The sequence below is a fragment of the Sabethes cyaneus genome, chromosome 1, assembly GCF_943734655.1.
Source record: "Sabethes cyaneus chromosome 1, idSabCyanKW18_F2, whole genome shotgun sequence".
Taxonomy (NCBI): Eukaryota; Metazoa; Arthropoda; class Insecta; order Diptera; family Culicidae; genus Sabethes; species Sabethes cyaneus.
The window spans coordinates 133481731-133553819 of NC_071353.1; the positions used below are offsets into that span (position 1 = coordinate 133481731).

Here is a 72089-nt window from a genome sequence, read left to right on the forward strand (position 1 = left end):
TCTTTGTTTTGCTAATAAATTTGACAGCTGCGCTGCTAGAAATCAGCAGTTTAATTCAAAGGTGTTCTACCAGTATAGATATACATTTCCCATCATTGATTTGCTTCAAAAAGTTATTGTTTATGAAATATGACAAGAGTCCGTCTTTACCGCCCTTCCTCTGTAAGGAAAAATTTAGTTCTGATAAGATGAGAATACTACTAGCATTAGAGCCGAGCCAATTTAAGGATTTCTATAGTGTTTCTAAAATACTGAGGCTGTTCGGTTCATTTTTTTTTCATTTTCTATCTAGAATAAACCGGTAAGACCGTATAGAAAAAAGAATTATTTCAATACTCATAAAAAGTAGAGAGATTTATTGCAACCTCAATCATGCATACACGAACAAATCGTCTCAACTGTAGACTATTTTTGAAACCAACTAAACACTAGTAAAAGTATATGACTGTTCAATTGTTGAGCTTCAGACCACAACACAGGATCCCAGGAGCTGGGATCGTTAGCACCTGGCTAAACAATCAACAATATCAAATATATTTATTGGCATTTAAGGCAGCAGTAGATTTGACTTAGGAGCACACACACACGGACGCACACACGGTATCACAGCCGATGGCTCAACCGGTGTAGCTAAGTGAATACGATCCGGTGTTGATGTCCACTTGGGCGTTCGGATGCCAGTATTCGGCACGTTGCTGAGCCGGCCGATAGTACTGTTGCTGTGGCTGTGGTTGTGCCTGGAAGCGGTGCTGTGGCTGCTGATACGCCGGAGCAGGTGTTACGTTGTTCTGGTAGTACTGCTGTGGAGCAGGATTATACTGAACGGGAGCTGGACGCGGCTGATAGGCGGGTGCCGATGGCTTCGTGTTATACCGCGAGTCCTTATAGTAGATGCTAGGGTCCTCCCGATACTGGCCGTCGTCTTCCTCGTCCGGACCCAGTGGCGGGTAGGCGTGATTGTTGTTTGTTAACGTCGGCGGTGGTACGTTGATGTCGGTACCTAAAAATAGGAAATAATGTAGTAACCTAAAGCGGAACTTGCTTTTCTTCGAATTGTCGTAACCCTACCGGCCGGTTCGAATCCTCGTTTACTCGCTCCGTACTCGATTTCGCGAAGCTTTCCGGCATCGTCGATGTAGCCGTACTTGCCCTGCACTTCTCCGGTGGGATATTTGGTTTCTATTTTGAACGAGCCATCGGCAGCTTCGTAACCGTAGCTGTAGCTACCATCCTCGTTGTGTCGGTTGATCTGCTTCAGGATGGGAACCGGTGTGGTGTAGTCCCTCTGGGCGGCGATCACCGTCACAACTGCGGACAGTATGAGCTGGAAAAATGAAAATTAAAAAAATCAGCGTTGAATCAACAATACAATCTCATGAAACATTCCAGCCCAACCAACAAGGATTATTTCAGTACCTACATTCAGAATGTCATAAAGTCATTTAAACGTATTCTTGAACACAAAGCCGTAAAGTCATGCTTCAAATAAAACGCACAACTCTCTGTTTCTCATTTTGTACGCAGCAGAACATGACTGCCAGCAAAGTATGATAAATACCCACCCACAGGAAGTAAAAAAATAACCATAAAAAGGAACCGTATCATCAAGGAACATCCCCAGTGCGTGCTGCTGCTACTTTTGTCATTTTATGATTTAGTTGAGTAAACAGTACGCGTAAGGATGCCCGCAGTTTGCAAATAAATACAATGCAATTCACTGTTCACGGTACGTTTGCTTATTGTGGAAAAGGAAATAAACATAAACATAGACCTTGTTGCACACTCATCCTCGGCGGCAATGGAGACGGAACGTGCTTTTCCTCGGTAGACGCATGACTTTCGGCTTTAGAAACTGTTTATTGTTATTTCCTTCGCCAGATCTGAATGGAGAATACGACCTGGTTGACACCATTTCGGTGTGTACAAGCATAATGCTAAAGTACAGTAATATTGAATTACGGTAAACTTCCTTTCAGAAAGCCTCTTAACGTAATCTAATATTTCGGAAAAAATCATCAAACTACACCTTTTTTGCGTCCAGTTGTGGTTCAGCGTTGGATGGAAGCAAAGCTCCATTCAAAGTTTACACCGCTTTCTTCACCTAATTTAATCAGCACCTTTGCTAATGGAACCTAAGACTGTTGAAGTTTGCGTTTGCTTCCCCGCCAGAATAAAATGACACTCCCAAAATGGCAAAAAAAGTTTGCCTTTTCTCGCTAACTCCCCATTCACTTGTCTCCTTTCAACAAGCACAAGTCGTAATAGATTGCTAATGAAAGAAATTAACCCCAACTGGAAACAAATATTTACTGCCACACCCTTGACCGTAATTAGTGGAACAAACAGTGCTCACAACATTGTCCTCTGCGAGACTGAGAGAGTCTTTTCGATATTATTCAATTGAAATTATACAAAAATAGAATTTCGCGAAACCTTTCTAACGAATTCAAAAATTAAGTCCATTTAAATACAGCGTACCGTTTTGAAAATCTCTACCTAATCTGCGGCATAATTCTGGGTCTTAATTACTAACAGCCAAATAGCGCAGACAAACGAAACCAGCTGCGACCGGTGAATGGGAAATGGCGAATGAAATCATGGATTAGGTATAAATTTTCCAAACCCTAAAATAATCTAATTTCCTCCTTCCATTGAGGCGAAAATATCATCCTGGAAACGGTAGGGAGATAGGTACCTTCACAGGTACAGCGTACCAGGAACGGCGAAAGAAATACAATTCTTTAGCATCAGCATTCGAAGATGTTTTCGTTTTTTAAGCCCGGAGCCGGAGAGTTTTCCCCCTCCGGGCGGTGGGCGGGGGTGGTACCAACCGACCGACCAACAATGCTCCATTACTCCAGTGCCAGTCAGTCAGTCAGCCAGGAGCACCCCTAGCCCTAGCGCACTGTTTTCTGTTTTCTGTTTGGATTGGAAAGCTGCGATATTGCATGAAAAATAAATGCTCAAATTGATGCTGATGTAGATGTTGCCCTAATGGAAAAACAACAAGAAGGAAATGATTTATTTCTCGCACAGCCTGGCTGGCTACAGCGCCGGTGCTGTGGCTTTCGGCTTTCGGTGGCCGTCAATTATTTCGCTTCACTGACCTGACGTGAATGGGTATTAAGATTGTGCTTGAACGTGAGTTCTCATTTTTTCGGCTTTTTTTTTCATAAACAAGATTTGATTATCAATTTTTCAAACTGACACCGATGAGAATGCACAGGAATGTAAGGCAAAACATAATCCGAAAGAAGAAGAAAAAAAGAGATCAAATTGACCACCTTTCTAGTGTGCTTATTGCCTTCGAAAGTTAGAAATTGCTTCACAATCAAATTATCCTTATGCCCCAGGAGAAAAGTGGAAAACTTTTGTCGCCATCCGAGAGCCTTGTCGGTGTGCAATGCGAGCGCTGCAGAATATTTACCCTCTCTCTGCTACTGTCTGCGGGCTACCTTTTCCGAGAATGTAGATAAATGCAGGATGGCTAGAAAATTGACTAACGAAAAATTATTATCGAAGAGTAACGATTGAGACAAATTTTCGGAAAAAAATTTAACATTTCGATGGTACATAATCTTACCGAATAAAAGTACCATTCTAGGAAAGCCATTAGAATTACATGATAAATGTAAAATAAAATTTAAATGACAGAATTATTTTGAAATCAAACAGCGGATAATGTCACAAACAAAATTTACACTTCCCATATCAATAATCGCTGGCGTGCCCAGACATAAACAGAAGGTGAGATACCCACCTGTCAAAAGCAAATTTTCGCCTGACAATCGTCAAGTAACAGTAGGATGGCGTATCCTTTTTATGCAATTAATCTACTTATCGCAAAAATACTTCCAGAATTGCGAATTCCAGCTTGAAGATTTTTATTAGCTTTTGGAAATTCAAAATTAGACTGAAAATTATGATTCAAAGAAATACCTGAAATGAGACTTTAAATAGTACCGTAAAACGGGGTATCATTAATCATTGGGGGTAACATTGATCAGTTCAGGAAAGTTGGAAGAAGTTGTTTATTTCACATATTTATACGAATGGTCCATTTGATCAATGTTACCCCGTTTTACGGTACGGGACTCTAACTCGTTCGTTTCGTTTGTTTACGTTCAGTTTGTTTGACTCCATAATAAACCGTATTTTTGCAGTGATATTGAGCATTAACTGTGGTTTAAAGTTGATTATACTCTTCGCTGTGATTAGTTTTGTGCCGGGTCAGTGGAATATCGCTTAATCGTGCTTTTTGTTCATATTTTTTTATGGGCTTATCACTTTTGTTCACATTAGTTGCTCTATGAAATATGGCTTATTCGAGCTTATTGTTTACATTTGCCGATTCCGTGACATCGATCAAAGTATATTGTGTTAAGGTTGTTTGATATCGCTTCACTATGTTCAAAGTAACTAGATTTGAGGTGGATCACTGCCGTATTCAAGGAAAATTGATTCAAGGTGGTTCATCTCGGCAAGAAGTTGTGCAGTATGGAAAGTGCATGTGATCATTGCGCCAAACCCGTGAAAGCGACTGAAGAGACAATCACCTGCATGGGATTTTTTGAACAGATCATTCATACTAAATGCGCAAGATTGAACTCGCCGGTCATGAAAGTGTTAAACGAGCGCAGGAATCTCTTTTGGATGTGCGACCAATGCATTGAATTGATGAAAGTGACACGTTTGAAACATGTTTTATCCTCCGTCGACCAGGCTGTCTCCTCAATGTCTGCTAACCATAGTGAGGCCATCAGTGATTTGAAGCAGGCAATCTTGGTTAACGGCAAGCAGATGGAACAGCCTTCTAAGAAAGTGCAAGAGACTATCTCTACACACTAGCCCCTAGAATTACTGTCGGCGAACCTCCAATGAAACGTCGTCGTGATTAACGCATTATGATTGCTAAGCCGCTTCTTGGAGGTACGAAACCATCGACCTCCGAAGCCGTAAAAACTGTTCCCCCTCGACCCCTTCGAAGGAATTATTCTGGCACTACCCATCCAGAATTCACCCTAGTGTTAAAGCGGATACAGTACCTGATTTGGTTAGAGAATGCTTGCAGTGCGATGGACCGTTCAAGGTCATTCCATTGACCAAAAAGGACACAGATTTGTCTGCAATGAACTTCATCTCGTTTAAAGTCGGGATGGATAGAAAATTACGAAACTTCGCATTGAACACGGGGACCGGGCTACAAGGTCTTCTCTTAAGATAGTTTCAGGGTGCCGCCTCGAAATACTACTGGGCACCATCAAACCTCCTCTCATCGCCTATTACTCCAATAATCACAGTAACTCCTGCGACGACCTAGAAACCAGCTATAACACCAAGATCTTTGGTCATGTAACTGCTTCTGACTCGCCGACCACTTCTAGCATCATAGAGGCTTCTGTTCCCCTTGCCACAGTCGAGCTTTTCCTACCAGCGCACATCAGCAATTCACAAACCCTGCACACCATTTTAGGCAACTCGCCGCGACTCTACCGGCATCTAATGCTGTACCGGGATACAATGAATACGGTATTATGGTAGCCCCCGACCTCCCCACCGCAGTCGAGTTATTCCTGCCAGTGTACACGGACCTGAAAGCTGAGTTTTATCGGGTGGATCACGGTATCCTCCTTGCTAGGCTGGAGAAGCTGGGAGTTTCCGCAACGTTCTGTAAGTGGTTACACTCGTACCTAACACACCGTAGGCTGAGTGTGAAGGTCGGATCAGAGTTTTCTGACTCGTTCAACAACATCTCTGGCGTACCACAGGGGAGCAACCTTGGGCTCTTGCTCTTTTCTCTTTTTATAAACGAACTATCAGCTCTTCTGCCACCAGGCTGTCGATCTTTTTATACCGACGATGTAAAAATCTTTTATGTAATTAAAATGGACTCCGACTGCATTGAACTGCAATACCTTGTGGACAAATTTGAAGATTGGTGCTCGAATAACATGCTTACCGTCAGCATCTCAAAGTGTTTTGCCATCTCCTTTTATCGTAAAAATAAGCCTATAACTCTTAGCTACAACATGGCAGGATATTTGTTACAACACACCTATCACATTCCTGATCTTGGTGTCGTCCTAGATAAAGCACTAACCTTCCATATACACTACAACGACATTGTCTCCAGAACCAATAAGCAACTTGGATTTATTTTTAAAATCGCCAAGAAGTTCCGATATGAGGAACGCTGCCGTTTGCTTAACTTAGAGACTCTTGAAAGAAGACGTGCCAACGCTCAAGCCACGTTCCTGGCTTGATTGCTATTAGGAGATATTGACAGCCCCACTCTTCTGAGTCAACTGAATCTGTATGCTCCTGAACGACCCCTCAGAACTAGCTATTTCCGGCACATGCAGGAACGGAATATAAAATACGGACTATACGACCCTATCCGATTTATGGCAATGCGGTTCAACGAACACTACGGTTGGTTCGATTTCAACATGACGCCTAATAATTTTCAACGACGACTCTCGCGTAGACGATAAATTTGTAATTGTACTATTGTATGTATTTACTGTCATATGTGTTTATATCATGAAGACCACCTAGTGTCCGACGATTTTTTTTACAAATCAACAAATAAACAAACAAATCTCATACTAATGCAGCCAATTATTGAAAACATGCTGTAAAACGACAATTAATTGAATCATTTTTCTTGTCAACGAGAAGGATCAGTACCGCAGAGAGAATTCAAAGGACCCTTCACCGAAACCTGGTTGAATCAAAATACGACGACAAGCCAGCTGTTTAACGATTCCTACTCCGTTTACCGACAGGATCGGTCGCGTTCAAATAGTTGTAAAAGTACTGGAGGTGGCGTTTTGTTAGCTGTTCGCTCAGGATTCAAGTCCTGCGCAGTTAATCCTCCCAACAGTTCGGCAGTTGAACAATTATGGGTCGCGATTACCACTGTTGACGGAATACTCTATCTCTGCGTAGTTTACATCCCTCCCGATCGCGTCAACGACGAAAACTTGATGGGCAACCATCTTGAAGCTATCAATTGGGTTGTGTCGCAATTAAAGCCTAGAGATAAAATTGTTATTTTGGGTGATTTTAACTTAAGCGCGATCTCTTGGCAGCGTAATTCCCACGGTTCTCTATTCCCGATCGCCTCTCGATCGTCCATAGGCACAGCCCCGCGAAAACTGCTTGATACATATAGCACCGCTGGACTTAAACAGATGAATGGGATTGAAAACGAGAATCATCGGACCCTTGATCTGTGCTTCGTTAGTGACGAGCTGTGCGTAGACTGTACGGTTACAGAAGCTCCGGTACCACTCGTAAAGATCTGCAGGCATCATCCTCCTTTACTAACGCAATTAAAGATCAGGCCACAGCAACGCTTCCGGGATACTTCCGAAAGCCTTTCATATGAGTTTAGTAAAACCAATTTCAACGGTATGAACGACTTTCTGGGCCACGTTGATTGGGAGGAGGTTCTCCGCGATCATGACGCTAGTCTCGCTGCATCAACCATTTCTAGCATACTGGCATATGCTATCGACCAGTTCGTGCCCGTCAAGTCAAAGCGCGTACCGCCTAAACCAGCCTGGGCGAACGCTGATCTCAAGCGCCTTAAAACGATTAAACGTGCAGCCCTTAGACGACACAGCAAGTATCGCACTGATGCCACGAGAATAAGATACGTAGAAATAAATACTACCTATAAACAACTCAATGATCACCTGTATAACGCCCATCAGAACAATCTGCAACGCCGTCTCAAGGCAAATCCAAAAAGTTTTTGGCGCTACGTGAATGAGCAACGTAAAGAATCGGGATTACCCTCTACGATGTCCAATGGTCTGCTCGAAGCTGACTCCGCCGCTGACATTGCCGACTTGTTCCGTTCTCATTTCAATAACGTTTTTACCAATGAACATCTCGAACCGCAGGATGTAGCCGTCGCCATCGAAAATGTTCCTCGACTTTCTGTACCTTTGTCGCAGTTTGTTATCTCCTTGGACATGGTTACGTCAGCTGGAAAAAGACTAAAATCATCCACGGGATATGGCCCTGACGGTATCCCGTCAATCATTTTGAAACGCTGTATGGAGACGCTAGCGGCACCGCTTGCAGCGGTATTCAACCTATCCTTGGCTACAGGCATTTTTCCAAACTGCTGGAAACAGTCATATGTTTTTCCTGTCTTTAAAAAAGGTTGTAAGCGAGTAGTCTCGAACTACCGGGGTATAGCTGCATTAAGTGCCACTTCTAAACTGTTTGAGTTGATTATTCTCCAGGAGCTTGCCCAGAGATATAATCACTACATCTCGTCGGATCAGCACGGATTTATGCCTAAACGATCTACAACAACCAACTTGACTTCCTTCACTTCGTTTGTAACACGCCAAATTGAGGATGGTCATCAAGTGGACGCGATATACACAGACTTATCTGCAGCATTTGATAAAATGAATCATCAAATTGCAATTGCCAAATTTGATCGACTTGGGATGGACGAACATTTGCTACTCTGGCTTCAATCTTACCTATGTGGTCGTAGCATGTCTGTGAAAATTGGTGATCACATTTCTTTGCCATTTCCTGTTTGTTCTGGTGTTCCACAAGGAAGCCACCTAGGACCGTTTTTATTCCTGCTGTATATGAACGACGTTAATTCCATTTTGAAATGCGCGAAACTCTCATACGCTGACGATCTAAAGCTATACCATACGATAAAGCAACCACTGGATATGAGTTTTCTGCAGGAGCAGTTGGAAAACTTCGCTAAATGGTGTCAAATTAACCGTTTGTCGCTGAATGTGTCTAAGTGCTCGGTAATCTCATTTGGACGAAAACATTCACTATTCCAGTATGACTATGCCTTGGCAGGCGTACGTTTACTGCGTGAATCCTCAGTTAAGGATTTGGGAGTTTTAATCGATGCAAAATTAACTTTCAAGGATCACATTTCATACGTGGTGGCAAAAGCTTCTTCACAGCTGGGCTTTTTATTTCGTTTCGCGAAAAAATTTAAGGACATCTACTGCCTGAAAACACTCTATTGTTCAATTGTGCGACCTGTACTGGAATACGCGTCTCCCGTCTGGTCTCCTTATTACCAGAACGAAATTCAACGCATCGAAGCTATTCAGCGAAAGTTCATCCGCTTCGCTTTACGTCATCTCAGATGGACGGATCCACGGAACTTACCCAGCTATAAAAACCGTTGAATGCTGATCGGCCTGGAATTACTAGAGGAAAGACGCAATGTGGCAAAAGTATGCTTTATTGGCGATCTCCTGCAAGGTAACGTTGATTGTTCAATACTCCTCAGCATGCTGGATATCAATATACGACGCCGCAATCTACGATATCACTCGTTCCTCAGTATTACTCCAGCTAGGACGAATTATGGTCTACATGAACCAGTGCGCAGTATGTCTCGTCTTTTCAATCAATGTTACCATGTATTTGACTTTAATGTGTCTCGAGAAACAAACAAGTATAATTTTAGACGTGTTTTATGTTAATAATCTAAACAGACGAGTATTGTAAATACGTTACTTAGTTATTTGTGTCATTGGGGTGATATTTTACCTGTTGACGTTAATAAAAATAAAACAACAAATAAAACAATAAAACAACAAATAAAGGAATAAAGTGGAACCAAAAATAATACCTAATTCCGTACAACTCCTTGAAATTAAGGGGATCGAAGAAAGCGAGGACATCCCGTACCAAACTACTTCATATATGATATTTCACTCGGTTATGGGCTACCGCTCTCCAATTCCTCGGACACCGAGTGCGCTCCGCCAGATCTCGCTCTTGGTCTAACCATCTTACTCGCTGCCTTCCTGGTCGTCTTGTTCCTACCGGATTTGAGGCGAATACCATTTTTGCAGGGTAGCTGTCCGGCAATCTTGCAACATGCCCTGCCTTAACCACGTTTTGCGATACTGGGTTCGCCATAGGGTGCCTAAAACCATTGACAATCATATGCACCTTCTAGCTTGATCAAAACGATCAAAACACATTTTATTTTAAGGTGCATTTAGCGTAGTTTACTTTCGACCTCACACGTCGCAAATTCCTTCGAAACCCGTCTTTCATTCTAAGTTTACGGAGCTTTTTCGAAGCTCTATCACTAGTGGTTACTTTAACCGCCATGATGCCTTAGTTATAAAACAAACTTCACTGAATATTTTTATTAGGCAAAGACTGAGTTATTCGGTCACTAAATGAAGCTTAGGTTGTGTTTGGTGACAAGCTTTTCACGATCATTATCATTATAGTTCAGTTTAATTTGTTTAGCTTTCAAATCATATGCCAAGTTTCACTTTGAGATATTTTCACTGTTTGATGCTTTTACGGCTGACAGAAATATTTAGGTACGAAATGTGAGGTGGTCATCAACGTCAAACATAGCTCTGACTCTCTAGTGCCACCCCGGAGATCCAAGTCAATTGCTTCAGACACATGCTGGAGTAGTCACGTCTGTCTCGAAGCGAGGCATAGGATACGACGAAGATTACGGAAAGGATTGGAAATTCCATACTTGGAATGTCCCAGCTCTACATAAACCGGCACGAGTAGACTTGCAAACTCGCGAAATACCCTGACTAGGAGTGGGGATTGTTGCTATTCAGATCTGTTCGCAAGCCAAACTCCGGACAAAGGGAGTTCCGTCCAGTAGTTCCTATTGTACCACAGCAAGTACTAATTTTGTAAAATATACTTCACTCTCAAACGCACCAATTTATTAAAACCCGTCTCGGGTTTTTTCATTCTTTGCTTTCTTTTTTTCTTAGATTAGATGAGTCCATTACCAGGGGGCTTGTCCTTAGAGCTTTTCGGAGTAGGGGTATTGGTGGGTCATTAAAAAAATATATAAAAAGTACTACTACAGTTGCGGTAATCAGGCGGTACGTGGACTCGCTTTCGTAGCGTTGGGGAAGCAAAAGTCACGAGTTATCCAGTAGAAACCCGTAGATGTTCTTATAGTAGTGCAAGAAAAAACGTAATCAATGTCTGCGCACCGACAATCGTTAAGGACGAGTCCTACAACGGGTAGAGCGCAACTACAGAGAATACCCAAACCACAACGTGAAAATCGTCATCGGTGGAGATGCAAATGTGCAGAAGGAAAAATTCTTTCGTCTTGGCATAGGCAGATGACATGGCTTTCACCTGTCGACCAACGGTAATGGTCTAAGCTTTGTAAGCTAACTCTCATTTTGAACATGTCGCAATTGGCGGTCGATACTTGCGGGTGTCATTGATGTACGGTCCTTCTAGGAACCCAATACTGTCTCTGTCCGCAGGTTGTCGAACGTTTGGTTGCTTGGTTCCGGCTTCTAAAATTGGCGAGAGGGCGGCTGCACCATGGAATCCACCGGATCATTATCAGGCTCTGGACGGAAGAACAAATGCCGGAAGAGCGATTGGATTACCTCATTTGCCCTGACTGACCCAAGACTGGAACTCACCATTACCACTGCCATAATGAAGTACATTATACATAATGAAGTTCCGTGCCTCACGGTAGTCATCTGGGGCTTCTGGTATTTGTTCTAAATGATGTATGCAGTCGTCTGAACTCTTCTAGGCTTGTGTTCGCCGATAATTTAAAAATATTCCGGGAAATTAGAACTGGACTGGACTGGACTGTTGCGTTCTCCAAGACGATATTGACTCTGTTTAATGATGATGTACTCTAAACGTCCACCCTACTTTCTGTGCCCGTGTTAATAGTTTTGGTTACAAATGAACTGAAACCGACGTGGTATTTTCAGCATTTTTATTTTTGATACTATTTGGCAAAAGGAATGAATGTTAAACCAACACTAGCTGCTTCCGCAAACCGAAAATCATCTGCAGCTTCTTCAATCACAAGCCCACAAGAAAACAAAACAGAGTTTATATTTTGATTAAATTGCCCGGGGAGCGGTCTCACTTCAGGAGGAAATTGCATTTTGATAAGCAGAACTAACCTGACACGAAACATTTTCCGCTTTATAACTGCACCGAGCAAGAAATCATTGCCAAACGTCATACCATTCTTGGCAACAACGGCTGTTTTCCAATCTTCTCGTCGGTATTATTGTAGCCGTTTCGTTGATAGCATATTTTTTCATTCCATTTTCACCGAGCCATAGCTATCCCGCAGCGGAAGACAGCCAACGAAGGCTGCTTTCAAGTCCTCGTACAACCAACTGGCTGGCTGACTATCCGGGCAAACCCGATAGGGACCTCTTCCGGGAGAGCAAAGCCTGCCTGACGGTAAGCCTTTCCCAACAAAGTCACTCGGTTTGCCATCATCACCATCAGCATCAGCAGCGTACAGAACGGCAGTAGAAAAGAATTCAATGCCAGGAATAAAGCTTTCACGATTATGATCGTCGCTTTTGTCTTTGACCTGACCCCACCATACAGAGACCGTCTCGTCGTCCCTGTCCTGGTCGTCGTCGTCGCCGTCGTAGGTTTTTCAGCGAAGCAAAATCCATTCTTCGCCTCATTCGACTGCGTAGGATAGGAATTATGATGTTCGACGCGCGTAATAAAAACTGCTTGATTGCAACACGAATTCGGTGCGGTTCGGTAATAAAATAAAAAATGCTTTGCTGTCGAAATTTCCAGCTTAGGCTGTGGGATTATTTTTCATTACTTCATCTAATTTTCCAAGTAAGAGACCATAAGAATGCCACAACCCGCAATTTTGATTGATTTATTGCTTTACTTTCAATGGCCTAAAACCAATTTCAGAATTCATTGCACCAGAAACCTTTTTCTATAATTCAATTAGCTGAAGTTGAATTTATTGTCTTGCTATGTTTCGAAATAAGTACAGCCTGTGAAGGCAAATAACCTTCTTAAATTGAAAACACACAACTTTTTGTGGTTCATAAAATGTTCCAATCATAATGGTACCTTAAAGGATAAACTTGTTTGGAAAATGTGTTGTTAGGCAATAAACCTCAACGCAGCTTCAGTCAATCCTGCTCGCTGTGCCGTGCGAAGTTTGCAAAAAAGTTTTCCTCTGGCACGAGAGAGAAAGAGAGAGTACCCTGCGGTACCTACGGGACAGGATTGGAATACTTTTGTGTGAACACAAATTGGATTCCACGTGTCGCTCGCCCCCGCCATAGTGGGGTCGCACAGCAAGTTATAGGCCTTCCATCCGGGATTGTTGGGAAGAGTGAAATACATCACTTTAATTACGTAACAATGCAATTTTTCGGCGAGTGCTCGTTCGCCTCGTCGATTTTTTCTGTCCGTACGCTGTTAATCATGTTCATTGATCGGCGAAACGTATCCTTGTTGAAAAATGTTTTTTTTGCACGTTGGAAATAATTTTACATGTCATTGGAAGAAAATTGTCAGCAATGAAACCATGCAGTTCATTTGTATGATCGATGTATTTGCAATCGTCGTGGACCATCAATCAAACAATAATTTGAATTTATTGCTCAAAAAAAATTAGGGCATAACGAGTACATAATCTAAAAGTTTGTTATCTAAAAACTGCTGAAAGAAACTGTCACATAGCCGTTGAACAGTTAACTTCCTAACTAAAACAAAATAAAGGCGAATAAATAAGTTGTTAAACGCTGGCAAAATGCCACGAGTCTGAGTGAGCAGCATCGTTTGCTACTTCGTAATAAGTTAAAAGATAAATATCGCTCTGTATTAATTGCTCGTTTAATTCTGTTTTCACTTTGTTTTGACGCTACGGCAAACTATTTCAACAAAGGTTGACAAAGGTTGACGAGTTAGTATTTCCATACACCAGAGCAAATAAATCTTCAACAAATTCATAGGGTGCGCAGCTTGCGCGTAAATGGAAGTGAAAAGAGTTACCAAATTCAAAATTCAAAACTCGCTTAATGTTAACGGGGTGTCATTCATGGTATTCATGGGGATTCACGGTACTAAATGAGGTAACGTAACCAAAATAATTCTACACGTAATTTTACTGTACCTACTTCCTAACTTTATAATCTATTATTCATTCAGATTTGTTTCTTCTACATCTTTCAGGAGCTTATAGAGCCGGTCTGGCTCGTGCTCAGCTTTGCCAATCTTCCAGATTTGTTTCGATTTTCCAGACTTTTTGATGCCTTTTTAATGATTTTTATTCCTACACCTCGCAAAAAGTCATCAACTCTCATTTCAAGTAAAATTTCACATCTGCGGTAAGCAAAACCTCCAACATGTTTTCCAAAAACTGTCTATCAATTCAAATGACTGCCATATTTCTGCAAGATATTTTTACTCTCGTTTACCAGATTTTCGTAAAAACCGATTGACAAACTTGTTTGCGCACCATCAAGTACTTCTCTCCACTGTACTCGGTCTTGGGCTCCTTGTCGCCAATTCTTTGAACGTCTCGACACAAGTCGCCAGTCGACGCAAGTCGGCTTCAATCTGGTTGAGCCATCTAGCACATTGGGCACCTTTGTTTTTGGTGCCGGTGGCGGTGGAGTTCTTAAAGACGACATATTCCCTTCAATAGTCACTGACCACAGAAAGCCCCCGCCCCCGCCGTTTCTATTAGTGATGTCAAAGTCATCTGAAAATAGTAGGAGTTAGTTACTTTTGCTGAAGATCCCGGTCGCCGAATCGAGCTTTCAAAAGAAATGCTGAATAACATACAGGACAGCGCATACCCTTCCTGTAACCCTCTTCGTGATTCGAAGGGATACGAGAGTTCCTCCGAAACACGCTCGTAGCACATCAGTCGCTGGAGGGAAGCTTTGATCAACCGCGTCGGTTTGTCGGGAAATCCGTTCTCGTGCATTATCTACCGTAGGTGTTCGCGTACGACTGCATCGAATGCTGCTCTGAAATCCGCGAAAGCATGATGCGAGGGCACGCTGTACTCCCAATATTTCTGGAGTACTTGTGCGATGTGTGTGTGTGTGTGTGTGTGTGTGTGTGTGTGTGTGTGTGTGTGTGTGTGTGTGTGTGTGTGTGTGTGTGTGGTGTGTGTGTGTGTGTGTGTGTGTGTGTGTGTGTGTGTGTGTGTGTGTGTGTGTGTGTGTGTGTGTGTGTGTGTGTGTGTGTGTGTGTGTGTGTGAGTGTTTGTTTTTGTAGAGTTCTACCGGGATTTGGTCCTTTCCGGCGATTCTATTAGTCTGCAGCTATAGATTTCTCGTCGGATCTCCTCAATCTTTTCGGAAGCCGGGATGCTGTTATCGTTGGTGAGCACTCCCAGGTTACCTTCTGTTAAATCTCCTTTTGTTATATTGCCAGGTTTCCCTCCTCGCTCCTACACTGGTTTCAAACTTCGGTATGTATTCCATAGCAGACTAATTCGCCTTCGCATACAACTAGCGCGAGTCATTGGCCCTGAATAGTTGTTTACGATCTCTGCCCTCCTTCTAGAGCTTTTCTCCTTCTTAAAATCTTGACGTACTTTTCACGGCCGTCAATAATTGGATTGATTCTTCCTCCTGGCAATGCTTAGGTAATTTTTCCAAGATCTTTTCTACTCCTCATCGCATGCTGGCCAGTATGAGTATACCTGTCATTTGGTGCACTCGGGTTTTCTTCAACTGGCCCCGCCTAGTGATGTCCGATTACTTCTCGATTAATCGAACTAATCGATTATCTGTTAAAATAATCGATTAATTTTTAATCGATTGCTTTATGTTCCGATTATTAGATAATCGATTACCTGGTCGATCGATTATGCCGGATTTTTTAAAATTTTATTATTTAACAATTTCTAACAAATTTAATTTATTACAGTGGCTGGCGCTTAGCTACTAAATTAACCACACGCGATTAGCCAGTTAGTTGGTTTCGCTTAGTTGGTTTCGAGGTACGATGCTGATCTAACAAACTGGTCGTCGTATTCGTATGTTCAAATCTCGGTTAGACGATGCTCCTAGATAGAATCAGTAGAGTTGTTGCACTAGCTTCGTAATTGTCGTAATAGCCCTTTAATAATACTGATGTGAAGTCTGTCGATAAATAGGGGTCAAGTCTTAAGCCTGGTATCCAGCTGAAAAGAAAACAGCTCAAGAAAAAAACCTGCTACCGTTTTGATTCAAACTTCGAACACTTAAGCCATGCTAAAACTTTCTAAAAAGTAAAATGTTCGAAAAGAGCTTTTTACTACCTCCATGAATGGTTCAATAGCATGACAATTTATTTATTTTCATGGGAAAATTTTAAAAATGAGGATAAAATGTTATTTTATAATGAAAAACACTAAAAAACTGCTGTTCGGTTTTGATTCAAACTTCGAACACTTTCATGGTCGATTTTCAAAGCTCGAATATTTCAGTCTCAGACATCGAATACTTATATTACTTTTCAAAGTATTAATGCTTTTAGTGTCATTCAACTGAAATAAGTGAAATTACATCCTTTTTCTAAACACTGTCCTTTTAAATCCACCGAACAGTGTAATTTAAATTTTTCACACAATAATTAGTTTGAATCCGTACTTCTGTAGTCAATTGGCAATATTTTCAAACTCTATGTACCACATCTAAAGCAAGTTAACTTTGTACAGCTTTACAATGCAGATAGTTCATTTTCCCAAAGGAAAATCCGGAAAAACCGGATATTATTCGTGGGTGTTCGAAGTTTGAATCACACTTGAAAACGTGATTCAAACTTCGAACACTTTTTATTTATCTAATATCTTTGAAATAATGCATGAAATATTGTATTTTAACTATGCTTTAGTACGTATATATCTTGCACTTACCTAATAATCGCGAAGTAGGAAGGTAAATGTTCTAAAATTGGTAAAATAATGCAATCGAAAAAACAGCTACTTTTGCACGAAACGCTAAGAGTATGCGAACGAAGTCAAAATCTGAGTTCTCACTGTTTTCCAGCGCCTGCTGATTTCTTACAACGAGTCCTACAGTTCAATGTCATACCTCACCGGATAAAGGACATTCTAACGAACACGGTAGTGTACAATAAGCAGAATATTTTATCTTATTAGCGATACTAACGAGCATTTTATTCTGAAGTGTTCGAAGTTTGAGACTGTTCTAAGTTTGAATCAGAACGGTATTTACCAACGGTGTGGCACGCTAGAATTTCAGCATAACGAACATCTATTTTCATTCCACTTTCACCAAAACTGGATAAACTGTTGTCGTATTTTCACTCATTCAACAGAAAAATATTATATGATGTATAATATATTACAAAACCGCAATCCGCAAGAATATTCATAAACTGTATAAATAATCTTAAACTGCCATCATTTGGTACAGCCAGCAACAAGTTTTGTTACCCGATTTAACATTGCCTTAGGACGAACAGGCCATTTTTCGTATGTCATTGCCAGTGATGTCGGTTACGGTCCGAAATATATGGGAGATGACAACCTTGCCATCCCGTTGCTATTTACCGACCAATCTGATGGAGTTCTTTTAACGTTAGTTGCATATGAATCAATTGAACAACAATGGAGATAGAGCCGAAAGTGTATCTGCAAGTATCCTTATTTTTGGTATCGGGACGTAAAGGTTATAACCAATCGATTATTTCGACTAATCGATTATATAGCGCCGATTAATCGATGTCGATTATTGGCCGCCCAAAAAGTAATCGATTATTAACTAATCGATTAACTGGAAAAATCGGACATCACTAGCCCCGCCGTAGCAACATCATTGACAACCGAGCGTATCCTACCTCGTACGTCTTCGACGATCGAAGCTCCTAATTCCATAGAGGAAGGAATATTGCTTAATCGCCGAAGGCGTGATCGGCGAGAATGGGTTTGACGCAAAGTATCGATAGTTTTAAATTATCGAAGTGGAGCTTTCGACTGTTGATGATTCTCAAACTTTATGTTTTCGGCAGGACAGTCAATCGGCAAAGCAAAACGACACTTTATTAAGTCTATTCCCGACGTTTCGATGTATTTAAAATCTTTAAAAAAAAAAGAGTTCTACAACATAAAATAACAGATTATTCTAATGTTACTTTTTAAGAAATGTTAACTGTGTTATTTTATGCCTAGATCACTTACATGGTCTCTTGAGTTTCATTCCGTCGACGTGATAATCGAACAAAACTGGTGAAACGTCATAACGTTGGCAATATTAATCTCGAGCCACTTTCACTACAACCAAAAAACGAACTCATTCAGCAAACTTTGTAGACGACAGCAATATTTTGTGGTTCCAACTATCAAATACAATTTCAGGTCGACGGCGTATACTAGCTTGCAGCCAGATACGAACAAACAGAGTGACTTCGTTGAAGAACAGCATGAACAACAAGGGTCCCATATGACTACCTTGCAGAACACCTAAATTATTATTAAATTGCGAAGATATTCTTGTACCCAGCTTAAGGTTGAGCTTAAGCTCGTCAACGAATTGACTCGAAGCACCAAGTCGAAAAATTTTACATAGAAATATCGCGTGATCAATGCGATCGAAAACTGAATTTAGATCAGTACAAATGACATCAATTTGTGTTTTTCTGTTCCATGTGCGATACACACGATGAAGTAAACTGTAGCTAGTTAATACAAACAAAGCGACCCGGCACGAATTCATGTTGAGAGGCAGAGATGTAATTCTTCGTAAGAGAGAGGAAGACGCCACTCACTATAAACTCAAATAGCTTAGAGCCTAAAGGTTAATGATGCCACGGTAATTCCTAACGTTCGCTTGGTCTCCAGATTCTAACACTGGAAACATGAAAGACTGTTTCCATATTTCAGGAAATGTCCCCTGCACAAAAGACTTGTGTTGTTTATTGAAAACAACAGCAAAAAATCCGTTTTCGTTTCTTTGCCCGCCCAGTTAGCTTCGAGGTACGATGTTGGTCTAACAAACCAGTCGTCGTATGTTCGAATCTCGGCTAGGCGATGCTGCTACATAGAGTCAGTAGAATTGTTGCACTAGCCCCGTAACTGTCCTGTACTTTAACAGCCGGCCGCGAAGTCTGTCGATCAAGAAGGGTAATTACTAGGGTGATGCTGCTGAATCTAGTTGTGCAGTTGCCTCGCCTTCGTCCGGAATGGGGATGTTCGAGAAAAGCAGGCCATCGAGAAGAGTATAGCCGATTTGGTTCAATGTTCGTTGGTCCGGTGATCAGGGTTTCGTGAATATCTCTGCAGGAAAAGATAGTGCTTCTGATCTCCAAACCTTGGAAAGTCGCAAAGTTAGTGCATCACTTCCCTACCGACCCGGGCGTTCATATCTCCGATTTACGACTTTGATGTCCCCTGGCCAACAGCTGTAATACGTCGCCACCAGCTGCGTGAAGAACGCTTCCTTCTCGTTTTCGGGTTTATCTTCGTGTGGGCAGTGCACATTCATAGACATGACCATAGCTGAAGAAACGGCCTTTTATCCTTCCAATTCAGCACGCGATCCTTCTTTCTACAAAGGCCCTTCCCAGCCAGTTGAAGTCTCCACCGCTAGGGGAGAATAGAGCCTTCTCGATAAGAATCTCCACGCCATTACGCCTTTGCCACAGATGCAGTGCGACGATGCCGAACTCCCTGGATTGTAGCTGTTTGAATAGCACCCTCTCCATGCCGAATTTTTCTGACTCTAGTCGAATTGTCTTGTTTGTTTGTGGTGACGTAGGTCGCTTAGTTTCGCCCGCTCTGAATCAGACACTGTCGTAAGCTGCTCCTAACATGAAGTACAATCTTGCTTGCATGAGTGCCTCCTACCCTACCAGTATTTGTTTGATGTTAGTTTCCACCAGAATTGGTCACTCGACCTCAACCATGGTTGCTCTTATTCCGGATGGTATAACGAGAAAGTAGGGATAGGAGTTGCTAGATAAGTGGCTAGAAATCACTGCTGTTTACAGGTCCCCAAATCACCGGAATTTTCTATAAATGTTTTTCGATGAATGAAGTATTATTGTTGTTTTTTATTTTATTAAAGACACTTTACACTATTTCGGTGCATTCGTGTCTATAGTAAAGTATTGCATGTATTAGGTTATTTTTTGTCTGGAAATTAACTCAATGGAGTTTCTTTCGGCTTTGCAGTCGTTATTTTTTGTGACAAAAAGAAATTTTCGGTGGAGAGCTCTAATAGATTCAATAGATACAGGCAAAATTAAGGAAAACTGACTAATATTTTTCCATCGGAAGCTTTGTTTGGGAAGCATTTGGTGAAACTGGAGGGACTGAGATTACTATCGCATCATAAGCTTCAAAACGAATAGCAGAAACTTTATCCAAATTCTGAAAAGTTCTTTTCTACCATATTTGTGTAAATATCACTGCAATGGGCGTACAGTGGTATTCATACCCCTAAGTAAATTAAGCAGTGCATCAAGGGTTACAAAATTCCTGGACTAGGCGGTTCGCTTTTCAGACTTAAATCTTATCGTTAAATATTCGTCTGTTACAGAGCCGTACCGTGGCACTGTGGCGCCCTTGGCAAAGACCCGATCTAGCACTCCATCGTTTCTTATATCCGTGCTCCTTTCAAGTTTATAATAAAAGATAAGAAAACCACTAACCAGACTCTGAACCTGCAGGAACACATTTTCTATATCACATTTTGTTCCAAATTTTGTGTCAAATTTTGGAACAGATGTGGACTAGCTTCTGAACCAGATTTTGGACCACATTTTTGATCAAATTTTGGATGTGAAGCAGATTTTGGGACACACCTTTTTGAGCAGCTTTGAAACCACCAACCAGATTTTGGATCTGGTTTTGAACCATATTTTTGACCTGGACTAGATTTCGAACCATATCTATACCTATAAAGAAGGATTTCTGTCTGTCTGTCTGTCTGTCCCATGTTCCTTATAGAATCGAAAACTACTGAACCAATCGGCGTGAAAATTTGCATGTAGAGGTTTTTGGGGCCAGGAAAGGTTTTAGTGATGATTGGAGACCCCTCCCCCCACTAAGAGGGGGGGCTCCCATACAAATGAAACACAAATTTCTGCAAAACTCGAGAACTAATCAAGCAAATAGAACCAAATTTGGCATATGGGTGTTTTCGGTAACAATAATTTATTCTAGGGTAATTTGAGACCCCTCCCCTCTTTATAAGGGGAATTATAACTCCTTTCCCCTTTAAGAGGGGGGGCTTCCATACAAATTTCCTCATAACTCGAGAACTAATGAAGCAAATGGAACCAAATTTGGCATGTGAAGGTTTTCGAGGGCAAGAAAATTTTCTATGTTGAATTAGGAGCCCTCCTCACTTTGAGAGGGGGGGCTCCTGTACAAATGAAATACCAATTTCCTCATAACTCGAGAACTAATCAAGCAAATGGAACTAAATTTGGCATGTGTGTGTTTTTGGAGACAAATTTTTTTTCTATGATGAATTGGGACCCCTCCCCACTTTAGGAGGGGGGGGCTCCTATACAAACGAAATACAAATTTCCTCATAACTCGAGAGCTAATCCAGCAAATGGAACCAAATTTGGCATGTAGGTGTTTTTGGAGGCAAGAATTTTTTCTATGATGAATAAGAACCTCTCCCCACTTTAGGAGGGGGGGCTCCTATACAAATGAAATACAAATTTCCTCATAACTCGAGAACTAATCAAGCAAATAGAACCAAATTTGGCATGTGGGTGTTTTCGGTGACAAGAATTTATTCTATGGTAAATTGAGACCCCTTCTTCTTTATAAGGGGAATTATAACTCCTCTCCCCTTTAAGAGGGGGGCTTCCATACAAATTACTTCATAACTCGAGAACTAATCAAGCAAATGGAACCAAATTTGGCATGTGAAGGTTTTCGAGGGCAAGAAAATTTTCTACGGTGAATTAGGACCCCTCTCCACTTTAAGAGGGGGGGCTCCTGTACAAATGAAATACAAATTTCCTCCTAACTCGAGAACTAATCAAGCAAATAGAACAACATTTGGCATGTGGGTGTTTTCGGTGACAAGAATTTATTCTATGGTGAATTGAGACCCCTCCCTGTTTATAAGGGGAATCATAACTCCTCTCCCCTTTAAGAGGGGGGGGCTTCCATACAAATTTCCTCATAACTCGAGAACTAAACAAGCAAATGGAACCAAATTTGGCATGTGAAGGTTTTCGAGGGCAAGAAAATTTTCTATGTTGAATTAGGACCCCTTACCACTTTAAGAAAGGGGCTCCTGTACAAATGAAATACCAATTTCCTCATAACTCGAGAACTAATCAAGCGAATTGAACCAAATTTGGCATGTGTGTGTTTTTGGAGACAAATTTTTTTTCCAATGATGAATTGGGACCCCTCCTCACTTTAGGAGGGGGGTCCTATACAAACGAAATTCAAATTTCCTCATAACTCGAGAACTAATCAAGCAAATGGAACCAAATTTGGCGTGTAGGTGTTTTTGGAGGCAATAATTTTTTCTGTGATGAATTAGGACCTCTTCCCACATTAGGAGAGGGGGCTCCTATACAAATGAAATACAAATTTCCTCATAATTCGAGAACTAATCAAGCAAATGGAACCATATTTGGCATGTGGGTGTTTTTGGAGGCAACCATTTTTTCCATGATGAATTAGAACTTCTTACCTTTTTAGGAGGGGGGGGGGCTCCCATATAAACGAAATACAAATTTCCTCATAACTTTAGAACTAATCAAGCAAATGGAACCAAATTTGGCATGTGAGAGTTTTAGATGGCAGAATTTTTTTCTGTGGTGTATTACGACCCCTTCCCCTTTTAAGAGGGTGGGCTCTCATACAAATGAAATACAAATTTCCTTATAATTTGAGTACTATTCAAGCAAAGGGAACCAAATTTAGCATGTAGAAGATTTTTGAGTCTTGAGTTTATTTTATGATAGTTAGAGACCTCTCACCCCTGTGGTAGGGGCATATGGACTCTTATACAAATAAAACAGAAATTTTTGCGAAACTCAAAAACTAATCCAACTCGAGAAATTCGAGACTCTTCCATAAAACAATAATCAATAACAAGACCACAAAAACTATCTATAGTAACACTAGATCATTCAGGACGAGCTGGTCGCGAGTGTTGCCGGTGACCCGCCGTCGGAAGCGCCGCCCACTGGGGGGCTTGCAAAACTCGAGATTGTGACAAAGATCATTCGAGATTCATGATTTATGTACAACACAGGTTAATTTGTGGCAATACAAAGTTTGTCGGGTCAGCTAGTTATATTATAAACCAAATGCTGGACCAGATCTTGGATCAGATTTTGAACCAGATTCTGGACCTGGACCATATAATAAAACTGGACTATATCGGGGACATTTTTTATTAAATGTTGTTGCAGATTTTTTTAACAAATCTGGACCACATTTTTTATCTAGTTTTGGCTCAGATTCTGGACTAGAGGTTCTGTATATAAGCGACGTGATTCCGGATGCCTGGAAAAATATCGAAAAATCTATTCTGTAAAATTTGGTAAACAAATTCCATTTTCTAAAGTTATTTTTATCACAGTGGTAAAGTAACAGATTAACTATTATCAATATCCAAAATTGGGTGAAATCTGGACAGCCATAATGATTAAGCTAAATTCTCAAACTTAAAGGCATACTATTTTTTTCTAAATCAAAACATTATAACAATAAATGTTTGAATGTTTGAATGAAATGAATGTTTCATTAATCGGCATGATAATGTCGGCCAATGGACACAATAATATGGAATTCAAAAATATGTTAATACATGTTCAAATATAGTTATCGAATATTAGATTAGAAGGGATCGCAATCTAGAAAAATTAGTAGGTACAATAAAAGCATTCCATTTCAACAGCAATTTTATGCTAAAATTGCACTACAACTGCCACACAATCAAACTTAATTTATCTGGTTACGTCATTTCCATTGCTGTGTAACAAGTTCTTAAGAAAAAGAAACAAGACTAACACCTTCTCTTTGTGTGGCAGCAACTACTGCGAAACAAGGTCGATTCCTGGTGATGGGGTTTTTTATATCACCCGTATGATTACACATGTCCATCATTCGTATTCAAATTGACAGGCGGAAGTGATACTCCTAGGGTGATATCGCATCAATTCCACAATCGCACACTAATTGGTTTTTTAAAGTATTTCAATCTTGGTGAATGTTGTTGTCCTTGTTGGCTCACAAATATGAGAACATTGTTGCAAATCGAGCCAGAGGCATGGACTGTCTGCACAGTCGCGAGTAATAACGAGGATGACTTTTTTATTTCACACCCCGTGGGCGACGGGACTAGAAAGTGAACACGCGAAGCTGGGGCGATTGCATTATTTGTTGCGTGCAAATTCAAACCAGTAAATACGCAATCAGCGTTTCTAATCAAATTATGAAAGGCTTTTGACTTATTTAATTTCCGATTATCGAAACCTTTTGTTGCACAAAGCTTTCCGTATTTGGAATTTGACCTTCTGTTACGATCTTATTGATTCTTCCAGCCTCTCCCGGTCGAGATTCGAACATACCACGACTGACTTGTTGGACCAGTGTCGTACTTCGACTTTAAAGCTTCACTTTCGATTAAATTTTCTTTATCAATCACATCAGTCACTGTTTAAATTGACGCTCCATTATTATTGCATGAAAATTCAGAACCACTCTGCCCCAGTAACTCACTCTTTCAAACCGTTCACTTTCTTGACGATGAAATATAATCAGGCCAAAAGCACCGGAAAATCGATTTTCCAAACACTGCTCCTCTATTGACACATCAAACAAAAATGTCTTCATCAGAATATCCTTATCCAGCAATTTTCTTCCATCATCCAGCACACAGGCACTGTGTCGTTACTCAAAGTCCAATTACCAGCAAATTGCTATACATATACGTACACGACTTATTACAGCTTGCAATTTACGTTGACACTGTGCTCACCATTCGGGTATGTCTTCCTTATTTAGGACCTCATCCTTCAACTTTGCTACAAATGGCAGCTAATAATAGCACTCCCTTCACTATTGAACCAAACCTAAACCAGGGAAACTAATAAACATACTTACCAAAGTATTCATTTTTGGTTTGATGACTGAATTAAATCCGACTACCGACTTCGGTAAAACGGGGTGCGGTGATAAGGTGTGTATTTTTTTTCTGCTTTCTTCCCGATAAAGCTGGAAGGTGCGAAAATTGTCACGATTAAAGTGCGGTAATAGTCTTTTACGATAATGATCCGACGACAGGCACAGTCACTTGGCACGCAGAACTTTTCCGTTTCGCTTTGGTCGCTCGATCGTCGTTTAGGGACGTGCGCGCGCGCGATTTTTCCGTTCGAATGTTCTTTCGTAGCACAATAGTGCAGCGGTTCAGCCCAAGACGGTGGGCCCAGCCAGCAGTGTGGTCGACAGCGATAAAAGTTTGTTTACAAACAGCTCGCACGCAGCGCCCGGACGGGAGCTTTTATATGGGCATACCAACACAGGTGTGGAGATTCTCTCCCGGGCCGCTCGCTCGATCGTGCTCTCCGGTAAGCTCTCCAAGAAAAGTCGCTAATTGCTATCCATTAGTGTAGGAATTTCTAGCCAAAGCCTACAGTTGGGTGGTACATTTTTACTCTTTTAGTAGGTAAACTTTGAGAGTAAAATAAGTCAGAGTGAACAGTGAGAGAAAAACGAACGCAACCGAATTAAAATGCGCACCAAATCGCGATTACAGCAGGTTGGTGGGCAGGTGGTATGAAACTGATCCGCGGATAGATAGCAAGTCGATCCACTACCACCACACCATATGGTCCTGTAAGCGGAAGAATAGAACCATAGGCAATGTAAGTTCAATTCCTTTGATTAATGGACATATCCGTAAACAATGTCGCGATCTAATTCTATGCACTATGTTAGGTAGGTAGGTACTACGTTGCATTTTCCCCTTCGGACGAAGGCGAGCGAGGCCAACCGTTGCGTCGGGGTTTACTGCCAGTAGACAAGGCGATTAACATTTTCCGTTAAAACGTTACCTACAGGTACCTATCATATTAGTTGTGATCTAGCAACTACAAAGCAGGCCAATAAAAATGTTAGATGAAATTAAACTTTAGCTTTCTATTACAACATATCATACTAGGTACTCATCAATATTGTAACTTTGTCTTTCAGGATTAGTTTGTAATGCTCTTGAACGAGCCGAAAAGTTATTCCCTAAATCGGATTTTTTTACTGCAACTAGCCTACCATCTACTTCAATTACTAATATCATACATCAGAAAGCATAACATTGCACTTAACGTGTTTTCATGCTATATTCGAATTAATGAGAGTACATGCTGTATAGCACAACCGGTTCTGGGAATGAGTGAAACCATGCTCTGCACTGTAAATTGGCTAATTAGATCTCACGCCAATCATTATTGAGTCTGATGTCATTTTGAAAGTACATCAACAAAGAGCCTTCTCGATTCTTCCCAAAGTTTCAAATTGGCTAACTTACTAATCGTTCAACCCTTCCATATATTGCACAATAACTGAAAACAATTCTAAATTTACATTTGCATTAGTTAGAATGGCTCTACGACTTGCAGGGTGTCTGTTTTCAAACTGTCAACTGTATCTGTCAAGAATTCTTTCTTTTTTTGACGTAGGACTACGTCTTACGGCAAGTTTTGAGATAGAGTGTCATTCCAAAAAATCGAAAAATGCGAGCGTCACGAAAAATGATAGGTTTTGAGCGCTAATAGCTCAGCGGTTTTCCGATCGATTTTCAATATTCTTACACTAATCGATCGGAAAATCTTCTAAGAATTGACCCAAATGAAGAAAAGTATGGATTCTTGATGTTGAACTATGAAATTGAACCTATGTTTTACCCGAATTCTCGCTTCGTGATAGGTTGTTGGAAATGACGTCATCAAAATAGAAACGCGTTTTCACGCTTCGGCTTATAATTCAGTCAATTTTCAATAGATTTCCACCAATTGATTGGAAAATCGATTTGGAAAATATTGAAAATATAGAAAACTATTGATTTTCAATGCGCGTCATTGAAAAATTAAAAATAACTCTAACTCGGTCATACTAGAAATTGTCGCTTTGTGATTGGTTGCAATAATTTCCAATTATTATCGAGCAAGTTTTGGTACAATTCAGGAATCACCGAGAAAGTTGATGGAAAGTTCCATTTAATTCTACTATAACAAAGTTACAAGAGAATCAAATGGAATCCTACCCTTTCAGAGAAGTACCACCAACGGCAATACGAGCGGTGACGCAGTTGTGCACGTTTGCAGTTCCCGGTCGGTCGTATTCATCGGCAGCTGAGGAAAGGAAAGTATGCTGAGCCTGTGTTGGAGCTGGATCACTCGTTTCGCTGTCGTGATGAAATATCTGGCTGCTGAAGTTCTGGAATTGGCAGGAAATATGCTGTTCGCGACAACAAAACGACCAGAATCATACCACGTCACTTGCAGCTGGCCACTTGGAGTGGTATTTCATCACGACTCAGGACCATACACGAACGGCTTCGTTAATCGTACAGCTGCTAAGGCTTTCCGGTTAGTCCGTTGAAACAAGCCGTGCCAGGTTTGCGGTTATCGGTACTTCAATTTACCGAACAGAGAATTACGTTAAGTGCGTTAGTGCAAGTTTCTTGCAAGCTGGAGTTATTATAATCCTTTTAAGGGTCACTCCACGATTGAAGAGTTTATTATATTTTCTTTCCCAGTTAATACCATAACAACACAGGCGAAAATTTTCAAGGTCAATTATGCCCATACATTTTATTCGCCTTGCTTCCCAGGTGATTTAGATTACTTTGCTATTATTAGATTATTTCCTATAAAAAAGACGGAGTCCCCTCATCCCAACAGGTTTTTTATAACGATTAAACCTAGACCAATTTGATGTCTCTGCTTGGGAAATACCCCAGAAAAAGTTACTTTCTTTCGACCGCGATTAACCTTGATGTTTGCGTTAGGGAAGCGCGCCATAAAAAATGACAAAACCTCCTCATCCCAACAAGATTTCTTATGACCACGATACCTGGATCAATTTGATAACTGAGTTAGAAAAGTGCGCCAGAAAAAGTGACGGTTTCCCCTCGTTCTAACAGGATTTTTTACGCGACTAAAACTAAACCAATTTGATATCTTTGTTAAGGAAGTGCGCTACAGCTGTAGTGTTCGATTGTAATATAATTCTATATGTATGCACACGTTTGCCAGTTTGCCAGAAAAAGTAGTTAAAAAAGAATGTATCGTGTTGTGGGTTGTGGCAGGGATGTGCTACCGATAAAAAGCGATCAAATAGTTAATATGTCTTTAACGTGGGAGAAGGATGAGTAATAAAAACAATCTTTGATTTCTATAAAGTAACAAGACAGCAATTGTTTTATTCTTGATTTTGTTAAATTGTTTCCAAATGCGCATTTTCCCCGGCCAGCTATGATCTGTGGGGGGCTAAAACGACTTGAAACAGATCTACCTTATCGTCTCATCTAATCGTCCAAATCCAAATAGAAACCAAGTCCCAGGCCTAGTCCAAGTCTAAATCAAAGTCTCAGTCCCAGTCCCATGTCCAGGAGGCTCCATAGCTACAAAGTTATCAAGTCAGCTTTGACAAGCGAGTGATCGTGGTTTCGAATCTTAGGAGAATCAAGCCATTCAATGTCAAGTGACTTCAGCATGAGTTGTTTCCAGGCCCTTTATTACCCTTCCTTCAAGCTGAGTTCTACTCAGTACTAGTCAGAGGAACGCATTGAGTCATCGCCAGAGACCACTATATAATGGGGATAGCACTGGTAGCAAGGAACGAGAGGGTAAAGTAGAGCGACCCTTTCTACACATAAGCACGCATAAAATTAATAAGCATATCGCTCACTCAATAGCGATTAAAGCAAAACAAAATCACAATAGATCAACGTTACTGATCGCAGTGAAGAGTCTATACACGAAAACAAAGTCCATGTCCAAGTCCAAGTCCAAGTCCAAGTCCAAGTCCAAGTCCAAGTCCAAGTCCAAGTCCAAGTCCAAGTCCAAGTCCAAGTCCAAGTCCAAGTCCAAGTCCAAGTCCAAGTCCAAGTCCAAGTCCAAGTCCAAGTCCAAGTCCAAGTCCAAGTCCAAGTCCAAGTCCAAGTCCAAGTCCAAGTCCAAGTCCAAGTCCAAGTCCAAGTCCAAGTCCAAGTCCAAGTCCAAGTCCAAGTCCAAGTCCAAGTCCAAGTGCAAGTCCAAGTCCAAGTCCAAGTGCAAGTCCAAGTCCAAGTCCAAGTCCAAGTCCAAGTCCAAGTCCAAGTTCAAATCCAAGTCCAAATCCAAACCCAAGTCCAAGTCCAAGTCCAAGTCCAAGTCTAAGTCCCAATCTTAGTCCAAGTCCAAGTCCAAGTCCAAGTCCAAGTCCAAGTCCAAGTCCAAGTCCAAGTCCAAGTCCAAGTCCAAGTCCAAGTCCAAGTCCAAGTCCAAGTCCAAGTCCAAGTCCAAGTCCAAGTCCAAGTCCAAGTCCAAGTCCAAGTCCAAGTCCAAGTGCAAGTCCAAGTCCAAGTCCAAGTGCAAGTCCAAGTCCAAGTCCAAGTCCAAGTCCAAGTCCAAGTCCAAGTCCAAGTCCAAGTCCAAGTCCAAGTCCAAGTCCAAGTCCAAGTCCAAGTCCAAGTCCAAGTCCAAGTCCAAGTCCAAGTCCAAGTCCAAGTCCAAGTCCAAGTCCAAGTGCAAGTCCAAGTCCAAGTCCAAGTGCAAGTCCAAGTCCAAGTCCAAGTCCAAGTCCAAGTCCAAGTCCAAGTCCAAGTCCAAGTCCAAGTCCAAGTCCAAGTCCAAGTCCAAGTCCAAGTCCAAGTCCAAGTCCAAGTCCAAGTCCAAGTCCAAGTCCAAGTGCAAGTCCAAGTCCAAGTCCAAGTGCAAGTCCAAGTCCAAGTCCAAGTCCAAGTCTAAGTCCCAATCTTAGTCCAAGTCCAAGTCCAAGTCCAAGTCCAAGTCCAAGTCCAAGTCCAAGTCCAAGTCCAAGTCCAAGTCCAAGTCCAAGTCCAAGTCCAAGTCCAAGTCCAAGTCCAAGTCCAAGTCCAAGTCCAAGTCCAAGTCCAAGTCCAAGTCCAAGTCCAAGTCCAAGTCCAAGTCCAAGTCCAAGTCCAAGTCCAAGTCCAAGTCCAAGTCCAAGTCCAAGTCCAAGTGCAAGTCCAAGTCCAAGTCCAAGTCCAAGTCCAAGTCCAAGTCCAAGTCCAAGTCCAAGTCCAAGTCCAAGTCCAAGTCCAAGTCCAAGTCCAAGTCCAAGTCCAAGTCCAAGTCCAAGTCCAAGTCCAAGTCCAAGTCCAAGTGCAAGTCCAAGTCCAAGTCCAAGTGCAAGTCCAAGTCCAAGTCCAAGTCCAAGTCCAAGTCCAAGTCCAAGTTCAAATCCAAGTCCAAGTCCAAACCCAAGTCCAAGTCCAAGTCCAAGTCCAAGTCTAAGTCCCAATCTTAGTCCAAGTCCAAGTCCAAGTCCAAGTCCAAGTCCAAGTCCAAGTCCAAGTCCAAGTCCAAGTCCAAGTCCAAGTCCAAGTCCAAGTCCAAGTCCAAGTCCAAGTCCAAGTCCAAGTCCAAGTCCAAGTCCAAGTCCAAGTCCAAGTCCAAGTCCAAGTCCAAGTGCAAGTCCAAGTCCAAGTCCAAGTCCAAGTCCAAGTCCAAGTCCAAGTTCAAATCCAAGTCCAAGTCCAAACCCAAGTCCAAGTCCAAGTCCAAGTCTAAGTCCCAATCTTAGTCCAAGTCCAAGTCCAAGTCCAAGTCCAAGTCCAAGTCTAAGTCCCAATCTTAGTCCAAGTCCAAGTCCAAGTCCAAGTCCAAGTCCAAGTCCAAGTCCAAGTCCAAGTCCAAGTCCAAGTCCAAGTCCAAGTCCCAGTCCCAGTCCCAGTCCCAGTCCCAGTCCCAGTCCCAGTCCCAGTCCCAGTCCCAGTCCCAGTCCCAGTCCCAGTCCCAGTCCCAGTCCCAGTTCCAGTCCCAGTCCCAGTCCCAGTCCCAGTCCCAGTCCCAGTCCCAGTCCCAGTCCCAGTCCCAGTCCCAGTCCCAGTCCCAGTCCCAGTCCCAGTCCCAGTCCAAGTCCCAGTCCCAGTCCCAGTCCCAGTCCCAGTCCAACTCCAAGTTTATGTTCAAGTTTAAGTTAAAGTCCAAGACCAAATCCAAGTCAATGTCTAAGTTTATGTTCAAGTCCAAGCCCAAACCCAAGTCTAAGTTTTAAGTACAAATGCAAGGTATAGAGAAAAACCCTGCCAGTTCGTGAGCATCCTTTCCCATGTTAGGTGGATGGTAGTTTTCTTACCAGGTACACAGCCGAATCTCAGATTAGGGGCGGCATACAACAACGATTGATCTGAAACGGACAGTTGGTTAATGAAATGCGGTATAGAGCAAACTCAATTTCATAATTAAAGGTTCTACAAGTAATAACTCAATTATGTAATACTTCCGTGTTGCCGGCGACCTGCCGTCAGAAGCGCCGGTTACTGCGGAGGGCAGCCCCCCGTAGAGATCACCTCTATCTATCACCTTTTCCTCTAGATCTACCGACCTCTATTACTTTCCTTCAGTTGGGTCACCCCTGCGAAATGGTACTTTCTACGAAAAGATTTTCCGTGAAATGGTACATCCCGCGTAAGGTTTTTCGCGAAATGGTATTCTACGAAACTCTATATTCCGCGTTATGGCCAACCGAGAATTGGTGTTCCGCAAAATGGTATTCGGCGAAATGGTTTGTAATGATGGCGAATATTTTAATGCTATCCGCTTTATTTTATCAGGCTAAGCAATGGGGGGAGTTGTTTTCAACTTTACTGTGAGGAAAATTTGAATATTAAAACACCCATGAACTCCCCAGAAACTTGGAAAACTCAAGATTGTGACAAAGGTCATCCGAGATTCACGATTTATGTGCAACACAGTTTAATTTGTGGCAATACAAAGTTTGTCGGGTCAGCTAGTATCTTATAAAACATTCTTCTTAGCAGAAAACTAATTAGCAGAAATCACATTGTACGCAAACTTTGAAAGCGCCATTATAAGGTTACTTGTGTTACATGGATATGTAGTTAAATACATAAATAAATAAATAATGACTTAACTTAAAATTAAATCTAGCCCGGCGGCATTCTAATGTATTGAGATAATCGAGTACAGCTGCTGATGGAGTCCAAAATACGTTGGTTACCCTAATAGAGCTCTTCTGAGTTTTGTTTCTTAAGAAACAATTGCTTAATACTTTGTGTTTATGTAAACCAATCATATTTCGAGGTAATTTCTACAAACAAACCGATAGAACACCCATGGGAAATCCACCACGATCTTTTCCATACGACCCTTTTAAGCACTGGAATCCACTGCAACAAAATCGATCTTTTCTCTTTGGAAGGTAGCTATTTCCAGGTAGAATCCGATGGCCGATCATATTTCACCGGACCCTTCAAATCACTATCAAACCTTTAGAATCCATATAAAAAAACCGCTCTCTTTAAAAGGAGGTGCCTTGTAAAAATAACTATATTTGGCACCAAACATTAAATCTAGCCCAGCGGCATTCTGATATATTGAGACAATCGAGTACTTTTCGTAAACAAAATCCTCACCTGAGTCTCAATGTCTACAGAAACCTGTAGGCGTTAGTGCTAAAGCTTGTTCCATAAACATGTTGACAACGCAATCAAGTTTGTCGTACATGTAAAACGATTAAGCAATGAGTTCAACATAGAAAAGGTCGCACATTGGATGAGATCAATGCAGTAAACTTTTAATCTTATGTTAAACCGATCTCGTTGCTCTATCTCTATGTCTATGAACGTTAAATCGATAAATAACAGCAACATTAAAATTCCCCAGCAAGGTAACTGAGCTAAATTTATTAATCCTTTAAAAACAAGTTTGCATAGCACGTATTTAAAAAAAACTTATCAAAGAAGCAGTTTCGTTTAGTTGAGACGCCAAAGAATCCTAGTTAGGACGAAAGTTTCCAATCCCTTAGCATCGCTATAACTATATAGTTTTCATCTTCGCTCACAAACCAATTCACCGCACGTCCAGGAACTATATCTTGTCCTAGCAGCATGGACCAGAAATCGTTTGCTCACTTTACAGTTCATTAATTTACCATTTACTGCTTGTCCATTGGCTCCACCTGTGCATTCCTTTGGTTGTCCCGACAATCTCCTAATCCCACCAAAATCCACCCCCCCTGTCTCACGGAATAAACGTTCCAGATCACTGCACTCGACGACATTCCAACGAGTAGTGCAAAAAGAACGAACGCACGACTAGTGGTAGGTACCTAGTGATAGCAGTTTGCCTTTTTCCTATATATCGCTTTAATTGTTCTCCCATAAAGTCAACATGTTGAAACCTGAAGTGGTGTGGTTTTTTCCTCGTTCAGAAATTCCGTGGGTAACACTCAAGTTTTCGAGATTATAACCAACCTCAATTATATACAACACTAAAATTTATCGTTCTTCTTTGCTGGTGCACACAAGCTTGAAGTTGAAGTGGCACCCACAGATGGTTTGGCATAAAAATTATTAATAGTAATTAGTTTTTTTACATCCATCAATAGTAAAAATTTAATTTGATCAATGCTCAAATTAATCTCTACCCAAACAAAACCGAAAACAAAAAATAAAATTCTATTCCTCTAAACTTACATAAACAACAACAACCATTGTGCAACATCAACCTGTTTCGAATCGAAATTGCATTGCCTGTCGAACGCGATCCAATGCCCCCTTCAGCGGCGGCGGCGCCGTCATTGGTGATCTGATTCTTTACGTGCAGCCGTCCAAAACCGGTAAACATAGTTTGTTGTGAAACAAAATAAAAGGGGACAAACCGAAACTTACGGCTAATTCAGTTTAAGCTTGCTTGCTTGCTGTAGCATACAACACAGATACCCACGAAATGACTCAAAACACAATCCACAGGGCAATTCGTGCGGGCAGGGAGCAAGACTCGGAGCACAATACTCTCACCGCAATACGGTGACGGTCGTCGGTCAGAACTCGGACGAACGCGGGGTAGAAATGCACCATCGGCTATTTGGTTTCACCTTTTTCCCGAATCGGTTGCAGCACGGCTCAGCAAGCCTCACTCTCTCTCTTTCTCGCTTCTACTGGGGCTGGTACCATTCATTGCTGCCTCTTCTAGTTCAGGCAATTTGTGCACTTTTCCGCTACACCAGACTTGCTGCTGCTGGTCGGTCTGTTTTCTAGGTGAAATGAGCTCCAATTTTTATGCCACTGCTAACTTATATAGCTATTATGCTATTTTCAGGTTTCAAATGCACCGATGGCAGAGCACACGGGTCGGGTGGCTGGGGAGAAGTATTTTCCGAAACGGTTGCGGTGCAATTTTGTGCATTGGCTCGGAAAGGATTACCGCCCAGTTCTGCCTGATTTGATACTCTTTGCGTTTGTAGCGTAGCTAGGGGGATATCGTATAAATTTTATGTTATTTGCTTATTCACAATCTTCATCGGTCAATTTAGGCCCATATGGACACTTACAAATCAACTAGCTATTAGTATAGAAATTGTTATAGCAGAGAGCACAAATTACTACCCTGTGGTACATCAGAGCCATAACGCTCTATAAGGTATTTTCATGAGTACTTATTACATAAGAAAAATCGTATTTCGAAAACGTTCGATTATTTCAAAATTATGACTAGGGATTAGTTGTGAGACAGTGCTTTCTAGGTTTGAAAAAAAATATTACCAGTTTTTCAAAAATCAGAAAAACTTTAAGATAGCAAAAATTTACCATTTTTGATTTTTCAAAATTTTATTTGGATTAAAAAAATAATTTGCAGTCCTCTAAACCAATACTTTTCAACGGATTTCGTAGAACAATAACTTCTACAGTCATTGTCTAGTTTGTGGTTGGTGAACGGCTGGATAATGCGTTACATCGGTGCTTCCCGCACTTGTCGAATAATATAGACCCCACAGTGGTCCTCAGATGCATATCCAGCAACTCCTATCGCTAACTCCTTGTGGTATCAGCCAAAATACGAGCAATCTTAGCTGAGGTCAGACAACCAACCTTGGTAGAAATGGAAATGGTCGAAACACAAATGGCCGAATTGTTGGCTTTGTTAACAATCGTGTTAAAATGGTCTACGAATGTCAGCTGTCAACAATAACTCCTTAATCTCTTACTTTTTCTACATCTTTCTTCAGATTATCGTTCAAGAATACAGTGGAAGTCATTTTGTGTATTTTTTACTTTCACGAATATGTAACGTCATATACATTAAAAAATGTTCAGATCACGGAGACAGACGGGGTGCGGATATTGATTCTGACCATTACCTAGTAGCAGCGCACATGTGCTCAAAGCTGTCCACCGTATACCGGAAACGTCAAAACCGCCGCAAGCTGCCGAGATCTACGCGCGAATACCGAATGAGGCACTGCCTTCTTCCAAGGAGTTAGGTGCTTCAAACCTCGAAGACGGTTAGGGCAGAATACGCTCGGCCATCAGAGAGGCATAGGTATCGAACCTCGAAGTACACAAAATGATTGGTTTGATGGGGAATGTCAACAAGCGCTAGAGGGGAAAATACTGCTTGGAAAAATTATCGAAGTATTGCGAAGTAAGCAGCACACTATGCGCACTTATGGTGGCAGAAACTTAATTATGACTTAATTATAATTATATTTAATTATAACTTAATTATGAAATTAGTCATAAATCGGTTGCCACAATTGTTTTTTTAACAACTGTGCTAGTAGGGTAGGAACCAGTTACCCACGATCCTGAGGAGGAAAAAGCGCCAAAAGGAGGACAGAGGTCGTGAAGAATTAGAACAACTATTCCGAGCTAATGACACGCGCAAGTTTTATGAGAAGGTGAACCAAACTCGGATGGGCTACACACCGAAACCTGACATGTGTAGCGACGAGGGAGGGAATCTAAACACAAACAAGCGCAAGGTGGTCGACAGATGGAAGCAGTTCTTCGATGAACACCTCAATGGCGAAGTCGCAGAAGGAGGCGGAACGGAAATTAACGCCCATGTAAGATAGTAATGTCCTAGCACCTGATCTCCAAGAAGTCAAACGAGAATTCGAGCTGCTGACGACCAATAAAGCCGCTGGGAAGGACCGCCTACCGGCAGAGCTTTATAAACATGGCGGAGAAATGCTAGCAAAGGCTCTACAAAGGGTTATTTCGAAGATTTGGGAGGAGGAAAAGCTACCGGAGGGATGGATGGAAGGAGTGGTTTGTCCCATCTACAAAAAAGGTGATCGGCTAGACTGCTGAAACTATCGTTGTATTACGCTGGTAAACGCCTCCTACAAGATACTCTCCCAGAAATGTCGGGAGTACAACGTGCCCACGCATCACATCTTTATTGATTTCAAAGCAGCATACGATGCAGTCGATCGAGACAAGCTATGGCAGATAATGCACGAACACGGGTTTCCGCACAAACTGACGCGACTGATCAGAGCTACATTGTGTTATGAGCTTAAATTGGCTTTCCCAAATCATATAACAATAGTATTCCACAAATCTGAAGGCAACATATTTATTTCACTTTCCCATTGCCCACGTTCCTAGCTCTTATCCTGACACAAATGCTAACGCATGCGTCCTTCACTATGTCTATCTTATAGTGTCATTGTGGGCAGGCAGATGGCGCTGCTCGACCCCACGTCCTTACAATCTAATCTCACTTGCAAACGTGTACACCTTCCATCGTCGAAGCCTTCTGCTACGAACCGACGCAATTGTCGAGGTTTAGTTGATGATCAACGTCGATTCGGTGGTTAATCAACATCGAAATCCATAGGCCGAGCTATCACACCGAACTAGCTCCACTCACGACGTCCTTTCTAGTGGATTCGTCGCCTACGCAGCTGCGAGAGTGCACTGTGTACGGCGTGTGTGCACTGATTGACGGTCGTCGTGTCTGGTACGTTCCAAACCAGTGTTTCGACGGCTGATGACCACTATACACTGCTTGGTGCCAATAGTAGTTCGCTGCATACGTGAGTAGTAGCTTCGATGATCGGTCCTACGTCTGGTTTCTGACAGTCTTTTCCAATGGTTCCGAAGGAATGATTCCGGGAAGTCCAAGTGAATGAATCGCCAACCAAACGCGAGGCAAACACCAGGCAAACTCTTGTACTCTCATGGAACTGCCATATGGAAAGTTTGTGAAGATTTGGTGCAAAGTTTTGTCTTTCCTTTTCACTCTTTAACAAACCTGTGCACAGACTTCACAAATAGAACAAACTTGGGAAGGTGGCAGCACCGTTTCGCGCACATAGCGAATGTTCCAGTAAAAGAAAAGTGATCCAATCCGGAAAAAGGGCCCTTTTCCAAAGGCCTTTTCCTAGCTGTACGAAGGTGTACCTGGTTTGCTCGCTACAGTCTTTCGCTGTTCGGGACTCGATTGTGTGTTTTCCACGTGTTCCTTTTCGAGGTTTCCTCCCTTGAGGGTTTTTCCAAGTCCGACGAAGCACTTGATGGGTTTGACGCATCCACGCCCGGTTGCTTAAATCGAATATATCACCAGCGTACGAAGCGCTGCTGGCTCAAGCAGACCGAGACGTTTCGATGACACCGAGCAAAAGAACGAGCAACATACGATGTTCCGTTATGTTAACTTTCTTGCGTATTTGACATTTCCAGTGCTGCCTGTTTGACTGGCATTTTGATAACAGCCAACTTTGACAGATGTGATCAGGACAGTTCGTTATTATGGTAGAGCTGTTTGCGTTCAGGTCACTGCGTTGTTTCGCTGTGCCTACTTGTAATTTTTTAGCAGCTGTATGTTTTTCGAATGAGCAGGGCTTTCGTTGCCCACTAATTCTAATGATTTTTTATCTTATCTTCCTTAACATTAGCCTAAATGTTACAATTGGATCGAGTAACGTGTTTCGTGCGCATCTCTAGAACACTCTCGAGTCCCTTAGAGACGCGGCGAGGGCTGAGACAAGGTGATGATTTATCCTGCATGCTGTTCAACATCACTCTTGAGGGGGTGAACCGACGAACGGGCATCGAAACAAGATGCACGATTTTTACGAAGGGTAGCCAACTTCTTCAACTTCAACCACTTCAAGCCAACTTCAAGCCTCCCAGTTAGCTTCGAGGTATGACGCAGGCCTAATAAGCCAGTCATCGTATATTCGAATCTCGGCTGGGAGAATTGAGCTAAAAATAAATGCGATGAAGACCAAATACATGAAAAGAAGAGGTTCAAAGGAAACAAACGCGCTTCTCCCAAGGACGGTAACAGTTGACAGCGACGAACTAGAACTGGTAGAGGAGTTCGTGTATTTGGGGTCGCTGGTGACCGCGGACAACAACACTTGTAAGGAGATCCAGTGGCGCATCTAAGCGGGAAATCGGGCCTGCTTTGCCCTTCGTAAAACCCTACGATCAGGAAGCATATGCCGCCGCACGAAGCTAACAAGGTACAAAATCCTTATTAGACCGGTAGTTCTTTATGGACTTGAAGCCGTGAGGCTGCTCAAGGAGGACCCTTGCCGTGTTCGAGCGGAAAATGCTGCGGACGATAGTTGGTGGAGTACAAACTGAAAGCGGAGAGTGGTGAAGGCGTATGAATCAGGAGCTTGGGGAGACTTCCATTGTGCATCTAGCGAAAGTTAGCAGGCTACGGTGGGCCGTACACGTCGTAAGGATGCCGGACGACAGTGCGACGAAAATAGTCCTCTATGTGTTACTCTTGTTGACTTTTTCGGTGAGAAATAAGAACTAAGATGTTTTCAGCGGACGTTTCGACTTACTATGCTTCAGTCATTTACTACGCGTTGAACATCTATTCTCACTGCCTCGTCCTTTATAACTCCAACAGTTATATTTAACTTCATACTTTTCCCGATATTGCTCCACACCGTTATGGCCGAGAGTAATCTAATAGACAACAATTCGCTAAAAGCTAATCTAGAACTGTAAATACTAATTTAAATAAACATGAATAAACTATACAAAAAAGCTTTGCAATAACTTGGCATCCTGAGAACACTCGACGGTGATAGTCAAACTATTATATCACAGGGATCAGGAAGGCCAGCCCAAGAAACCATTTGGATTTATTTACGTACGTTTACGGTGGCTTTTATAACTAAAATTGGGCATGTAAACCATTATAAGACTACAATAGAACATCGATAGTTACCTGGGAGGGGCGCATTTGTAGGTTTGCAAAATGTTTCGCACTCACATCAAAACACCATATCGGTCAGAAGACGAATTCCAAAATCAAATGTCAAATGAAATGAAAGACTACTCATGTAAACCTTTTCTGACGGTAGACGAAAGCCATGACAGGTGATCGTCGCCAGTTGAGGAACTCAAAATTCGTTCCTTTGATTTGCCAAGTCAGCGTACACGAACTAATAAGTAGGTAAGTAAGTAAGCAAATACAAAGGATTGTAACTAGAGATACGAAGGCAGGCTATGACTACGAACTTAGGTAAGTCCTCAGTCCTCCGCAATTCGGAAAATAGGAATTTTATGTTGATTTTACTTAGAGAAGCCTGAGTCTATTAAGATTCGAACTCATGACCATTCGCTTGTCTAAGCAAACTCGGTAACCTAGTGGCTGCAGAGCTCCCCAAACCACGACTTGGATGAACTTTTATATCACTGCGTCGTTATTTAAGCAAACTAGTATTAGAGGAATCAAATAATATAAGAGCCATATTCGGTATGTAACCCTACTGCAACAGTGGCAACTGGCAAATGAGCTGTAGTTTCAACGACTCGTCGGTAGGTTTAACTCAGTATTGTGTGCAATAATTAAATGAAAGCGAACTGTTACGTCTTGTCACATATGTCTGCTACAGAAGGCAGCAGCAACGCACGCAGGTAAAGCTAGATAGATATAATTGCCTACAACTACAACTACAACCTACAACAAATTAATTCTGTAAATTCACAAAACAGTTTTTTTAAACCACAAAATGTGTTCATGAAACTATAATCTCTGTGTTCACATTGGCAAGAAGAATGCAGTGAATACATTCTTAAAAACGGAACCCTTGTTTTGGCCCCAAAAACTGCTTCCGAAATTGGTCGTTCCGTCAAAAAGTTAATGACTGCTAATTTCCCCATAACTATAAGCAGTCACTAGGAACAATAAAGACTCAATTTGTGAAATGTGGCGCAGACCAGATGCGAGCCCTAATCCGCGCTGGAATTAATATATAAACTGTTTATAATAACGAAGCAACTTCCGTTCTTAAGCCACATACGCTTTGATAATAAATGCAGAACCTGTAACATTAACTGTGCGTAAGACGACTAATCAGGGAAGTTTTACATATTTTTACCTTTGGACGATATAGAACTATGTCGAGCAACTCTTAGTAGTCAATTTAATTACTACAGAGTCGGAGTTACATTGTTTTCATCCTTCGTCCAATGTTATTATCCTTCGCAGTTAGAATGAAGGCAACTAAAGACTTATAACTCTGATATCTCTATTTATTCCCATGTATTCTACAAATGACTAAATAATCCACGAATAGTCCTTAAATGAATCACAGAGAATATCCTTCCAACGCACGTGAGAACGTGTCTATTTTGCACATTGGCCGATGCTGTAACCGCAATCCGTAACGCAGTGGCTGGGTAACGTTCGTTCAACATGAAACATCCTTCTTCCGACAGGCATGGCGCTCTCCACCATCATCATGATTAGCAGCAAGATACATCGCTATATGTACCTGCTGCATACATGTGTGAAATAACACCCTGCAGAATAGTTCGTGGTTCCTGGCGCAATTCCCCTGTGGTGTCCAGCATGAAGAGGAAAATTCCTGTTCTGAGTGGTGTGGATTTTATGGTTGAGAAAGGGTATATTCCGAAAACAGAGTTTTATCCATCAAATGAGCAGATATTTTTTAGTGAATAAAAGTTTACACAAATTTATTTTAGTAGGTACCGTCAAACGGGGTAACTTGCAACAGCGGGGTAACATGCAACAACGCTATATCGATCCAATTTACTGTACCTTTTGATCTGTTACTTCAATTTTTAATCTATATCAGTCTCTGAATCTTGTTGTTAACAGTTCAAAGAAGCCATAAATACTGTTATGTTGATTTTCTGCTGTTTTGATGATTTTTAAAAAATTCCGCAAGATGGTGTCAAATTCATCGTCAACTTTTCGTCAGTAAAACGTTTATGTCGCCCACAGGCACTTCAAATAAAAGAAGCCTAACATACATTTTCTATAGCATAATGAACAACAAGGAAACAAAATAATCGATTTATGATGACTAGTTTTGTTTATCTTACTTGTTACCACATTATTCGTAAAACAAGTACGTAAACGGGGTAACTTGCAACAGCTGGTAGATATAAAAATCTGTGTTCCGTTAGCTTCAAGAGGCAGTTATCATTTAATTTTGCATCAAACAATACTAAACCACACCTGAAGAGTGTAAGATACTTTCGGTAAGTCGGAAATATGCCAGTTTTTCTCTGGATATACTAAAAATGGCCATAGAAGAGGCCAAAAAGAAAATAACCTCACTGAGAAAATTGACCAGCAATATGACTGTATCTAATTACGATCACTTGTAACGTAGTGAACATTCATATATTACGTAACCAAGATATCGATGATTTTTAACTCTCCCGCTCCACTTCATGACGCGATTTTGCATAGTGGATATACGGCGTGTAATGCGTTATTACACAACTCCCGCTTCCCTAAGTGCGTTACGTAATACGTGAATGGTCCTTAAAGAAGGCAGCTTTAAAGGATCCAGACAAGGAATATCAACTGCATGAATAATATAAAAAGTTATTTCTGTAATTTCCGTTAGGGGGTCATACTTTTTTTTCACCAACGTGACATAGGACATTTATGCGTATATTCATAGCAAAAGCATTGAAAATCGCAAATCCTTGAATAATCCAAGTCAAAAGACTCTTATGCAAATCTTTAAATTCGTCCAATTTCCAAAAAATATTGCTTGTTGCAAGTTACCCCGTTTAAGGGGTTACCAGTAACAAATTAGTTAAAAAATTCTACAACAGCCAATATTGATCGCATATTTTTTTCTCAATATGTGGAATTGTTCTATGCTAGTCCTAATAACTTTGTATTAATTAAATGTCTTCAAATGTACTACAGATAAGTTTTCACTTGCACTCATAGTTGAGAACTGTTGCAAGTTACCCCGTTTGACGGTACTTAACTTCAAGGAAATACAACACCAACACTGAAACACAAAAGCCAGATTTTTTTCTGATCTTGACCTGCTATTTAATAAATTTATAAAAGCTTTGACCGTAATGAAAACATTAAAACACTGTTCGATCGATAAAATAATTACCTCAGTGGAAAAATTAAAACAAGAAGCACATGTACGTCCTGTGGCCTACATCCTCTGTAGTTATATTTCATGGTTAGACAAAACCAGTGCGGTGCCGACCAAACGACTGGTACCTGACCAGGTAACCTAACCGTTATTACACCCAAAAGAGCAATAACGCCTGCGAAATTCGGAAGCCGCCAAACATCCGACAACCATCTTCCAGTCAAAACAACAGTCGGGCAAATGCATAAAGTTTCAACCGAAATTGGCAACCTGCCATACTCCGCACTGCCAGCGAGCGCAGCAGCAGCGGTCACAGCTTCAATTGACGGCTAGATAAATTGTTCCCGAAAAGCCAACATAAATTAGCTTATCTGCATCGGTGGATATTACCGCACTACAGAACCTTGCGGATTGCTTGAACCCGATAGCCACGTTTCAAGCTCGTAATCATCTATCACATCCGGTTAACGATTGATAAGATTCACACACACAAACGATCCTGCCCCCGCACCGGTGTTAAAACTAAATAAGCTTTCTGTGCAGCATCCTTTACGAGGTGAGGAAGGTGATAAACGAAAGTAGTCCACCGAAGCCCCCTGTGGCATGGCCCCCCATAGATGCGCGGATCGCATGCATCGCACCGGTTCGATTGTTTGCGGAAATATCAACAACATGTCCAATATTATTCCGCGCTTTGACACCACCCGGACAGTTTTTTCCGGCTTCGGCACGGCACGGCCGGGCGGGCGCCGTCGTATTACGCTTCAAAATATTTTCAGATCAACCACCACCAGCCAGCGGGGACGGAACCAACGCAACGTATCAGGCGGGCGTAGGACATTTTGCACCCGCACTGCACTGAAGGGGGGAAACAGCTTCCACGGATACGGCTCACGGTTGCCACGGGATATTAGTTGGCTGTCTTTTTTGGTTTTCCACTCTTCGGCTGCACATTGTTGTGCAACATCATCATTGTACCGTGCTCTGAAAATCGTTAGTAAGGAATCGTATTTTGCTTTTCTGATTACATGCTTGGATTAGTTTGATAATTTTAAATTCCAAAATTATATCGATTCAATTTCATTAATGGCCTATAATTTGGATGTAAATTGAAGACAAAAGTCAAAGTGGTAAGCCCATACAAAAAAAAAGACAAAAGTAGGATATATTGCTGCTTCGTGGTAATTGCCTATCCCCGTTCTACCAAACACATATTATTAAAAATATCAGCGTTTTTATGACACACAATGCAAAATTAGTTATTTCCTAATATTTTAGTTTGTAGACTACGCGATCAATCAAAGTGAGCTGAGATCTATTTAAATGCTTTTTCCATTCAAGAATTCCTAGCAGCCAAATTTCATACGTTTTTTCGTGCGACGAAGAAGAAAATGTCAACTAATCGTTTCAATTTCCGTCACTTATAAAATGAAAATAGCTCCTGCAACGCATTGTCATTATTCTGCAGCTGGAAAAACTTGCTCGACCAGCAGGACAACATATGTCATGCCGTCTTACACAAATACATACGCGCTGATTTCGTAAACATTGTAGTGATTTTTAGTTCGGACGATGAAAAATGGATGGGATGGATGATGGATGGCTTTCAAAACGATACAACGAATTTAAGAAATAGAGTCAGTTGCTTAATTTCAATAAAATACTTTAATAATCGCTTTTTAGTGAACTCAAAGTGCACGGATCGGAAGGTGAGTGTGTTTGGGTACAATCAGCATAAGAAATTTTGGATTATTCGTTACATCCATCCAAGAAATGATGAAAATTGAAGTGGCTTTCCTTACTACGACGGGAATTAGAAATAAACCCTAGGTCAAGTTTTAATCCAATTGATTCCAATTCAGTATGCTATCTTTTTGGCTTTTTATTAATCGGCCAGTAGTTTTAAATAGCGATACTTTTAGATATGTGAACTTGTGGAACTGTCAACTTCTAGACTTTTGAACGAGATTTGATTACTTTGGAACTTTAGAACATTTTGACAGTAGATCTATGGACTTGTAGACTTGTGAATTTTAGGATTTCTGGATCTGTGGACTTGGGGGCTTGTGGACTTGTGGATTTGTGGACTTGTTGATTTAGTGGACTTGTAGACATGTGGACTAGCAAATATTATAGACTTGCGCTTCTGGAAACTTTTGGACCGTTGGATTTGGCGAGTGTTTGACTTGTGGACTTTAGAACTTGTGGATTTATGAGCTTTGGACTTCGAACTTTGGATATTGAACCTACTAAGATTGACACCAAGTAATATTCCTGGACTCTTAGCTATCTGAACTCTTGTCCTCCTTGACTCTTGACTTCCTGGACTCTTGTCTTCCTTGATTCTTGACTTCCTGGACTCTTGACTTAATGGACTCTTGACTTCTTGCAAGCTTGTCTTTCTTGACTCTTGACTTGCTGGGCTCTTGGCTATCTGAACTCTCTACTTCCTGGACTCTCGACCTCCTGGGCTGGCCACTTCCTGGATCCTTGACTACCTGGACTCTACACTCTTTGAACTCTTTACATCCTGGACTCTTGACTTTCTGGATAGTTAACTTTCCGGACTCTTGACTTCTTATCTTTTGTTACCTTTTGACTGCTTTGTCATTCAGTTTTCGTCTGTATTACTTGTCTTTGACTCTGTCGCGAGCAAACGTAAAGCTTTTTTATTAAAGCTGGAGGAGCATTTGGTGAGGCAGAATGGTAGACTGGATGATATTGCGAAACTTCGATGTGGGGCCAAAAATAAATTGCGCACAAATGTTTTGAAAATTCAACTATCAGTACACGACACCCAGAAAAAATATACCCGGTATGGTAAAAGACACCAGCGTTTTTTTTATTTTTGGAAATTTTTCCTATTTTAAATTCAAATCAGTTTTTCGTTTTGGAACAATTTTTGCTCGGGGATTTTTAATCCTTATACTTTTTATTTTTTTACTCCTTATATTTCAATTTTATATATAAAGATTTTCGATTTTCAACTGTTATCGGTTCTGGATTTTTGCTTTTATTTTCATTTTATGCATTTCTCATTTTCTGACTGCATTTTCTCATTTTAATTTGTTTGACAAATTAACAAATCTTTTGCCCCTCGGTTTTTAGAGCCAATTTTGAAGGGTGAGGGGACAAAAACTTTAAAAATAATTTGCAATACTTTTATACTTTTATACTTTTATACTTTTATACTTTTATACTTTTATACTTTTATACTTTTATACTTTTATACTTTTATACTTTTATACTTTTATACTTTTATACTTTTATACTTTTATACTTTTATACTTTTATACTTTTATACTTTTATACTTTTATACTTTTATACTTTTATACTTTTATACTTTTATACTTTTATACTTTTATACTTTTATACTTTTATACTTTTATACTTTTATACTTTTATACTTTTATACTTTTATACTTTTATACTTTTATACTTTTATACTTTTATACTTTTATACTTTTATACTTTTATACTTTTATACTTTTATACTTTTATACTTTTATACTTTTATACTTTTATACTTTTATACTTTTATACTTTTATACTTTTATACTTTTATACTTTTATACTTTTATACTTTTATACTTTTATACTTTTATACTTTTATACTTTTATACTTTTATACTTTTATACTTTTATACTTTTATACTTTTATACTTTTATACTTTTATACTTTTATACTTTTATACTTTTATACTTTTATACTTTTATACTTTTATACTTTTATACTTTTATACTTTTATACTTTTATACTTTTATACTTTTATACTTTTATACTTTTATACTTTTATACTTTTATACTTTTATACTTTTATACTTTTATACTTTTATACTTTTATACTTTTATATTTTTATACTTTTACACTAGGTATTGAACCTCGGAGTACACAAAATGATTGGTTTGATGTGCAACGCCAACAATCGGTGGTAGGGAAAAAACTGCTCGGCGGAGGCAATCTACGCCAGACTGAAAGCGGAGTCTAGGCAAATTGGGATAAAAATAAATGCATCGAAGACCAAATAGATGAAAGGAAGAGGCTCAAAGAAAACAATCGCGCGTCTCCCACGGACGGTAACCGTTGACGGCGAACTAGAAGTGGTAGACGAGTTCGTGTATTTGGGATCGCTGGTGACCGCGGACAACAACACTAGTAAGGAGATCCAGTGGGGCATCCAAGCGGGAAATTGGGCCTACTTTGCCCTTCGTAAAACGCTACGATTAGGAAGCATACGCCGCCGCACGAAGCTAACAATGTACAAAACCATTATTAGACCGGTAGTTCTTTATGGACTTGAAGCCGTTACGCTGCTCTCGAGCGGAAAATGCTGCGGAAGATATTTGAGAGAGTACAAACTGATAGCGGAAAGTGGCGGAGGCGTATGAATCACGAGCTACAGGCACTGCTTGGGGAGACTCGCATCGTACATCTAGCGAAAATTAGCAAGCTACGGTGGGTCGGACACGTTGTAAAGATGCCGGACGACAGTTCGATGAAAATAGTCCTCTTCAACAACCCCACCGACACAAGGAATAGGGAGGCCTAACGTGCACGATGGCTCGACCAGGTCGAAAGCGATTTGCGACTTCTGACACGACTAGGAAATTGGCGACGAGTGGCCCAAGACCGAGTTGAATGGAGACGAGTGCTTGAAACAGCACGAGACATCCCAGCTCTATGCTAAAGAAGAAGAAGAAGCTTTGAAGTTTCGTACTTTTGAAGCTTTGTACTTTCGAGATTTTGTACTTTCGAGTTCCGTAGTTTCGAAAATTCGTACCTTCTAACTTCCGATTGAAGCTTTTTAAATCGTCAGCGAAAGGCAAACTGGGTACTTTCAGTTTAAAATTCATATCATTGTTGTATAGAAGGAATATCAACGGTCCTAGGTTGCTGCTTTTAGGAATTCCAGATGAAGCAGAAACTTCACCAGAATAATTATCATCAATTTTCACTGCCAACCGACAACCTGGGTGAAAAACGAACTTAACAAAATGATAACTCTGCCGGCGAATCCTAACTTTCTCAAATTGGCTATGGCGATTTCGTGGTTAATGCTATGGAAGGCTGCTGTTAGGTCAAAATAAATTGCATCGGGTTGCTCAGAGTGATTATAGCTATCTGTTATATCAGAAGTAAACTATTGCCTTCTAGAGTGATCTAGCATAATTTAACACGTTTCCCTCTTTTGTCGTCTGTTAATAATTTAAATCACTGTTATTTGAAGTGGGAAATTTATAACCGTAAAAGGCCATTCAATACAGCTTGTCGTACATGATTCAACATACATATTAATAAATCGTATTCAGAATATCAATTTCAATGGAAAGCTGAAATTGCAGCGCGCAGTATTGTTGCGACAACAATTGATCAAAGACATGCATCGCAATGAACCCACCATAGCTGCATTCGGACTGCAATTGATGACTGGCCAGTTTGTCGATATTGCACTAATCAATCAATCGCGGAAACCGTCTATTTTAAAGATTGTTCGCATCCATATCCTTCACAGCTGACGTGAATTAAATGCCCAATTGCGACTGCAAGTTGAATTAATTCATCCATAATAAGCCAACTAACTTTTCAACATCCATGCAAAAGTGCTGAAACATTACGATGTCCTACTTTCCTTCCAGCAGGGCAGGGCGATGGCGAGTGACGAAACCGTACGAAGGCGCCTGATGTTTTCGCATTAATAATTTGCCATACATATGTTTGCTCGTTATGTCTTAACCCTTTTCCACCCATAAACGAAATATTTTTCATACCATCACAATATGACAACGTAATAGGGAATATTCTAACCAGCTGTTGCATAATGTTATTTGGATTTGCCTAACAACATTTTACTGAACACTGATTATAACTCGACCTGGTCAAAGGGGGAACCGTGCGAAGACAAATAGTCTGCTTTATCCCGAACATTCCACTCGATTGTATCCATTTTGCATAGTTTTACAAGATTAGGATCTTTCCCAACAGTAGCACAGGAGCTTCGACAATGTTATTCAAACACTGCCGCTTAACGTGCAGCGCATAAGTGTGGATCAACTAAAACAAAATTGCGACAATGACGGTTAGTGGGTGTAACAGTTCCGCTACTGCATCCGCACTGAATTTCAAATCCTACACACCACCGGTGTCGTTCCGAATGCGCTCGGAATGCCGGATTAGGTTACGTGCGAAGATTGCGCTATATGCTGTCAACTGCAACAACTGACCCAGTCAACGTTTTTCTGCGCTGCCAACACCCCGTACTTGGAGGCGGTGTTACTGTCGCCTCGCTCGACGACGACGACGGCTCGAATTTTCGGAGAAAGTCACAATGCTATGTGTTGAGGACGACTCTCGTGTGAAGAACCATTACAGTCGCGAGGACGGGGAGTTTACTGTAGGTAGGTTGGGTACGTTAGAGTAAACGAAGCCCCGAATGTGACCGGTTGTTGCCGATTCAGCAGAGGAGTCACTCTGAGAACGACACGTAACGAACGATGACGTTTACGAGTGCCTCAGGCACTGCGAAGCACTGTTGGATTGGCTGAAATTACTCTGTAATTAAAAGCAAATTTAAGCTAGGAGAGCGATGATAAGCGATGCATCCTTTCTTTGATGGTTGGGAATTTGGAAGCAAAGAGTTTAAATTAAACGAAACGGAATGATAAGTAAGAAAATTGAAAGGTTTTATAATTGCATTTGTTCATAATTATCAACCTCCTTTAATGACAACTAGTTTATAAGCAGTGCACTCTTAGAACTCAACGAATCTTTACAGGAATCAAGGTATTGGACGAAAGGTAGAAGTCACAACGACTACTTGTTAAGCGTAACTACTAATAACTGCCACCCCTCTCACCTTTTCGCTCTTTCTCCTTCACTCTAAAATTTCATTACTTTCTTCTACCGTCCCTTCGTCAATTGTAAAAGAACTACCGTTTCAAAAAAATAAAGATTACATTTGACGAATTGAATTTCCACGTTTTGTTTTCCTAAACCCATTCTAAATTCCTTTCCTTTTTCTATCAACTGAATTATTAACTAGCGAAAACGTATTAAAAATTAAAAGTCTAGGTATCTTTAAATAGTAAATTGTATGCTTCGCAGCAATCTTACTTATATAAAAGTTTACTCATCCATGAATCATTCCTTTAGCAATTGTGGCTCGAGCACAATTGTGTAGAAGATTAGTGCCTTCATCATAAACAAGAAGTAGGCCATCGCTGGTCTATTCCTTGAGCCATAAGGCCTATAAGGCACACCTTCTTATCAACAGCGTTGGTTGCATTATGCCTGCCCTTATCTCTGCATATACGGAGTGGCTCACAACAGTGTCTGACCCAGAGTGAGCGGGAGGCTAGATTAGAAAACGGTCAAAATCTATTTGGAAGTATGCCAAATTTCCTTTCTTAAGCCCTACAAAAACAGACAAAAAGCGAGAGAATGTGTGTATTGAGGATTAAAAGTAATTTCTTCAATGGATATTTAACCAAAAAAAAACATAGAACACAGGAGAGAATGGGGCAGCTGTCTAGAAAGAACCACAGTCCGAAGCAACCGATCCATCGCCACATTTAAACTGGAAATCGACTTTTGCAAGGTGCTACGATCAAGAATCCTCATTCAAACAGTAGTTTTTGTAAACTTGACACTGTGACGTATAGAGGAGAGGATATGCGTGGCTTGATAACTTGGAGGCATTCAAATGGGGCCTTTAGCTCTCAGATCGATTAGGTATGTCTTGATTGCCGGTCGACACTTTTCAGATGTCATCAGCAGTCATTGGCAGAGGAATACGACAGAAAGCTTGATCAGACACATCATCTGTTTGTGGACTTTAAGGCGACGTACGATTCAGTCAAACGAAATGAGCTGTAGTAGAACATGGTTTTCCGACGAAACTAGTTACTTATTATTCGACGCTGGATGGGTCCAATAGCGGGTAATACCTCAGACGCTTTCGTGAATTTAGATGCAAAGGGACGCACTCTCTAACCTGCTATTCAACATTACCTTGAAAGGTGTAATACGAAGAGTAAACGTGGAAAGAAACGGATTATCATCACGAAATCTCACATGCTTCTTTGTTTTGCGTTGCGTTGTGTTCATCGATATCAACCGTAGAGGAGAGGAAGAGGCCTTTAGGCCTTTTAAACAGGAAGCAGCGAGATTGGGACATACCATCATTAACAACGCCAAAACGAAGTACCTACATAGTTGTTGACAGAGAACGCGGAAGTCCAAACGGTGTTGGTGCCCAGGTGAAGCTAGGAGGACACCTATTCTCCCGGTGACTCTTTACGGACATAAATTATGGATGCTAAAGGAAACTGACCGATAACTACTTGGGGTTTCTTTGAGAACTGTGCAGAGACCCTCGCTCAGCGAAGGTTCCTTCCCCACTTGCTGGAAAGCAGCTACGATAATACCCATTCAAAAGGCCGAAATCATTTATGATGTAAAAAACTACCCATCTTTAGCAATCTCTCGAGAGCCTTCAACCGTTTAATCCTGGATGCAGTTTACCTTCATGTGCATCACTTGATTGGCGAAGAGAAACAAAGGTTCATGAAAAAGCGGTCTGCAACTACTAATATGGTGTCCTATGTCTGCTCACTTGTACATAGCGTTAAAAACATAGTGCAAGCTGACACTGTACATGTGGTCTTCTCAGAAGCCTTTGATGGTGTGCCGCATAGAATCGTCGCAGCGGGACGGGTTTTCCTGCTGGTTGACAACGTGGATTTTCACGTACTTGTGTAACCGAAACTCTTCGGTGCGAATTGGACGCACCTTATCACAACCATTATTAATTAATAAATAATTGCTCTGGCGTCCCTCATGGTAGCCACCTGAGACCGCAGCTCTCTGCCAATTTAATCCAAGGCAGTGATGTCAACGCCACAAAGACCAAGTCGATGGTAGTGAACACTAACAATTACACTAATTTCACGGCATTGAAAAAACAGGTTGAGGACGTGGAAGCTTTTTAACATTTTGGCGCCAAGAACAGTACAGATATCAAGGCTAATATAGAAACATGTAGAAACAAGGGCAGAAGTGTTTTTGCAGTTCTTTGAAATGTTTGGCGCTCAAATCGAATTTTCAGTTCAAACATAAAATTTGTTCTACTATACGCCTGCAAGACGTGGTACTGCGTTTCGACGAAGACAATTCGAAAACTGCAGGTCTTCACCCACTGTTGCCTGTAATCTACGGTGCCTTCCTCGAGCTTGGCAGCCTCATATTTAAATCTCTAATTCGGAACTCCATCGTCGATGCTATCAGCGTCCGATAATAATAGACATTCGGAAGCGTAGGTGGATCGGACATACCTGAGAACGGAATCTGCAGCGGGAACATTCGACTGGAATGGCCGACGATATTTCCACACAGCTGATACTAAACTTTCCTGGCGGCAGGTGAAAGCGGTGGCGAGTGATTGTCGACTGTAGAGAAATCTAACTAAAGCTTGCTTCAGATAGTATTGGAACAAAAGAAGAAAAAACGCTATCTTACTACTCATGGCCCGAACATATCCGGTTTCGGCAATTCGAAGACAATCGTGCAAAAAACTTACCGGGGTGGTCAGTCTATCTGTAGTGGAGTCCCCTGGAACGACAACTCCATCAGCTACGAGTTTGCCGAGCATGGAAGTAGAAGATGTATTGGTTTGCCAGGACGCACGCATCGAGGCATAATGGGAGCTCCTTCTGACTCCGTAACAACCTCGTCTTGTTCCTGAGTTAATTTTACAAATAACGCTTGTTTGTCTGATTGCTGCCATCTCAGTCGTCCTGGTCCTGTTCACGGTGGTTTGGAAGGAAGTATGGGTGTAATACAAGATTTTCTCTCGTCGATGAATTCAAAATTTTAGGCCTCGTTCCGTCTAGAAGTCCGTGCAACAAACAAAAACAACGCGGATCCTGATCGCAACGAGCCTCCTCTTCGTCCTACTCTACAACCGGGCCGCGCTGTGGACAGCACTATGGAAGCTCCCGGTCCTCCCAACCCAGTCGAGCTAATCGCAGCCTGCGCTCTTCACAGTCGTCCCGGTCCTGCGGTTGGTTGTGGTGCGGGAGTCTTCCAATCCATAGCTTCAGGCGAGTACCCTTGCAACTTCCGGTACCTGATACTCCAATTTTTAGTTTGTCCAATATGCAGTCAAGGCCGGACCTTGCGCGCGGTGATGCCAATGACGATGTGCTCATCTACTACCAAAACGCTGGAGGGATGAACTGCAACGTGAACAAGTACCTCCTGGCTGCATCGGATGGCTGCTACGATATCATTGTACTAACCGAAACCTGACTCGACTCGCGAACTCTCTCGTGTCAGGTGTTTGGTCCCGAATATGAAGTTTTTCGATGCGACCGTGGGTCCAGAAATAGTCGGAAGTTAATGGGAGGCTGGCGTGCTTGTCGCGGTTAATCAGAGACTGAAAGCAAAACTGTTCGAAAATGATCAATGGAGCAGTATTAAGCAGGTGTGGGTGTGTATCCAGTTCACTAACTGTAGGTTGTTCCTGTGTGGAATTTACATTCCCCCCGATCGAGTACGAGACGAAGGTCTGATCGACGTTCAATCCCGCTCGGTAACGTCAGTGATCGATTTGGCAACAGCAACCGACGAAGAATTGATTGTCCTGCTATTCTTGGGGCGATTGATCTAAATGTGCGTCCCAGGGCACCGCGGAACAACTCAATGCTGTTCAATGCTGTGCTGTTTCAACGCACCAACTACGAACGAAACAGCTCATTGACTGGTATACAGCGAATTTTCAATTGGGTTGCATTCGCATTTGTTTTTAGTTTGTCACGTGAAACGATCCGTCGTAAATTTTCTATGTTTTTTTCCACAAATGACGACGCCTCGAGCCGTTGTCAAATAAAATTTTTTACCTGACATTTGCCCGAAGTCAGCTTTGACATAGGTTTCATCGTCCATCAGAAGACACCCGTCGAACTTTGTTAGCACCCGGTCGTATAGCTTTCGAGCACGGATTTTGGCACACTATTCTGTTTTATGGTTCGGTTTGGCTGTTTGCTAGCTCGATACAACTCGATCCCTTCCCGAAGTCGAATTCTCCTCACGGTTCTAAGGGGCAGCACCGAATTTTCTGGCCAAATCACGGTTCCTCAGATTGGGATTCCTCTTGATGGTCTTCAAAATCTTACCACGCAGTTTCCAGTCGACAGTTCCACTCCGATGATTAGCTTGAGGCTTCGGAATCGTCGTCAATGTTTCCTTATACCGTTTGATAACGCGCCATACGGTATTTCTGGGCAATTTCAGCGGTTTAGTTAGCCTAGATACAGACCACAATGGATTTTCCAAAAATAAAACTGTGCACAACTTTTTCCCTTCTTTCGGCTTCCATGTTGTTTGTTTACAAAATACAGTCGTTTTGCGGAATGTCAAAAATACATAGGTGAAGTTAATAAAATCTCCGACACGTGGGCGCCAAGCACTTCCAAATCCGTCCACCAAGAGCGCCACAATATGAGCAAAAGTTTGTTCTAATTCTAAATGTAGCAAGCTTTATTTTACGCTCTGTTATGCGATTCGACGGACGTGAGCACGTATGTAAGTAGACAACAAGGATTAATTGGCATCATTTTTTTATTTTGAACTTTTCTGTGTAATCCTGCAAAAGCATTCTGCATCAAGTTTGGACTGAATCTGAATCTTTTGATTTTGGACTCTCCTGGTTTGTAGAGATGTTTTACTTAAGTTTTGTTTCAAAATCATTTTTGTTCTACCCCTTTCATCTTTCATCTGGCATCTAAAACGTACTCGAGTTTTGACCTGGTTCTTCTCTACAACAAAATAACAATTCTATAATACTAGCTTAACGCAAGCAAGGAAACAGAACATACTTTTTCACTGAACATATTCAACTATCATTCAAGTGCTCTAAACAGTTATCGATAGATTGCTTCGCATATGTTTTGGTTCAACTCGAGTTTTCCATTTACGTAGCAAAAACTTCAGTTTCAGAACTCTGTTCGACAATTGTTCTGACAACGAGGGAAACCAATGCGCTTGATGAATATTTTATGGCTTGAGCGGAAACAGCTCTATCCTGGCGCTGGTGCTGCTGCACACATACTACATACAGTTCTGTTTCCCAAACAATTGTGCTTAGTACGTGTCCGTTACGAGCGCAGCGACACATTACTCCAGCTCCAACACAGAGCGATTTTCAATTTGCATTTGTATGATTTTGGCCGGATACATAACATGTTTATGTTCCGTGAAGTAGCACAATTGTTGTGGCAAAACTGTTTACAACACAGTTCCGAATTCATGATGTGAAGCGAGCGCCAATGCGGAGCATCAAAAAACGTTTATCCTCAACGGCAAAACAATTAGCATTCTTTTAACAGACATCTCTTTATGGTTGTAAACAGCGCAATATTGCGGACACGAGTCCGTGTTTGAGAGCCAAAAGCGGGAAAGGCAGAACTATTTCAAGTGTTGTAAAACACTTCGAATCGAACCAATTGCCATAAACAAACAGCAGCTTGCCGTGAGTAGCAATATTGATCGGCCCCAATTGCCGCCTCGAATGTTAGTAAAAACTACTCTACCGAACCGCACCAACCCACAGTAGCAGATTGGCAATTCTAGCGAGAAATCCTCACCCACTAGGAAAGGCGAAAGCCAACGTACATATAGCCAACCACACCAGCCAGCAACAGCAGCAGCAGCAAACGTGAATGTGCATGAATGAAAAGTCAATATCTCTAAATAAATTGCGTCAGTTTGCCGGGAATGGCAAAATACTTTCCTCCAAGTATTTAGCGACTGAACCACGCCGAGATCACCGACAAACCGGTGCGTGGCAAACGGTTCGCGTGCCATACCGGGGGGGGAAAGGTGCGTATGACTGTATACTGGAAAGGCGAGCTCATTACGGTACGCCACGTGTTGTGTTTCCACACTTAGGCCCCCACCTAAACGGGGAGAAACCTCTGCCGGGTCTGATTTGGTATTTGGTGTGCGCCAATTTCGCGTTAGCCCGACGGCGGAACGCACTGCAGGCACTGACTGCACAGTGCTACTATTATTAGGGTTCCAGATGGTCTCACCGTGGATCCTTCGGTTCCGGTATCGGTAGTGAATCTGACTAAATGGATCACCGTTTCGAGCTCGCTCGCTCACTCGCTCGCCAAGCTCGTAATTCTATCCATAATTGAACAAATTGCTCCATGGGGTGGCAATTATGGAAACTATTTAGTGCCGCCATGATTGGAAAACCGATAGTTTCGGTTTCAGGACGGCTAATATTTATTGTGGCAATGAAGCTTTGTGTGTTAATTAATGGGAAAGTTCAAAAAAGTTTCCAATAACGTACAGCTTGATACAAAATAATGCATAAGCATATTGTACGTAAACATGCAGCCGGGTGTTTGCGTTAAGCCCAGGTGGGATTAAGTTGTAGCTTATTGGATGGCCTATAATTGGTTTAACATAAGCTTCAAACATAAGAACGTTAACTGACTATCGCAATAAAATCAGTTATATTTAATTGAACATTCTTAATAATTCTATAATAAATAATTGATTCCGTTCAGAACACGTAGTTGATTTTATACCACGGAAATAGGTCATTAAAAACTTCTCCTAACGCCCAATATTGTGATTCCATCCATACAGAATCCAACTTCCAGCTAGTAACCAATGGAACTGTACCTACCACTTTAATCCGAACCAATCACTTCAAAAATCCGAACCAATCACTTCAAACGACTGGCAAGCACGAGAGTTGCAGCACGGAACACAAAACGGTAGCACCGACCGTTGCATGCTGCTACCGTACAGGGAAATGCAACCTTCCACCGACAAAAGGAAGGAAAAATTGCCTGAAGGTCGTCAAGGTGTCGAAGCTGGGTGGCGTTGGGCAAGCATGAATCAAAAGCTGCAGCGGAGGTGCCATGGACCATGGACCATGGACTGGGCTAGTAACGGCCGGCCGGAGCCGGGTGTTCGCATTCCTTAGGCACACTGGTCGAAGATATTTCTGATCTCTTCGGTTTACTCTTTTTGTGTGCTGGCTGCACACACGGCGCTGCTGGATGGTGTGGTTCCCTGCTGCCAGGCCACTGAGCGGTACCGCAAGCACTAGCATACACTACCATACCATCATGTCACAGCCCGTTCCGCAAAATGGAACAAAAATCTATATATTTTATTCTTCTTTTTTGTGGCACTCGACTCGGAGCCTAACAGCAGCGCCTAGCTCTCCGCCGAGCACCAAGGACTCTGGCACTTGCCAAGCACCGTTGAGCACAGATCCATGAAAGGCACATTCAATTTCCACCCGTGACCTGACCGCATACTTCCATCCATAACCACTTATAAACGAATACGTGCTGCAGCACAGAACAGGAAAAAGTACAAGATCTGATCCATAGGGGGCGACGGGGTAATTTTTATCGATCTCAAGTAGAATTCTATACAAAACTGATGGAGCGAACGGTGACTATGAAGGCACCAGGAATAAAAGCGAACGGTTTTTGTGTTGTAAAGAGCAGAAAATCGAACAATTCAGTGGAATTCTTTTCGTTGAGGTAAGGAAAAATTGTGCAAATACGAAAACTTTAACGAGTAAAACAAGCAACCGTAATTGCGAATGAACGAACCAAGATTTGACGGTATAGCAATTTATTTAATCACAAAATACAATCAAATATCATAATCATGGTCTCAAATTGCTTTACATAATATTAGAAATTTTTTGATTGATTGTAACTACGTAAAATCCCGTTTTTACATTTCCCACACACTTAAAAAAAAAGTGCCGAAGTCAGCAAAATTTTGCCGAGATTTGGACAGCCGAGTGTTCGGTAAAATTTTTTATGATGCCAAACGTTAGTGAAGATCCGTAAACGTCGATTTGCAAAACTGAAATTTTTACCGAACACTCAGCTGTCCAAATCTCGGCAAATTTTGCTGAGTTTTTTAAGTGTGCAGTATCGTACCTTCCGTTCAGTTATGTGAATGTGAATCCTGAAGCGTCAATATTCAAAGCCACCAGACGTGTTCCAACAAGTTTAAGATGCACTCTAAGAATATTGTTTTTAAATTATTACAATGACTCGCATAAAATTGTTACAACAAAAAGTCCTCTTCGGCAGATACCGGTACGATTTGAGAGAAACACTGCTGCCACAGACAAACAAACGTGACACTCGCATTAATTCCATCGTCCATTCAAAAATCGCTCTTTTTTCAAAAAAGCGCAACATAGCGCGGCGCTCGAGTGTTACTTCGAGTTTTTAGTAATAAACCATGCCAATGTAAAAACTACAAGTAAAACCTACAAATGCAAGCTACTCCGCAACATGCGTAACAGAGGATGCTAGTATGCAAACAAAATGTGTAGGACGATGGTTTTTGAAGGATTTTCTTCTAAGTGTCATGTCAGTTCGTCAGTGCTTTTTTTTCGTCGGAAGATTTGACCACTGCGACCATTATTTTGATCTATTGTGGTTCGTCAGTGCTGCTACTATGACAAAATTTTCTATATTAATTAAATTATAAAATAAGTTATTCAATTGGAAATCTTATAACATGACCTGACTCCAATTCATTCAAAGTTGTTGACTGGCGCTCTCCAATATGGACATTGGACACCGTGTACTCCCCGTCAAATCTCACTCCACCATCGCAATAAGATGCAAATCAAAGATACAATTAGATTTAAAATTAAAGTTGAAATTGAAGTGGAAATCGAACATGACATAAGACATTAAAAGAGACTTGAATTAGGACTAATTTGAACTCGCCATCAAACCGGAGTTGGGCACGAAATTAAACACGAAAGTTTTACTTAAAATTAGAATTAACATTTTCTGTCTTATTCTCTCACACGTTTAATCTTCTTCTGTTTCATTTTTTCTCTCAGTCACGTTTTTTCACTTTTTATACCGACTATTCTTCTTTCCTGTGCCCTTTTATCTATTTTGGCTCTCACTTTCCTCTCCTTTTTCCTTATTTTCACTCGTTTCCTTTATTCTGTCCCGTGCTTTTTTGTTCATTGTTCACTTTTTTTCGTTTTCTATCCCATTTTTCACCTATTTTCAGTTCTATTTTTTCTCGAGTTTTTCACTCATTTTTTCCGTTTTAGTTGTCTCTAGCTCTGTCCAGGTCCAACGTAAACTCTTTTTATAGGAAAGTGAGCGAGTGTCTGGTGCGAAGAATGAAATACCTACTGGATGAAGTGAAAAGTTACGATATTTATGCTAAACATATTGCTTCGTTTAATGGCATGTGGGACTCTATCCCACACTCTGTTGGTTGGTACTCAAAGGTTTTTTGTAATTAAACTACAGCCTCACCCTTCTGTTAGAAAGTCTCAAATCCAATTTTTTATCATTCCATATAAAGCGAGTTTACGTTGGACGGCGACAGAGTTAGAGACAATCAAAATAGATGAAACACACACGGTGTGGTGTATACTGAACTTGCCGCTCGATGGTCGGCAACTGACTGCTTGTTTCTACCGCGCTACAGTTGATAACCGTCTACCTTCTCGGCGGTAGAAGCAAAAATAATTACCGTCAGTGGGGGAGCGGATGGTGCGTATACGGAATGATAAAAAAAATTGGGGGAACAAAATTGGATATAAGACTATCTAATTAAAGGGTGCGGCAGTAGTTTAATTGCGTAAAACCTTTGGGTACCAACCAAATAGGTGTGAGATGGTGTCCCACCTACCATTGAATTGACCCAATATATTCGTAATTACCCAGTTCATCCAGTTTATCATTCTTCGCAGCAGACACTACCTCATTTTCTTATACTCGTTTTTTGTTATTTTCTTTCCTTTCGTATGCATCCTTTCTCTTTTTTCCTTTTCTTCGTTTCCAGTTTAGGCCGTTTTATTCTAATTCTTTTCCTTTCTTTCTCATATCTCGTGTTCACCTGTCCGTCTTTTTTTGGTGTCCCGTTTTGCGTCTTTTCTGTCAGTCCGTTTTGCCTGTTTTTTCGTTACTTCTTGTTGTCTCATTTTTCCAATTTTTGTCTCATCATTTTCCTTTTACATCCCGTTGAATTCTTTGTCCCGTTTTCCTCGTTTCCTTTAGCGGGTTACTTTTTAATCTTTCGCAATTCTTCTTTTCTCTTGTGATTTCTTTTCTTGTCTCGCTGTGTTTTCGCTGTTTCACCACTCGTTTTCTTCTTATCCATTTTTTCTCTTTTATAACACGTATGTCCAGTTCTTGTTTTTGTTTTCCTTCAACCTCTTTTCCATGTTTTTCTGCTTCTGTCTCATTTCTCCTCTTTTGATTTTTTCTGTAGAGAAGCATGAGCGGACCTCTGTTACGTTCTCGTCTGTTCCCTTTCGTTTTTCCTCGTTTTCAAGCCCTTTTTACCTTTGTTATACTATAACAAAGGTTTAAAAATTGGTCGAAAAACACGAAATTGATCCGAGGCCCGGAGGGCCAAGTCACATATACCAATCGATAGGGTTCGACGATTTGAGCAATGTCTGTGTCTGTGTGTGTGTGTGTGTGTGTGTGTGTGTGTGTGTGTGTGTGTGTGTGTGTGTGTGTGTGTGTGTGTGTGTGTGTGTGTGTGTGTGTGTGTGTGTGTGTGTGTGTGTGTGTGTGTGTGTGTGTGTGTGTGTGTGTGTGTGTGTGTGTGTGTGTGTGTGTGTGTGTGTGTGTGTGTGTGTGTGTGTGTGTGTGTGTGTGTGTGTGTGTGTGTGTGTGTGTGTGTGTGTGTGTGTGTGTGTGTGTGTGTGTGTGTGTGTGTGTGTGTGTGTGTGTGTGTGTGTGTGTGTGTGTGTGTGTGTGTGTGTGTGTGTGTGTGTGTGTGTGTGTGTGTGTGTGTGTGTGTGTGTGTGTGTGTGTGTGTGTGTGTGTGTGTGTGTGTGTGTGTGTGTGTGTGTGTGTGTGTGTGTGTGTGTGTGTGTGTGTGTGTGTGTGTGTGTGTGTGTGTGTGTATGTATGTAATGATTTTTTCTATCGCCTGTTTCTCAGAGATGGCTGAACCGAACGGTTCGCTATTACTTTTGTTTGAAAGGTGTTATTGTCTAGTAGATCACTATTGAGTTGTTTCGTGATACGACATTTCGTTTAAAAGTTATAAGCAAAAATGTGAAAAATACGTGACACTGGTTTCTTCGGAAATACATGACCGATTTCAACGATCTTAGTATCAAATGAAAGCCCTTATTAAAGCTAAATTGTTCAGGAATTTTCAATTGAATACAAACAAGTAGTTTAAAAGTTATGCTTAAAAAACCTGTTTTGACAAGGTAATAATTATCGCCTGTTTCTTAGAGATGGCCAAACCGATTTATAAGCTATTAGTCTCATTTGAAAGATAATATATCCTAATAGATCACTATTGAATGGTTTTTTGATTGGACTTTTAATTCGAAAATTATGAGCAACCGTATACACCACACCAAAATTAACAATAATTTATAATGATTTTAACCTACATAATTTACCTAATTTCAATTATTTTAATATCAAACGAGAGGTTTTGACACCACGAATATATATACAAAGTTTTATAAGAATTGGTTTTACCGGTTAAAAGATATTAACCCTCGAACACTCGCGCCAACTTTTGTAACACAGTTACTCGCGCGCACAATAGCCCCAAACCAAAGAAAACGTGTGCACTAGAGTTTTGACTGGGAAAACTTGGTTTTAGGTTCATCGAACCTTTGGAAGAGTTTCTTGAAATTGAAAGCTCTATCGTCTGGTGGAATTTAAATTTTGATTAATCCCCCTAAAAATGAAATATAAAAAATATTTTTCTTCAGTGTCAATATAATACATTGATGTGTTCTGCAAAGTTAAAGAGCATATTATTACAAGAAATTTTAGTAAAGATAGTACCCTTCTATCTCTGCAGAGAAGATAGAAATATCTTATTTATTGTATATGAATTTGTAAAACCAGTTTTTCTATTTTTCCTCTTTTTGTAATTGTTGTATGACTTTTTCATGTACTACAAATTTGTACAAATAGTAAAAATACACAACTTTGCTGAAAATAGTATACCTGTATGTTTGCTTGTTTAGGAACCGTAGAACTTTGATTATAAAGAATACCCTAATTTTGACTCCGAATCACTCGACTACCAGCAGACGGATACATTTTAAACATTTTACATTTGCTGATAGTTTTGCTGCAAACTCAGCAATTTCATGAAAAAAGGATGTATCAAAATTTAAAAGTGTTCCTATTTTGTTCAAATATTGTTAACTTAATCAATTTTCAAAAATTTTATGTAAACCAACGCATTACGCAACGATAACCAATAGATGAATTATGTTCCGAAGACGTGTCGATTTCTATCTCAAATAGCAAGTAAGACCGTATAACAAAGGTTCCTTTCACCACTGGGTGGATTAAATCGGGTTTTTCCTCTTTTCCTGTCTTATTTTTTGTCACTTTCTATCCAGGTCGTTTTTCTCGGTCCCGCTTTTAGTCTCTTTTCGCTTTTTGTCAGCTTTTTTATCCTCTTTTTCGTTGTCATCTCTTATGTCCTGCTCTTTCTTTTTTGCAGCTCTTGTTGTACCATTTTCCTGCTCCTGTATTTTCTTCTTTGCTATCCCGTTTTTGCTGCTTCTCCTTTTCTGCTCAGCTAAGGCCATTGCAAATTATTTTTGGAGTTTTTGTAAAACCACCCTCCCCCCTTTGAAATTTGCTTGAAAAAATAAGGGGGTAAGAAAATAATTTGTAGGGCATACGTTAATTTTTTTATAAAATGAATTGCTAAAAAACTCGAAAAATCAGTGTACGACTGGAGTTAACCCAAGTAACAATTTGGGTTTTATTACACTCTTATGATGGCATTTAAGACCAAAGTTGGTCTTGAAGACCACCATTAGAGTACAATAAAACTCACATTGTTGCTTGGGAACGCTTCTAGCACGAAACAGGAATGAAAATTCGAACAATGATATGTCTGAAAATCGGTACAAAAATTTTCTTTATTTTTGTCTTTCTTTTCGTAGGTTTTTGCAAGGAACGTTTATACGATAAGCAAGAATAAATTTGGTTTTCACATTTAAACTTTTAGTAAAAATGTTTAAAGCGCATTAAAGCCATTAAAGCCAAAAAAATGGTCGAACAAAATAATTTCGTTTTTTTTGCCCAACACCAGAAGGAAAACAACTATATAAAATATTTGTAATGGCCTTATCCTTATTTTCTTTCTCGTTTTCTTCGCTTTCATTATGGTTTTTCCTTTTTTTCTCTCATTTCCCTTGTTTTATTTTTCTTTTTCTTTTTTCGCCTCGTTATCCTTCTTTTGTTCTTTTCCTTTCCTTCTCTTATGTCCTGATTTTCCTGTTTTTCTATCGCAGTCTGTTTTTATTTTCCGTTATCATCTTTTCTCTTCAGTTTTCATTCCTTTTTATTTTCCTGTCCAGTTTTTCCTCCTATTCTGCTTTTGCCTCCATTTTTCTGCTCGTACATCATATACGGATGTACTCCTTTAATTTTTGTCCCTTTCCTGTCCCATTTTTCTTATTTTCAGTCTTGCTTACCTCATGTAGTTAACTAGTTCTTTTTTACTCTTTATTTTGTTTCACGTTTTCGACTTTTCCTTATTCTTTTTATCTTCTTTCCTCCTTGTTTTTCGTGTTTCCTTCAGCCGTATTTCCGTTTATGTTGCACCGTTTTTCCGCTGGTTTTGGCTCCCTTTTTCCCTATCCTCTATGGTATTCATTTTTTGAACTCTCGTTGTTTGTCTTTTCTTTACCGTTTCTTTTAGTCTGTTTTTTCTTTTTTTCTCCTTCTTCTGCTTCATTTTCCAAATTTTCATTCCATCATTCTTCATTCCATCGTTTGACCTAGTTTTCCTCGTTTCAATATAAATTCCGTTTGTTCGTTTCCTTCGTTGCTTAGTCTGTTGATATCCACTTGAAATATGACACCGTACAGCACTTTGTCGCACACCAGGAATGAGAGACCACCATCTCGACGACGAATTGGACTATTGGATTCTAATGAACTCGACAATCCACATCCGAAATTCGCACACAGCACTGCCTACCATGCATGGTAACCTAAAGACTGATTAATCAGTCTGCCTCAACTCCCAGCGGTTGATAATATCATACGCAGTTTTAAAGTCGATGAGCATGGAGCTGACTACAACGGAATTATCGACATCCTTTTGAATACTCATTGGTTCATAATCACGACTTGACTCAGTCACTGACGACTGTCGAGTACGGATAAAAACTCCTTGAGAAAGATGTTAAATACATCGAAACGTCGGCATAGAATAAATAAGTGTCGTTTTGCTTTACCGTATGACTGTCCTGTCGAAAACATAAAGTTTCTAAAGAAACATATCAGCTAAATTCTAGTTGTGGTCCGTAATCCACTTACGTTCTGATAATAGGCATAACCAACTGAGCTGCTTCTCGCGCCCATGTCAAGGACTGGTTTAAATGAAGAGCGCTGGCGTCAAAGACTTGACTATGGTGGAGATATTACAGGTTTTCATAATATGTACTATCACTTACATATCTTCAAATTAAACAGGCTAAGTTCAGAGAAGTTGAAATCTCAATTCCACCCCAAATAACATTCAATTAACAAATAGCAATAACATTCAAACATTCCTTGATAGTCCCCGTACCCCAAGCTGCACTAATTCACACATCCCACCCGAACCATTCAGAAGGGTGTAACGGCGCAAACACAACAGAATCGATTCGAAGGTAAACGAGATCACCGAAGTGATGGCAGGGGCGGCGACGACGATAGATTGCTGCACCACTGCTGCACTTGGAACATTCAGGCTGGCTTTCAACTTGCAGTTTGCAGCAGGGAAAAAAAGTTGCTGGAATGTGTAATGAACTTATTCGCTAGAAATGCTGCTTAGCCCGGAACCGTTCGTTGCTCGACTGAGATGGCAAAACTCGACAATTTTCTCGAGAACTGAAAACATGTGTGTAATTGTATACCGCCGCCACCGCCACCACCCGCCACACTCGGCACCCGGTGCACCGGGCATGAAAAGTTGTTCAACTCAGGGTTAATTTAAGCCGGAAAGAGGTTTGCTCCAGAACCGAAACCGGCGGTGCCGTTCGGTGGGTTACTCGATTAAATGGTGCTATTAAAAATGAACACCGTTTGGCATCGGAGCGCACTGAAATCAAACTAGAGGCGTTCCATGCATGCGGGTACTAGAGATGGTCGGGTTTCATATTTTCCAAGCCCGAACCCGACCCGGGCCCGAAAATTTTTTTGCAGTCAAACCCGGACCCGACCCGAGCCCGAATTTTTATTTTCTGTCAAACCCGAGCCCGACCCGAACCCGAAATTTTATTTTCAGTCAAACCCGAACCCGACCCGAACCCGGATTTATTTTTTTTGCTAAGCCCGAACCCGACCCGAACCCGAATTTTTTTTTCGGCCAAACCAAAACCCGATCCGAACCCGAATTTTTATGTTATGTTAAATTTGATCCCGTCCTGAATTGGAATTTCATATTAATTTTCATAAAACTCACACCTCGATTTAAATCTCGGCAGTTTTCTTTTCGTATTATCTATAACGTTCGAGCTCTAAAATTCATTTGAAATTTTTGGTTTTTTCACCCTTTTATTTCTTTTGGAACCGAATTGAAAATTCTAAAAAAATAAAGTATACACTAGAATTGTTTTTTTACTTTTCACGGGAATATTTCTTAAGTTTTCTATGAAAAGAAAAATTTACATGAAAAATTATTTTGAAATGCTTGGATCTTGCTTCATTATGTTATACCGGTATCTAATAGCCGAAAGCTAGTTGTTAGTCTAAAGCACTAGCACCTTAGTTTAAAGGTAGCAAGCATAAAAGGGATTGATTTTAACACTAAACATACCGACTTCACTCTACGAATATTTTTCGCGAGAAGACCGGAAATCACGCGATTATCAATAGATTAGCGTTTATAATTTTCTCGATAGAAAAGAAATAGTAGAGCACCATACTTTGCATTATGTTTTCAATATATTTTCTAATAAAAGTTGCTAAACAGAATTGTGTTATAACGCCGTGAAAATGAACCAAAAAAAGCAATGGGTCAAATGACCCCTTCAAGGCAGAGCTGCCATAAATACAGATATTTGTGCATGCAGAAATTTGGGTCCCTACCGTTTTCTCCGGAGTATTTTATTTTCTCGATCTAATCTTTTAAATAACATAAATAGTTTATGGAGTACTTTAAAATTCAGGAACATTAGTAGAGCCAGAAATCACAGCAACTGAAATAATTGGTGGGTCCCAAATTTATGCATGCACAAATATCTGTATTTGTGGTAGCTCTGCTGCACGGTATGTTGTGTGTTAAAGACAGCTAAACTTACAACTATTCCATGGCACGAAACTTTTTGGAAATCGGAATAGAATTTATGATAGCAGACAATTCTAGTCTTCTGTCAGTTCACCCAACTAGTTTGGGCGCAGTTATGACATGATCCAACTGACGAATTCTGGAATATATAACTTTTGGTCTAAACTCGATCTAAATCCGAAAACACTAAACCGTCTAAAAAGCAACCAGTTCAGTGTAGCTGATATCTGAGTCATACTAAATATCATTAAAGTACTGCTTATTTTGTTATGTTAAAATAATACTTTTACAAGAACTGAATGTGAGATGGTTCGGTTTCTTATTACCCAAACCCGAAACCCGGACTTATTTTTTTCGCTAAGCCCGAACCCGACCCGAACCCGAATATTTTTTTTTGGCCAAACCCGAACCCGACCCGAACCCGATACCTGGTAAAAGTGTCAAGCCCGAGCCCGACCCGAACCCGACGGGTGCGGGTTTTTTTCGGGTTTCGGGTCTGAAAACCCGAGACCCGACCGTCTCTAGCGGGTACCTAATAACTGGCTGCGTGTTGTGAGCGGAAAAAACTGAAAATCAAAATGACTGTCATTAGGAGTTAGAAGTTTAAGGGCTAGCTTATGGTTAAAAAGAAAATATATCTAGTTTTGCTGAGGTATGTTATAAACTAACCGTGTTCACAATTATTGTTTTATTATAACAAACTATTGATTCAGTAAAACCAACAAATATTTAAAACAGTTAAGTTATCCCCGATTATTAGATTTTAAGCTGCAACTCTAAACTGACCTTTAAAATTTCTAAATTAGGCTCTATTGATTTACTGCATATTTTTCTAGCTCTACCAATGCACTGATGTGGGAATGGTCATTCGTTGCGAGACACTCTGTTTTAAATTTCCGCTACCCAAGTGTGGGGATAATTTAACATTTGTAAACACGCGTGTGGCCATGTTTAACGCGTGCCGGTCAGGGCGGGCGGGCGATCGATGGCATTAGTTGGTTGTGTGTTAATATGTATACTGCCAGGCAGAGTAAATTGGCAGACGCGCTAATATTCGTTCAGCAGCACACACAGCGTTTTCAATAGTGACCAATTTGGTACGCCCTGTGTCTGTGAATGGCAAGCAATATTTAATAGACCGAAACCATCCATGCCTACAGTAGGTTAGGTATGTAGGTAGTAGGAAAAGTGCTGATCAACAATTTTGACGCGCATAGTTCATATAGTTTCCAGTTAGAGTCGGCTTCATCAGATATAATTGGCTGCTAAAGGAAAGCAATTTTGTAACTTCTAATTAGAAACAAGTGAAACCATCACATGTGCATTGCTACAGCAGTAATGCAATCGATTGTCAATTATGAAACTGGATTCATTAAATCTTAGATAATTTCAAAAGCAGTTTCTATGGACAGAAAATCAAACTTTTGCTCACAAGGAGAATGGATCAGCACTCCAGTAATGACCAAGACTAATGAAAATTGCAAAATGATGGCTAGAAAAATCATACTTAGGACGGCTAGCAACCTCATCCTCATTGTGCAATCACATAAGAGGGCCGGCGCTAGCCAATTTGTCGCTCCACGCAAATTCTCAAAATGGCGCCCCCAGGAATAAACGGAAATCAGCCGACGTTGCTGTGTGCAATCATTTTACTACCAACACACTCGAAAACGCACAGTTTCGTAGCGTCTTTCTGCATAACAACTCAGGAGACAAACAACTCGTGAGCAGCCTGCTGCCAGTGAGGGCAAGTGGCACACTGGGATACAGATTTTGCATTACTTTTTGTTTTCTTCTTCATCTTATTCCCTCGATTCTACAAGCGGGTGGGAGTGTGAGTCCTCGCAAATGATCGCTATCAGTTGCTCAGACTGCAATGACGTGCGAGAGCATCAACCGTGGCTGTTATCTAAATATACACTCGCAAAAGTCGTTGCAGTGCATGAATAATCAAGAGCGGGAGTCCGAAAGGACAGCTTATGCCGGCGTGTTTATTAGAACGAGTACGCGTGTCTGAGAAAATTAGCCTACACAAGTGCGGGCTTCACAACACTGGTCACAGTCAACCTCCATTTCTTTTGAAAAATTGTCTTTTGAAAAATCTTTTGAAAAATTCTGAAGAGATTCGAAAATTTCTCCCCAATAGTTTCGAAATAATTTAATATTATCAATGCCAGTTTCCCACCACGTTTATCTGAGCGGTTTGATTGTTGTGTTTCGTTGCGAATAGATTTTCATCAGGAGGAGGTGGAGCGCAAACGGAAAGCAAAGAATGGCCTAGGCGTATGAACCATGCACAGCAAGCACTACTTGGAATGATTCTCAAAGTACACTTGTCCAAAGTTGGGAGAGTACGATGGGTCGGTCGGTCACGTCGTAAGAATACCGGATGACCGTGCAGTGAATCTGTTCTATACTAGTCCTCCATCGGCCTTAAGGGCCCCATACACTTATGCATATGTTGGGTTGGAAACGAATAAAATGTTAGCGGGTCATTCAGGTCGAGCGACAATATCTTCTTTTGCTAGTTTGGTTCGTGGCGCTCATACACAGGTGAAAGTGTTGACCGAACATGAATTCACCAACATGCTCTTACGCGTATGAGGGCCTTTAGGGATTGAAGAGACCCTTACCAGATGGCTCGACCAGGTTGAAGCCGATTTGCTTGTATCGAGATGCTCAACGAATTGGCGGCAAATAACCCAGGACTCAGTACAGCGGAGAGTAACTCTAGATACACCACTTGCCATCCCGGCTTTATGCTGGAAGAAAGTTTTATATTACCCACTTATTTATTTAATGCCACAGTTTTGTTATGTAGGCGAAACGGCGCCCCCTCGAAGTGGCGCTCCAAGCAGCTGCGTGTTTTGCTTAAGGGAAGCGCCGGTCCTGATAAGATCCCTACATACTGATCAATACCAACGCCAGCCCCGTCCGAGTGCGGGTCCCGATGAGATGAGAAGAAATGTTAGTCCACTACTTATTGGTATTAAAGACCACTAGAATTTCGGAAAGAAATTGTGAAGAGAACAGTTATAAGTCGGACGAGAAATAGATCAGAATGCTTCCAAATAATGTATTCTGTCGACGAAAGTTACACGTGAAAATGGTGTGGTTTCCTTAAAACGCATGTGATGTGTGCTGGCACTCTTGGTCTCTCTAACATCCCGGTTTCACTAAATATCGCGTGCGATGCCGTATCAAGAATTTCTCTCCACTGAACTCGGTCCTAAGTCGGCTTCAAGCCGGTCGAGCCACCTAGCACGTTGCCCCCCTCTATTCCTGTGTACGATGGGAATCTCTCCAAGTAGTATCTGCAGCTCGTGGTTCCTACGCCACCCTCCGCTTTTCGTTAGTACTCCACCAAAAATAGTCCGCAACACTTTTCGTTCAAATATGGCAAGTGCACATATGTCTTCCGTAAGCAAGATACTGTCCGTAGCTTAGGTCCGTAGAGGACTTCCGATCTGATTAGCGTTTTGTACAACGTAAACTTTGTGCGGCGGCATATGCTCGATGTCCGCTTGCCGGATTACACCTTCAATAGCGACCTACTTGAGCGTTCTAAACTACGCACGAGAATTCGCTCGATACCGAAAGAAATTTCTTATACGCGAAATGCCCAAGAACTGCGGCGCACAGTGGTCCAAAAGGGCGAAAAGTGGACCTTTTTTCTAGTGTCTTTTGCTTGCATTTTATCATTTACGGTCTTCAGCACTTTTGTTCGTATGAATATCCCCCTTAATCTAAAACGGTCAAAAGTTCGTCATTGCTCACTATAATGAAAATAAAAACATAACTTTTTTGTGTTAGGAAATATAGCCATAATTTATTCGGCAAAGTAGTAAATATTGTTAAAGCAAGCAACTTTGCTGAATAAATAAAATTTCTATCTTTATCTGCTGAACTAAAGGGCATATTCTTTAAAACTTTTTTAAAATTGGTTTTTCATACTTAGCTTTTGTTAGTTGCATTTTACAAGAATACAATGTTCTAGGCAATTATAGGCTCTCAAAATACACGTTATTGCAGAAGACCGCAAATCTCTTGGACCTTTACTTGCTGAGTTATCGCATATTCAAGTTTAAAATTTCCATTGCTTCACGAGCCCATAGGGTAAAATGGGGCAAGCGGACTTATGAAATCAGCACTTCATCTTAAAGCTTAAGTCGAGTACTATAAACCTGTATTGGTTCCGCTTGTCCCCAACCACCCAAATGAGAGTACGGAAAGCATACGTTTTATGTGTTTCGCGTTCGTTAAAGGTTCGAAACACGTCCATTTTTTATGTTACTAGATAGACACACGGTTTCTTCGGCAAAGTTATGCAAAATATTAAGATACACAACTTTACTAAAGAAATGACATTTCTATTCCTATCGAGTGCAGAGCTATAGAGCATTTTCCTTGGAAATTCTTTAAAAATTAGTTTTTCATACTTAGCTTATGTTGATTGCATTTTACAGGAATAGATAGTTCTAGGCGATTATTGAAGGACTCGAAATACACGTTTTTGCAGAAGATTGCAAATCTCTAGGGCCTTTCTTTACAAAGTTATCGCTTTTGGCTCGTGAAGTTAAGGAAAAATAAAGCTTAAATAAATTAAATTTTTAAATTTGCATTGAAACAACTACTAGCAGCCATCTTGGATTTAATTGCCATATTGGGTTTTATCCGAAAATCTCCTTTTTCGCTACGAGCGCACCAACCGATCTTGATTTTAAGACCGCCATTGGAAAGCTGAGAGAAAATACTAGCAAAGAAATTTATCAAACTAGGTGTGCATCGGTATTAAGCAGTTGAAACAACTAATTATCTGTATAATAAGGTTCAACATTTACATATAATCTCACCTGACCATTGGAAAGCCGAGAAAAACGCATCCATCAAAAAAGGTTCTTCTTCTTCTTTTTCTTCTTCTTCTTCTTCTGCTTTTTCTATCGTACAGCCGTCATGGCTCATGCTGTATCAAGAGCTCTTTTCCACTGTACTCTGTTCTAGGTTACCCGTCGCCAATTCGTTGTAGTGCGTATTACACCCTCAGTACGATGGAAAACTCCCCACGCTCGTGATTTATACCAGGGGGGATCTATCGGTAAGGAGTTGTGAAACTCACATGTGAAGGGGCAGGCAGGTGACCATACTTTTCAATGCTGCTCTTGCTACTTTTTTTCTTACCGATTTGCTGCTCTTGCCTGTATATGTAGCTTTAGAAAAGTTTCTTAGTTTGTTTTATTTACGCTAAAAAGCAGATAAATGCATTATCGGGATCAAAACAATACAAACGACAATTGCGCTGCGTGTTTGGGTTTGAGTTTCTGTCAACTGCAGCAGACAAAAATAGACAATAGACAAAAATAGAGTTGCGAGTCCCTTGGCTCGAAATCAATCACGCGCCGTTTGGTCCATGACAGTACAAACGTCATGGACCAAACACCATCTGCGGTAACGCACACATGTATGGAATTTGACAGCAATAGATACCCCCTGATTTATACACCTACGCCACTCTCCGCTTTCCGTTTGTAGGGTTGCTTTGATCAACCGCGTCAGTTCGTTTGGAAAACCATTATCTGCCATAGTTGTACAGAGGCGCTCGACTGTATCAAATGCTGCCCTGAAATCCAAGAAAATATGATGCGACGGTACTCATGACATTTTTGAAATATTTGTTGGAGAGTGAAAATTTGATCCGTATCAGCACGGACCCCAATAAAACCCGCCTGAAACTGTCCTATGAATTCTTTTGCTATTGGGGATAGACGACGTCACAAAATCTAGGATCTAGTCACATCACAAAATCTAGTAGACGGCGTTGATCAGCGTAATCCCACGGTAGGTACAGCATTCGAGCCGATCGTCCTTTTTATAGGTGGGACAAACCACACCTTCCATCCACTCCTCCGGTAGTTTCTCCTCCACCTAGATCCTCGAAATTATCCAGTGAAGTGCCGTTGCTAGTGATTCTTTGCCATTTTTGTAGAACGCTGCCAGGAATCGGTTCTTTACGGCAGCTATATTATTCTTCAGCTGGCCGATCTCTCGCGGGATCTCTCCGAAATCGGAAACTTGGACGCTACTATCATTTGTAGACATCCCTAGGTCAACTTCGGTCGCTTACGCTTGACGCTTCTCCATTTTTCTCAGATTTAAAAAAAACTTATTTTTCACTGCAAGAGGGATTGATCAGCTCGTACAAAACTTTGAGAAATTGAATGTGAGGTCGGAATGAGCAATTACACCAAATTTGGTTGAAATCGGAGGTGGTCGATTCTACGGCTTAGATCACTTGAATGGGGATGACCCCTATATAAACTTAAAAATTGCATTTTCTAAAAAAAAACTCAAGGTACAATATTTTAAGACCTTATTTAAGTTCATTGGTTTGACTAATACTAACATCTTGTGAAGAAAAATCTAAGGTGCATGAAAATTTAATAATAAGTACCTTTGGACATAGCATGCGTCCTTGACATTGGAACAGACATGCATTCGGCATTGTGCTGTTAAAAATGATTAACAATGCGACAGTCGTTCATAGTTATATTTTGCCAACTGCTAAAAACTACAGAAAAACGACATTGGATTCGAAATACAATTTAGAAGCCGCCATCAAGCAAAATTGATTGAGTGATAATTTGATAAAAGCAATTTC

General features: G+C 40.9%; 1 protein-coding gene across 1 annotated transcript; it reads right to left on the reverse strand.

Moving 5' to 3' along the window:
• Positions 1-354: 354 nt before the first annotated feature.
• Positions 355-25211, reverse strand: LOC128743187 (pupal cuticle protein 27). Its single transcript, XM_053839718.1, has 3 exons — positions 24887-25211; positions 1069-1324; positions 355-1000 (listed from the first exon to the last, which is right to left on the reverse strand). The coding sequence occupies exons 1-3, from the start codon at positions 24896-24898 to the stop codon at positions 618-620; spliced, it is 651 nt and encodes a 216-aa protein (XP_053695693.1). The 5' UTR covers positions 24899-25211; the 3' UTR covers positions 355-617.
• Positions 25212-72089: the final 46878 nt, after the last annotated feature.

Excerpts from the sequence above, each read along its gene's own strand:
- LOC128743187 (XM_053839718.1), bottom strand. Across the intron at positions 1,001-1,068 it reads ACGAGGATTCGAACCGGCCG|GTACCGACATCAACGTACCA; the intron begins GTAGGGTTACGA and ends TCCTATTTTTAG.